Below are 72089 nucleotides of genomic sequence, written 5' to 3'. Positions count from 1 at the left end.
CCAACAATAATCAAAGAGTTATTTATTTTCTTTCCTAGCTGTTTCCTTCAAAATACCAGCAATGGAACATTTATCAAGTTAGTGGGTTGTTAATGGCAGGATGAATATCAGAAATGGTTTCTAACTGAAAAAATCCATGGTAGTCAAACATTACTTTAATATTGAATTTGAAATGATCTTATTTATAAAAACTATCTGATGCACGAATTTTCAGGGAAAGTTTGACCATGCAAAATAAGACCCATTTTAATTCAGTCAGTTATAATAATTAAAACTAGAGCAACAAAGTTAGAATCCAGAAAAGACACAGGAGATATTATGCTCATATTTCTAAAGAGAATAGGCCATCCTTTCATTCATTCATAAGTGATGTGTATCAAACACAAATCCATCTGGGACATAAATTCTGTATGCCTTTGTTCTGTTCCTATGAAGAGGAGGCTGTGTTAGGTCAGAATGCCTGGAGGAGAACAGCTGTTCCTCTACTTAAACAAACTCCTTTAAAGCCAGGCAGGTAGAGTTCCCTTAGAACGCCTCTATTTTATGTGAAAATACGACAATTCAGCAGATGCCAGCAAGCTGGTCAACAAATTCAAGTCTGAAGTTACACATGACAAAGTACCCTGAAGACACACTCTTTAAACTAAAAAAAGACTCCATGCAGTAGAAATGGAGTGTTTAATCAGAATCCTCTTTCTATGGGTTCCCTCTTGAGTTAGGAGAGACATGCACGGCCCTTGCACAAGAATGGCACACAAACTCAGTCCTCGTTGTGGACTGATCATTATTCTGGAGGGAAGCTGGAAATGGCCCTAATACTTGCAGTCTGGTGATGCTGTCATGCTGACACGGTTCCTGAAGAGCCCAAGTGCGTTGGGAGCTCCTCTCAGCCTCCGCCCACATTTGCTGTTTGTGATATCAGACAGTTGCTGTGGATGTCATCAAAGCAGGGACGGAGTAGGCAAGGTCATCCGGTCTGCCCCCAAAGATCAGAAAGCTGAATGAACATCACCCCTAATCCTGCTGTCCCAGCATTAATCAGAAGTGAAAGAACCGTCTCACAACCATTTGTCTCAATTGACCATTGAAGGTTGACATCAATGGTAAAAGGCTGGCTAATAACAATAATGATGATACCTCACACTTCAGCAGGGTAAAGAGAACATTTGGTGGACCATTTGTTTTTTGGGGGAAGGCATTTTTAAGTTATGAGTTTGTATACTCTGTACTTTTTAATGGACACGACTTGACCAAATATTTGTTAAAGAATTATGAGACCCATTAAAACAAAATTCAATGAGGAAAAAAAAAAAAAAAGAGTCGTCTTTCTGTTGTTGATGATACTATTTTACAGAAGGTAAGCACACTTATACCGGGGTTCAAGACATCCAAAAACAGAAATCCCTCCCAAATCTGAACAGATGTAGTAGATTCCTGGGCATTTCATGCTTGTTTGACTGCAAGTATTAGGAGTGTATAGGCCACTTGTCACCAGTATGGGGCACATCCTAGACACATTGTAGACTATGTGAATTAATGAACCACCGGCTTGAGATGTGTAGTCAGTGGCTCCGAGTCTAGAAATAAGTTTGTTGAATATAATCTGAGTTTGAAGGATGAATAAAATACTCAACATCAGTAAATATTAGTTCAGTTACACAAAATAGAAATGCACTTTGTTTCTTTGTATTGAACTGGTTGGTGGGGAAAAAAAAAAAAAACAGATTAATAATCTGTTCGTGTCATTAAGTCCTTCCTGGGTTACCAGATACTGGAGTTCTTTTCTGCTCACATATGGACCCCACCCAGGAAACAGCTTCTGAACATATTTCTCTGCTGGGGATCATCTGATCACGTGTTCTGATTCAGAATGCAAACTAAGGCCTTGGTCCCCAAAACACTTACCCACCCTCTCTGCCCTGCTCTGATTACCTGGATTCTTCCTTGGTCCCTGTCTTCAAATTCTGTCTACGTGCCATGGAAGTCCCACAATCCTGCTGAGCTGGCCCCAGCCCCTTCCTAGGAGGTTATTCCTCTGCTTCCTCAGTGACTTCCCTAATCCCAAATGCCCATTTTTCTGGGTATCTAAAGTTAAATGCTCTGGACTCCTTCTCTAGCTCCTGTTGCTCATCTGTATTGGAACCTTCATCCCTGCAACAAATCTTTACAGAATTGGCACTAAATCCTGGGCACTGTACTATGTCTTAGAAATACAGCCAAAAATGTCTCTACTCTCAAGGACAAGCAAGCTAACCAACAGTTACAAAATAATGTGCTGCTCAGATGTACAGACAAATTGCTAGGGAAGCAGAAAGAGGAATGCTGGAGTGGGTTGGAATAAATCAAAGCACCATGGGTGAAATAAAAGAGCTTTTAAAGTGTAAGAACAGTGTTCAGGGCTCACAGTTGTGGAAATCACAGCCATTACTGAATGCCCAAAGTATGGGAGAAGAGGCTGTGGGAGGTCTGAACAGGTCAGATCAGAGGTCCCTGCAAGTCCTGCTCAGTAAAGAGTGAGAACCCATGAGCAGGAACAGATGACAAGATCAACTTCATGGTCCACTCACTCATGGGGAACTTCAGATGCCATCAGTGCCACAAGCTCTTGATAAACTGTTTGCACTTGCAACTGGGCCAGAAGTTGCAACAGTTCCAGAAGAACCCACCTTGCCCCAGCAGATGAGCCCAGCTCCAGATTCTGGCTGTGTACCGTCTGGGGCTGCTCAGTGCAATACCTCACCAAGCTCCTCCAGCAGGGGAGCCAGGTAGAGAGAGCTGGGCTGCAAGGCCAGTATAGGTTGTGCGGTTGTGTGCTTGTGCACATGTGCGTGTGTGCGCACTCACACAGTGCATCAGAGATGTGCAAAGAATGGAGCTAGAAAGGAAAGAATAATAAAATGTGGGAAGGAGGACAGGAAAGCAAGTGCCTGATGGGTCCTCCACTGAAAGCAAGACCCAACAGGGCCAGAAGCACTAGGTAAGCAAGGACAGCCAGACCTTGCAGTCACCCCACTGGAGGTGGTGCAAGCTGGTTCAGGAGAGAAGGGGTGCCTCGGATAAAACCAGAGAAAAGGCTCCATTGGCTTTTGTGGTTCACCTAAGTGCATCAGGAAAAGAGGGGACAGGGCACAAAATAATGACTGAATATGGAGGGTATTTAATACATTTTGGATGAATGAACACTTTAGTCAATGACCCAGTCCAGCAACCTATCCAGATCTTAAGACATGAGGGACTCACAGAGTCATATCTGAACCAGGAAGAGGTTCGTTTTTTAATTAAAATCTTTTTTTATTTTTATAGACTGCATTTTGATTCATTGTACACAAACGGGGTACAACCTCTCATTTCTATGGTTCTACATAATGTAGATTCACACCATTCATGTAATCAGGGTTTTCTGGTTTGGTTTTGCGTGTGCTTGGTACTGGGAACTGAACCTAGTGGCACTCTACCACTGAGCTACATCCCAGCCCCTTTTAGTTTTATTTTGAGTCAGAGTCTCCCCAAATTGCCCAGAGTAGCCTTGAACTTGCAATCCCCCTGCCTGAGCCCCCCAAGTTGCTGGAATTACAGGCGTGTGCCACCGTGCACAGCAGGAGTATTTTTAAAGAAAGAAAGCCCTTGGCAAGTGACCAAGTCTGTCACGGTGCTCATTCAAACACAAGGACAATTAAGCATCAAGTGATCACTTGCCAAATGAAAAACACTACACTAGCAGCTATGAGGACAGGAACAAGGAACTGACTTTCTGAGTGACTTCTCTGGCGTGGGTTCCCAGGGCAGCAAGGGTTTTCACCCCCAAGGTGTGTGTTAGTAAAACCACTTCACAGAGTGGAGGAAACAGCATGAAGCAGACATGATGCGGGCCAGGAGAGTGGGCCAGGGTCTGAGGATTCCGATCTGTTCTGTGCAAAGGCACCCCTAGGACAAGCGAGGGGCCATCTCAGGTCTGCCTGCTGGTCCCTTGCCATGCACTGCTGTGTGACTGCATTCACTAGCACAGCAAATTCACTGGGTGGTTCTTAACCCTGTGGGCACAGTGGAATCACCTGGGTAGCATCTTTTAAATGCAAATGAGTGGGCCCCACCCTAGACCAAATAAATTATGATTCCTGAGGGTAGGACCTGGACATTGACTTTATTACCAGCAGCCCACAGAGGAAACTTTCGGGTCACCGAATGTGCAATTCTGGCACACAAAGAGCCAGCCAAGCAGGTGAGCTCTGAGGTCACCAAAGAAGAAAAAGAGCTAAGGGTCAAAGATCATAGCCATCAACCAACAATGGTGTCTGGTGTAGAAGCTGATCCTGCAAGTTCAACGTGACAGCCTCTGTAATGCTGAGCACTTGCTCCTCAAGTACCCCGTGACTCCACATGCTCATTTCTCTGTGAACGCAGAACTTGAATATAAGCAAGCAAAACATAGATGTTAACTTCCACCACTGGGACTTTAATCCCTCAGTTCCTTCTTTGAGCATGATTTTTGATGAAGAAAATTCCTTTTGATATATCAACTTTTTAGTTCCTTGGACTTCAAAACAAATTCATCCAGAAGCTCAAGAAAGATCTTTGTGGTTCTGGATTCACAGCAAAGGCAGCTGAGAACAGGGCTCCGGAGGCTCCACCCCGCACACCGCTGGAGAGGGCTGGGCATCAGGCAAGTCCCAGTGTGCACTGGGTGCTGGGATACACGAGTGAGTTAATGAATAAGCAGACACGGGGAAAGAATTAGAACTGAATAGAAATGACAGCAATCCCACAAGGAAATAGTATTTTTTTCTCCAAGAAAGTCTTAACTCCTTAAAATGCTCACTCCCAGATGGTGGAGCACAACTGTACTCCCAGTCACTGGGGTGCTGAGGCAGGAGGATTTCTTTACCCCCAGGAGTTTGAGATCAGCCTAGGCAACACAGCGAGACCCTGTCTCAAAAAAACAAACAACAAAAAATGCCCCCTCCCTTAAAGAAAAGTGGCTGCACTGGGTGAGGTGGCACACACCTGTAATCCCAGAGGCTGGAGGGGTTCAGGTAGGAGGATGGAGAGTTCAAAGCCAGCCTCAGCAAAAGTGAGGCACTAAGCCAGTCAGTGAGACCCTGTCTCTAAATAAAATACAAAATAGGGCTGGGGATGTGGCTCAGTGGTCAAGTGCCCGAGTTCGATCCTCAGTAGCCCCCACAAAAAAAACAGTGGCTGCTTTTCTTCCAAAGGCATGTCACAGGTGTGTGAACATCACCAATTCTCCCCACTCCAAACCTCTAGAATGAACAAAAGTTTACCACGATAAAAGGGTTGGAGATGTAAAGAGCTGGGAAAATGTTATGAAAACTAAGAAATTCCAGAATTAGAGATTCAGACTACAAAAGTGTAGACCAAGCATTTTGAGGAACAGGGAAAGCATGCCAGGCCACCCCCGCCACCACCACCACCAGGACACAGCAACCTGGATGGAAAGTGAGCCAGGTGGCTGAGATAGCTCTGGAAACAATTAAACTAGAATCCCAGCAGGGTCAGCTTAAAGACCAACTGGGAAGCTCTCAGTGTCTCTGAACACCGAAAGGGAATAAGGTTTTTTGAAATACAGATTCTAGATCCTACTCTGACCTACAGACCTGCAATCTCCTCAGGTAGTGGGAAATCTAGGGGGCTAGAGGACCTCATGCTGAGAGAGGAACCAGGGCACAGGACTGGGTTGCAATCCTGCAACGGGGTACAGGTTTTATGGACCTGCCACCACTGGAGATTAATGTAGCTTTAAACAATTCCAAACACATAGTTTGCTATAAGATGTTTTTGGTTTTGGTTTTGGAGCTTGTGTGTTGTTGTTGTTCTTCCTTCTGTTTTGTTTAAGAATGAACATCATATAAGACCCCGTGTGTGAGAGCTTCAAGTGAGCTTCCTTCCCTCGGGAACGGCCTTTATCAGTCTCCTTTATGTGAGTTACTGGCCTCAACTACAGGATTTCAAACTCCAGAGTTTGACCAACACTTTGAGAACTCAGGCTGCAACAGGATGGCCCCTCTGCCCCTCACCTTGGAACACCAGTGCCACCTGCCCTCTCACATTCCAAGGCCCTCAGAGTGTCACAGGATCTCCGCTGTGGTGATCAAGCCAGCTTCTCCCAACAACCCTCTCATAAGGTCCACCTCAAACTTTAATTAGACTTGACTCTCCCCACAGGCCTGCCAAATCCTAATGGAGCAAGTGGACTGACTTTAGCAACTTTGGAACTCACTCCCTGTGTGGCTGAGGTAGCTCATCTATGGCATGTGTGCCCTGTGAGGTTTGGTCTGGTTATTCTCCCCTTTTTAAGTAGTATGAATCAGAAAAACATGAAATAATTCACGAAATAAGATAATTCACGAAAGCATACTCTGATCATCTAGTTCTTTATCTCCACCATGTGCAACAGTGGGTGTGACTACCTACTCACCACCCATGTCTCTGGTTCCAGGACCCCATGCTTTTGAGTTACCTGTTCATTAAGAAACACTGGGAGCTGTGGTTTTGATCTTTGAAAGACAAATATCCCTTCTTTTACACCTTAACTGATGGCATAATGGGAAAGTCATCCAAAAGAGGACTGGAGAGCTACTACGACTGGGTGGGAACCCCAACTTATGGCAAAATACAACACAAATTCAGAATGAGACAGTTGACACAAGCCATCACGAACAAGGCTGTCCTTAGGCAGGCCTTGGGCTACACGTGAGTGGTTACTTTAGTTTTTAGGCGAGGGAGTCATGCCACAAAATGACAGAGCTTCAAGTTAATAGACTTCCTGCAGTTAGGACAGAGACCTCTGCAATGGAAGCAGAAGTCTCAAGACTGAGAAAGGTGTGGATAAAGGCCAGTAGCTGAGACTACCGGAGGGTCATGTGGAAGCTGGGCAGGAGCTGAACCTTGTGAGGCAGAGGGGCACCTGATGAATGTGGTATGCTAGCAGGATTGGTCTAATTGCATTGTGGGACTAGATTAAGTAAAAGGCCACTAGCTAGCCCCAGGATCTGTTAAGAGTGGCTGACCGGTTTAGTTTAGACAGCTGGTGGCCATTTGCAGTGGGAACAGAAACAAAAGCCAAAGACTCAGGGAATTTTTTAAATGAAGGAAATAAAAATTCACAGAGACAAGTTGGATAAGAGATACAAAAAAGTTGAAACCAAGGTAATCAAAAAGAAAAAAAAAATGTCATGAATGGATTGAAATCAGGAAGGACAGCCACCCTGAGAAGAAAAGAATTCCTTGTCCTGGGCCTGAGATAACAAGGGAACCACTTTTTATGAGTAAAATTCTGTCATTATCAAAAGGCTACAAGACGTTTAAGTGTGTGATGTATAATAATCAGCATTGTGGTGCTGGCTTGTAAATGTAACTAAAAATAATCCACTAAATTTAAGTATCTTCTTTAACGTCACTGTTACAGAGAATTTCCTGATGTTCTCAAGGAATTAAGGAGCAAAGGAACAAAATGCAGGAAATACTTTCCGGAATGAGCAAAGTGGCACTTTCCATAAATACCGATCTACCCTTTACATTCCCACAAGCAATATAGGAAGTGGGTCTGGCACAAGAATTTAAGTCACACTGCCTGCTGGGTCAACAGATAGGACTTCAAAGATACCTTCTGGAATGAGGAGATTAAAACTTCAAATAGCTGATTCTTTTAAAAATGTGCACACACACATTTAAATCATGCTCATGACGTCACAGTGGTATTTCTCCACCACCATTTCTAAATTCACACTTTGAGATAAATACTTACCTAGCCAAGAATGTTACCCACCAAGCTCTACACAGCCTCCATTGTCTGCCTCCTCCCCCCAGCAAGACTGGGAACAAGTTAACCCAAAGAAGGCTCTCCTGACCCAGCCTTGAGAAAACAGACATAAGTGGAAATTGTCTATGCTATTTGTTATTAAATGCTTACCCTGGGCACTGACTATCATGCTCAGTATAAAGGACATGCAATGAAGCCAGCTAGCACGTGGTGTTTTAGGCTAAAATAGCTCCCTGACAGGCATGTTCTAACAGAACCAAAGTTCATGACCTTCACTAAATTACTTCTATAAAGGTTTTCCCCCCTTCTTCTCATTAATTTTGCCATGCAATTGTCCATGAACTCTACTAGTTAGAAACAAAACAAGTAAAAAAAATTTTTGCAATCATATAAATAAACCACATACATCTTTCTTAGGAGATTATAGTTTATCTTGTTTATCCAAACATTTCTGAGGAATGTGACTAAAAACTTCAGCAATGGTCTAAGTTCCAGAGTGCTTTCTAGTTACCTCCAGTCAATGTTTGTATTTAAGGTACAGGCTTAACTTCATACAGTAAGAATTCCTAAAAATTAAGTTTTTCAGAGTCTGCCACAGTGTTTCAGTAATAAATCATTAATACACTTCCCTTAACTTCCAGCAGAATCATTCTCAAACTTTATTTCTCCACGTTAGAAATCTCCTAAAATATATTTCAAATGCTTTCTGGGCTCAAAAATAACTTATTAGCCAGGAACAGTGGTGCACACCTGTAAGCCCAGTGGCTTGGGAGGCTGAGGCAGGAGGATATCGAGTTCAAAGCCAGCCTCAGCAAAAGTGAGACGATTAGTAACTCAGTGAGACCCTGTCTCTAAATAAAATACAGAATAGGACTGGAGATGTGGATCAGTGGTGAGCTCAATTCCTGGTACCCCTCCCCAAAAATTGCTTGTTTAACACCATGGTGAACAATACTTTCACAAGTGATGTAATGTCACAAAGTCAATCAATGATCTAGTTTTTAAATCTGAAAGATCTAGGACACACTGCTCTGAAAACTCCTTTCTGGGCAAGATCTATGTAGAAGGAAGAAGCTGGGAGGTGGAAAGTTACAATTATACACATTTACTGGGCAGTGTGTCAATACCTGCATGAGGTACATCAAGGAAGCTGGTATGGAAGGGGGCAGGGAAGAGAAAGGGACGGTTCCATGCCTCCTTGTATCCATGTTTTGTCAGGAAACAGCTGATCCCTCTCCTACACTTATTAAGGAAGATGTGATTTTCATAACTAGCTTGCTTTTAAAAGTTCCTTGAAGTAACATTTATGGAAGGATACCTAAGAAACTAAAAGCTGTGGCTCAAGACCCAAAATAAGGGTTGAATGTTTTCTCTCATATGCAGAAGCTAGAGAGAAAAAGGAATTTTTTAAAAAAAGGATCCTGCAAAACTAGAAGGGAAAGCAGGAGAGGAAAATCAGGCAACCAAGGGTAAGGGAGGAGTGCAGGCCACGTGGAAGAACTGGGGAATAAAGTTGACCAAGTTATGCTACATGCATGTATGAATATATCACAATGCATGCCCCTTTCACATATAAGTACAATGCACCAATTAACAAAATAAATAAAGACAAGGAAGACCAAGAGTAGAGGAAGGGGAGGGAGAAAGAGAGGTAAGCAGAAAACTATGTTACAGGCATTTACAAATATGTCAAAATAAACCCCACTATTATGTATAACTGCAAGGCACTAAAAATATTTTTTTTTAAAAGAGGGTGACAGAGTCAAGTGTTAACTTTTTCCCTAAACATTTCTTAGTACCTTTTGAGTTTGCTACCATGCACATTTATCCTATTGAAAACATTTTTAAAGTTACTCAATTCTTAAATAAAGATACTAATTTCAATGTAGCTCACCCACGATAAGTAGCCAGAAGCACTGCAAAACAAAGGACGTGTAGATATAAGTAAAACCATCCCTGTTCTTGAGAATCCCAAGTCCGGGGTTGCGATAGACAAGAAGCCAATTATTGACACCATGATAAGCATGACAATACCCTACCTAACCCATACTCCAGCATCTAGAGGACCAGACCAGAAGGTTTTCTAGGGCTTTAGAACCCAAACAGCTGAATTGATCCAGCACTTCACAGACTGTGTGCCAGTGAATGCTAGTTAGCTATAAACAGGTGTAAATGTGCCCAAGATGAAGACCCTCAGTTCTAGGACAGCAGACCATCTAGGGTCCCAGTCACTTTGGTTTACCCCCAAACATGACACTGTCATTTTGTGCATGCATCTTTTAAAGTGAGGGATCTGAGGCAAAGTCTAAACCCATAGGAGAGCCTAGGGATGTGATATGCAAAGGATATATCATGCTTGTTACACAAAGGAAGTGAGATAAGTTATACTGGGAAATGTCAAATAATTTGAAAAGGAAATGGAAAAAGTTTTAAATAAGGATGGGAGTGGTTATCAAGATGGTATTTCTAGAAAATTCACAGTGAGGGTGATGCTGAGGTGGGAGAAGAGCTTAAGTGGGAGAAGAGATAAAAAAGACTGACATTCACAGAGGTTAAGAAACTTACCCATTGTCACAGCTAATCAAAGTGACAGGGCTGGGTGTTTTGCCCATACTATTTGATTCCAAATCCCTAAATGATCATGCATCCCATAGAACATAGTTTGGCAAAATGCCACCCCACAGAGTTCTATGTAAAACAGTAATAATCACGCGTATAGATAACATTTATTGAGAGTTAATCCTGTAGGAGGCACTATTCTAAAAAGTTTTCTGGAATTAATTCATTTAATCATTAAGATTCCTTTCAGCTAGGCATTATTATTATTCCTATTTTATACACAGTGAAACTAAAGCACAAATAAAGTAACTTGTTCAATCCACAGCTAGTACACTCAGAGAATTTAATACCTGAAAAGTGAAGATATTCCCTGTGTCACTTCTCCATAAAAATTTTCTATGGATGATAATAGGACTTAATGAAATGGTAGGGTTTTATGATTCATTATCTTAAAATAAGTAGCTGCATAAGTATGATGATACTGGTTTATAAAGAAATGCAATTCAAAGAGTGACACAGACACTAAAGAACAGCATATGCATGTATTTCATAGAAAAGAGAACTGAGAATTGGATCGCACTTGAGTTCTTCATCACTCTAGATTAGGTTTCGTTTTTAATGAAAAAGAAGGGAAAAGGAGAATGGGACTCTGGGATACACCGGAGGTGAAGAGTAATGTTTTTATTACACATTTCTAACTGTTACTATTAGCATTACACATTTTTAACTATTACTATTGCAGTTTCTAACTGTTATAATCAACATTTTTATTGACCCTTAGTTGGAGAGTACAGTTACAGAAAGGAAAAAGACACCTTGTAATCCATTCTGGCACATGCACCTTACTGAGGAGTACCTACATGCTAAATTTGAAAACCATGCCGCTTATGAGAATTATATTCTCCTTCTCATAGGTATTTTCCTATACTTGGAATTGTCTATTTTTTATTTAGGAAAAAATCAAAGGATGGTTTGAAACAAGAGAGTTGATGACGAATCAATCTGTGAAGAGACTTACAATTATATGTGATTGCCAGTTATGAATTTAACACATTAACAGATACACTGTAAGCTGTAAAGTAACCCAGTAAGGCTGAGAAAATGACAGAACTTCTAATAATCTAAATTTATTAGATAATGATCAGTTTCAAAACCATAAGCACCATGCTGCATGCAGTAGCCCATCCCTAATTCCTGCTACTCCTGACACTGAGCAGGAGGATTGCTTGAGCCCAGGAGTTTGGGGTCAACCTGGGTAACATAGCCAGACCCAGGCTGGCTCCATACATTATAGCCATGGTCATGCAGCTAACTCAGTGCATGATTTGCAGGTCAGGATTATTTTTATTGACTAAAGTATACCACCTCACTAATCATGCATGCCATAGAATACCAGAGGCAAAAAAATTTTTCTTAAAAAATCAAAACTCCTTCAAGGATGCTCATTAGGAATCGTAATGGCGGATGGGGACTGGACTGGCAACTATGGAATACTATATGAAAGATTCAAAGGTTAATGCCCTAGGTGGTTTTCCGCAGTCTCTTAAAGCAGGAAAGCCCCATGTGGTTCTCTACTTTCTCCAAACACCATTCACAACTGCCCAAGCCAAGTGTGGAGTCCACAGGGGAACGGAAAACATTCAGAGCATCTCCTCAGTCTTAAGACTTTCAATTTCTTGAAACAATAAACTGAGGCAAGCTGCTCTTTCTCCACCCTGTGGGAAACCGGGACTTGTTCACTTTCAGCAACCTCACAGACAAGAGTAGGGCTCCCAGAGTCAAAGGCTTCTCTCCCTCCTGAAAGGCTGGCTCCTTTCTTTCTCTGATAACTATGTAAATTCCCCCTCTCCCAGCCGCAGCTCTGCGCTAAGCAGACGCGGAGCTATTCAAAGCAGCGTTTCCAGCTCGGTCCAGTGCTTTCATCATGAATGCTTGAATGAATGGGATGGTCTCCTTTCTGCATAGTTCACAGCTCAGCACAATGGCCAAACACACGTTTTTCCCACGAGTGTATTTCGAATTCCGATTACTATTTTTGACCTGTATTTTTCTTAAAAATGAGATTTGTATTTGTGGGAATATACCGCTGTCATGTGTTGCATACTTTTAAGATGTTTTCAAAAAGTATTTGTGGTCGCCTAGCCGACAAGGAGCTGGGAAGATTTAGCTGTGGGTGGGGTGGGGATTAGGGTCGTCTGCAGAAAGGGAAAGAGGGTCTCTCTCTCTCTCCCTCTCTCTCTCTTTGCCTGCGTAGAAACTGAAAATGAACTTTGGGCTTCTCTTTTCAAACCTTGGAACGCTGTCCCCGTGCAGACGGAGAGCTTGCAAAGTGCTGGTTCTCTCACTCCCGAGTGCTCACGGTTTAAACAGGAGCCCAGTGTGTGCCGTGTTTGGTCACGACGGGGGCAACACAAAGAGCAAGGTTCTGGAAGGCACAGCTGTGCCCTGGACGCCATATGCGGGTCCTCGCTATCCAGGACAGCTGATGAAGGGCAGGAGAGAAGCCCGCTCTTTCCAGGTCGCGGTGATCGGGCTTTACCACAGAACAATGAGGGCGACTCAGAATTCCTTTCCCATTCATTCCCCGCGCCTACCAGCAGCCAGGTCAGCCGCAGCCCCACATCCAGCCAGGTCAGCAGCCCAGCCAAACCCACCCGCCTCCTGGCACTCCCGAGAGCCGCACTCTCGCCACCCCCAACATTGCTGGCTTCGCCTCGCTCCGGGACCACTGGGTCCTGCAAGCCAGTAAGGCGGTGACCCCTGTGAAAGGACACATAATCTCTCCTCGCCAATCTCGAAATCCAATTCTCGGTTCTCTTTTCTACTGGCTGTCCTCTCTTATACATGAACTGTACACCAACATTAGCTAGAAATGTAGGAAACCCCATTCCAAACACTCCCTAGTCTCAAGTGACTGGAGAAAGTCACACCTGGAAGGGCGCTTGACAGAAACGCTGACCACAACAAAAACCAGCCACGAGCCACTCTAATCAACACAGAAACTTTGATCATTTTTATCTTTGATCGTTTATGTCATTTAGGTCCGCTGGACTGCAACTCTGGTAGACCAACGTGAGGGGTATAAGATGTGCACACTCACTTTTCTCAACACTGGACAATGCAGGCGCTCACCTGTCTGGGAGCCACATACCTTCACTTGAAAAGTCATATAAAATATTCTCCCTTAAGGCAAAGGCGGAGATGGTCATTGAAGGCACAGACAACCACCTCTCAACATGCCGACTTTTTCCAACAAAGCTCTTTCTTTCTAGGTCATACCGCCTCTCCATTCATTACTTCTATCGGCAGCGAAGAGGTGGTTATAGAAAAAAAGTTAAAAGTCAAAGGTTCAGAAGAGCTAACAACGTCCGCCAAGAGTGGCCCTCTTCCGCCCGCCCTGCCAGAGACCCCATGCAGGGGCCGCACCAGAGACCCACGTGTAGGATGCCCCGGGTCCGAAGTGAACTGGGATGCGCCCACCGACTCTGGCAGTCCCAAAGCAATGGGCTTTGTCCCCGCCCGCTAGGAATGGGGGCCGGGGGAGTGGGGCTCACCTCTCTGCTGGCACTGCACGGCGACCCAGAGCAGCGAGGCCAGGAGCGCGCCCCGCGCGCAGCCGCCTCGCATCTCTCCGCTGCAGCTCCGTGCGCTCCCGGAAGAAAACTCGGCCTAGTGTGGCTCGGTCTGCGCGGTGCAGGACGGCGGGCCGCTTCTCCCTCCAGGAAGTCGCCTCCCACACGCTGGCCGCTCACCCTAGTATACCTCTGCGGTACCCGGCCCCTCCCCGCCGGCCGCCCAGCCGCCCCACGGGCCGAGACCCCTCCCCCAGGGAGGGCGCCCCGCTGAGCCGGCGTGGACCCGCTGCCGCCCGGCGGCGCTCGCGCTTTGGGCCGGGAAAGGTCACCGCAACCCCCAACACAGAGCGGCAGGGCTGACCTGCTGCAGCTGCCTGGGGTCCGAGTTGAGGGTGGGCGGAGAAAGTGGACTGAGAAGAAGAAAAACTGTGCTGAGCTTGACCAGGGCGGGTGGATTCCCAAAAGGTATTTGCCCTGTTGACCCTGCCACCCCGGGGTGACTGCAGTTCTAGCGGAGCCTGGGGCCAGGACCGATGCAGAGCTGCCTAAACCTTGTGGGGAGTCTGCTCCCCGAGTCGTGACCAGAGCTCACCTGACCACTGCCCGCTCCGCTTTGGGCAGAGGATGTTGTGACGGTTTGGTGAAAATGAGTTGTAACTTGTTACACATTTTGCCTAGGAATGGCAAGAAAAGGGCTCTCGGATTTTATTATTAGTTATCCTTACTGCTAGAGAAAGAGATTTCAACATTTTCTGTCTCCAAACTACGTCGTCTGCTCCCCAATAAAGAACTTTAAATTTCCTGTGATATTTTCTTACCTAAAGTATTTATAACACTTTGCAAATCTCACATTTTCACAACGGAAGCAGACGAGATAAGAAATTTCTGATTAGTATTAGCGTCCCACTTTTTTTTTTTTGATAGATAATTTTAACTCAGTTGTGTGAATCAGTTTGACAACTGTACCAATCCCAGTTTTTCTAAGCACCTGTCCTTAAACACTAAATGAATAAAATTTAATTACAATACTTGATGGTTATTGCTTTAACATCGTGGAAGTACAGAACAAAGTGAAAAGAGTTTGGTCCTTTAAAAAGGTTGCAATATAGATCGGTAATGCAGACATCCTTTGCTTTATTTGTGGTACTGGGAGTTGAACCCAAGGGTACTCTACAACTGAGCTGTACATCCTTAGACCTTTGTATTTCTATTTTAAGAACAGGTCTCACTAAATTGCCCAGTCTGACCTCAGACTTCTGATCCTCCTGCTGCAGCCTCCCTAGTAGCTAGGATTGCAGGTGTGCACCACCAAGTCCTGCTAAAATGCAGAAATTCCAATTATTAAAATATTAAAGTACTAGATATTCTATTGTAAAATAAGTCATTAGGTAAATTAAGTATTTAATAAGTATAAAATATTAAGCATTTAGACTTTGAAATGAATTAAAAATGTCTCTGCACTGAAATAATTGTGCATGCACTCTCATATATACATTACAAAATTTTCAGAAGCCAATATAAGGAACAAGCCTGGATAAAATTGGAGCAGTAAAAATGTCACAATTCTTTATACCTTACAAAACCTTTTAGTACAAATTTTTCCATCCTTTAGCAAGCTTGGACAATATCAAGACTACTTACACCACCATGAAAGTGGGGTGGCCAGTTCAAGGTGAAAACCAATGTTAACATTTCATAAGAAAAGTAGAAATTCATCTCAACTAAACTGAAGATGACCTGCTTGCCCTAGACACCATCTCTGTCTCCTTTCCACTGACCTAACCTCAGATGTGATTCCGTTATACAATTTTCAGCCATCCCACCCCCTCAACCCTCTGCCCCCAGCAGGGACAGACAACTTCTGGAGGATGTTGATGCAACAAGATTGAAGGAGAGTAACTAACTTCATGAAAAAGAGTCACCTTGCCACCTGGACTGCATTGTAGCTGAAAAAAGTTAAGATATGATAGAACTTAAGCCACTGCATTTAAAGTTCTTTATAAAGGTCACCTAGCCTTTTTCTATAATATCCTACAATCTGAGTAACCAGGCTCTCTGTGCAGTTGACAAAAATTAATCACCATGGCCTTCTAGCAGATCATCTACTTTAAAATTAAAAACAAATGCATTAAACTTAATTAAACAATGAAGTAACTACACACAAGATTCAATTTTGAAAGAAAATACAAAGTCAAATCTTACTCTGAATGAATCCCAAGCCTGAGTGAGTAGATTGCTTCTTTCTGACTTACTCTGCATTTCTTCACTTTGGATTCATTTGATTTACACATCATGATCTCATTTCAGTATTTCTTACAAGATTCTTCTGTAGTTGGATGTTCATGACTTTTCTTTGCCTGGCATGTTCTGTCTTATTCCTGCTTCAATGTCAGCAATATTTTTACTCTTCAAAATTCCATTGCTACTATTTATTTGTAAGAGTACAGAACCACATAAGTAATATCAGGATTGTCAGTTGCCTGGCCTGATCCATATCTGCCTTACTTAATGAAGATATATCTCACCATTCTTAAGTCTTTGCCTTTGACAACATTTTAAGAAAATTTATCCTAAAGTAATATCTTACTTCCTCCATTGTATGGATCAATTGTGGGATGGTGAAACTACACTCACACGTATTTTATGGCAATTTCCACTGCCCTGTGATTACCAGAATAATACCCAGTTTGCATGTATGACCTTGCCCCACCTTCTCCCACTTGGCCAGGCCATTACCCTCTGTGATTTCGCCAATTACAGTCATTATCCTTCCTCTGCATGAGGAAAGGTTTACTGAGCCTTAGCACCATCTTGGTATTTCAATACTTCTTTATATTTACATGCTATTAAACTTTCCTCTTTCTTTAACTGTTTGAGTTGGGTTGTGTCACTTGAAATTGAGTCCCAGTGCATCTTTTTTATATTAATATCCTACCTTCATTAACAGTCATGAGAATGCTCAATAATTTGATCCTTAATTATTTCTTAAAGGACTTAGCGTATTTTACATTTACATATCTGGGTTTTCATAGCATAACGTTAAAAAATACAATTTAATTTACTTAAGAAAAAGCATGGTTAAAAGAAAATGCAGGAATTGCTGCCTGGGACAAATACATTTCCTCGACTGTCTGATCTTTGGGAAATTAGTTTTATACCTCTGTTTTCCCATTTATAACACGGGGAAAAGAATAAACCCTACATCATCAAGTTAAAAAGTGAATGATGTGATAAACATAAAATCCTTAGCACTGTGTCTGGCATCAAGTAAGCATTCAGTGATGAGTTTCTTCTCGTATGTTCTCGTCATTACTGTAGGTGAGGAGACTTGGTTGTACTGCTGTTGTGAGACTATAATGCTGGACTCTAACACAGGTAGGCAGATTTGGCAGCACATGGTTCTGAAAGACAGCTGAACATGTGTAAGAGACAGACACCATCCACCCTCTCATTTCTACAAAGAAGCCAGGATCGCCAGGAGAGAGAGGGGGAGCTGGGAAAGTTTATCTTCCTGAAAGCTAAGTAGTAGACAGACATTTCAATCAAGTAGCAATCAGTTATATCAAAACTAAAAAGAGAAAAGAGAAAAAAAAAAATTGGGGCAGGGAATTGGTCATCAGGGAACTTGGTGAGTGTGTTTTTCTTTTATAGAGGAAGAGGAAGCCAAATTGAAGGGGGCTAGAAGGCAGCTGTTCATAGGAACATGTAAACAGCATTTGTCCCCTGGACTCTGCAGGACATCCTTGCCTGCTGGGTATCTGGAACAATAAAACCCTTCAACAGGAAAGTTAGACTGGGAAATCAAAGCTGGCAATCATAACAGCACATAAGCAATTTATAGCTGGACACCAATTATCTGAAGAATCAGAAGTCTACATTACTGAAGATACTCGTCATTGATTGTTATTGTGTCATAATTATCTGCTGAGGTTTGGGGGCTTACAAGTCATCATGCTGTTAGCTGTTCTTGCGTCTTCCTTCTACTTTTTACTAAATTCTTCATTTATTCCTGTGGAGCAAATATTTTAGAACATTCTGTACTTTTGGTCCCGAGAGCGCCTTTTCTCCATATTCGCTCCAGATTGTCCATCAAAAATACAATTTAAAGTAAAAAAACTTATAAACCTGGCATTAGTATGGTGGTAAAGAAGATATTCCAACGCTGGAAAGAAGAATTTACTAAGAAATAAGATTTGTTTCTGGACTGGGGTTGTGGCTCAGTGGTAGAGTGCTTGCCTAGCATGCGTGAAGCACTGGGTTCAATTTTCAGCTCCGTGTAGAAATAAATAAATAAAATAAAAGGTCCATCAACAATTGAAAAACATTTTTAAAAAATGTGTTTCCAAATAGATGCATTCTTTTTTCCAAGAGATTTTACAGGACACAAAAAGAAACAACATGGGGAAAGTCAGAAGGCCGAGTAAAATTGTGCCTCTAAAATTTTTTAGCTGTTTGACTTTTAGAAGTCAGTTGCCCTCTCTGAGCCTCAATTTTCCTCTTCTGTACAATTTGAGGAACAACATCTCTTTCTAGACGGAGTAGCTATTATCTCCACTGACAGTAAAATGATAACAGTTACTGATACAGTAACTTCTCAGCCAGTGACACAGAAATGAAACTGCATCCAGGGAGGGTAAACTCAGTCAAGTCTTCTTTAGGGGCTTCTGTTCAGCTCAGAAGGGAGACAGCACCTATGGGGAGCTCTAACCCGGGATACAGGTGTAGTTCTTCGTGGTGTCTATATGGTAGGCAGGGACCTGGTCTCTTGATGTCATCGCCTGTGGAGGGGGTTTTAGTTGTGCCTGAGCTCTTCTCCTTCATGCTGCTTCCTGTGTCCCATGGCTCATCACCATCTTAAGTCCCCACCTAGGGCTGTGCATTTCACTATGCTGATAAGGTCAAGGCGACCGTGGGTCACTTCAGTGACTGTCCTACCCGTGCCTTTGCTCCTCACCTCCTGGAATTTTCTCCTTATCATCTGGGAAAGGCTCTGATAGTTCTAGGATGGGACAGACTATCGTCCTGTCTACATAGCCTTGTCTTGGCTTGTTTGACTCCAGCTTCTTGGCATTCCTGCTGACCAGCATCTCAGGAGCCAAGCTAAGCTCTTCGCCTCCCGTCTTATCTCCTGGTGTGTTATCTTATTCTCATATCTTGAAGACTGGTTCACTTTTTAACTCCTAATTTTTGGTATGACTCTTAAACCATAAAACCAAAAGCTTATTTGGCTGCTTTATTTCTCTTGAGAGGCATTTATTCCTTAGTCCTAAGGGGTCCTGCTTTTGGGGGTTTCCTGACTGTCTCACTACTGTGGAGTATTTGCTGTCATTGTTGGTGGGGTGGTTTTGTATTTTATTATGTGTGAGGGGAGGTGTGTGTATTCGTTTTGAGACATGGATTGCTGAGGGTCTTGCTATGTTGAGGCTGGCCTCAAACTTGTGATCTTCCTGTGTCAGTCTCCAGAGTCACTGGAATTACAGGTGTGGGCCACCATGCCCCGCATCACTACTATGTATTGAATCTTATTTTAATTTTTCTACTTAAATCTCTAAACCCATCTGTCCAGGACCACATCGTGGTGGTTGCATGTGACTGGAGAATCCTGCCCATCTGTCTCACTTCGCCTCCTACCCACAGTTATTATATGGGCCTTTAGAGTTGCCTGGCAGTCAAGATACCTGTTTTAAACTAGTCCCTTTCCCACTGAGCAAGCCCATCCTTTCAGAGTTCAACTGCATTTCTCTCTGTCTACGAGGTCCACCCCTTCCTTTCTCCACCTTTGAATTCCCAGTCATCCTTCAAGACCCACATCAAACATCTCTCTTAGGTGGCCTTCCATGATTGAGTTCCAGGACTTGGGACCTCTCCTTCCTTTGTGCCATCAGCATACTTTGTGATGAGGTCTCTTTTATGGCCGTCCTGTTAAATTTATTAAGATATTTTCCCATTAAGTAAGGAGTTCAAGCTCCTCATTTTGTTGTCTTAACACCAGAGTGCCTGAAACTTGACAAATCTTTGTTGAATATGACAATAATGTTGTTTGGGGGTAGCTATGTTCTGGGCTATGTTAAATGTGTTACAAAAACTATCTCCAGGTGCTATAAAAGTCCCAAGTTGGTGGAAAATAATGTAACCTACAAGGTTACAAGTGACAAAAGAAGACACCAACCACTTTAAACAGGGCAAGTCTTTGGGAAAGAGATTTGTGTGGCAGGGAGAGTAAGTTTCATCAAGTCCACAGGAACCTAGAGGACAGGGCTTGGAAAACATTCAGGAAACAGGAGTCACAGATGCTAGGCAACAGAAGCCACCGTCAAGGTCGCCCACCAGAAACAGATTGGGCTAAAGCAGACAGCTCTGGGAGCTGCCTGACCTTCAAATGTTCCTCGCCTCTTTGTTTCACTTGCTCAAGGTTCAAAGCTTGGAGAACTAGTAACAGATTAGCTGGGCTTACATTGTGAGCTGAAGGCAGGGGAAAGAAAAGCAATGACCCTTTCTTATTCTTAAGAGGAACTAAAAATAAGAGAAGGGAATCAAAGTGTTCAGGATAGACAATTCTCACTTCTCTCCAAAGATAAAGTAGAGCACTGAGAGGAGGGTGATGTGGACAAAACCAAAATAGCAGATGTCTTCTATAGGTGGTCAGGAAGCTCTTTACGAAGAAATGAAAGTCTTAACGTCTCTGGAGAAGTGTGCAGTCAGCTCTATTTGCAGGTCTTAGATCAGCCAATCCAAAAAACCACAAATGGAAAACGTCACATTGTTACTGCTGTGTGTTATACCCTTTGCCATTGATGGTTGCATTGTATATTTTTGTTCCTGTTATAATTCCCTAAACACAGTATGTCAATGGCATTGGACATTTATATTGCATTAGATATTGTCAGTGATTTAGAGATGAGTTAAGGTATCCAGGAGGATGTGTGTAGGTTTTATGCAAATACTATGCCATCTTACGTGGAACTTTAGCAACTTGGATGTTGGAACTCACAGGTGCTGATGGGGGTCCTGGAACCAATTCCTTGTGGATACCAAGGAATAACTGTAATTTGGAAACACAGAATTAATTGTTAAAGGTTGTGGGGAATAGCTAAAACAAGGAAATAAGAGATAAGATTGGAAGTATTTGGAGGGGGTCTTTTGGAGCACACATCTAATGGGCCTCCTCAGAGCTGGACCAACCAGCACCCCACCCTGGGATGGCTGGGCCTCCAATAGGCCTCTTCCTGACAGCTGTGGAGTCTCCCCTCCCTACAATTCGGGGCTTCAGAGAGATCAGGCACCCCAAGTAGCAACTGAAGATGAAAGATGAAGAAATCCCAGAAGCGGGGGACAGTTTACTTCCTGTGGGATGACCTTTGACTTTTGGAAAGGAGAAGACAGGGGAGCTAGACTTAGAAATAAGTGCCTCCTGTTTGTCTCTACCATGCAGTACTGCAAAACCCGGTTTCTCCTGGCAGCTTGCCTGGGAAGTCCAGTATGAGGACAGGTCTGGCAGGCCCCTGGCGTTTCTTCAGTACTCATCATGTGGCAGAAGGCAGTACCAGGGCATCTAGGTTGCCTCCTCTCTCTCCTTCCTTCGCTTCTCATTTTCTTCTTACTTTTTGCCCTAGATTTGCAATCCTCAAATTAGGCATCAGCAATTGACTTTTTGCCTCAGGATCTATTTATAGATATATTTTACTGAGAAAAGACCCTCCTGAATGAGAGGTGGGAAAGAGGCCTAGAGACTACAATGATACTACCATCATGCAGGAAAAATATAGCATGAGGAATCTGAGCTTGAAGCAGAGGCAACGTGAAATTATAAATTTTCAAGCAGAGAAACAGGATAATTTTTTTTTTTTTTTAAATCTACCTGCTAGCAGTAACTGGAGTGGAATCAAGAGAAACCAAAGGGGGGTGATCACTGTGATGTGGATCTAGAGAATGACTTCATTGATCAGTGGGGTCAGGAATGGAGAAGGGAGAATAACAAGACTTCAAAAGATGAAACGGGCTGTAATCACTAATCGGATACAGATGATAAAGGAAATTGGGGATTCAAAATTTTCTTCCTGAGAGTAGAAAAAAAAAAAAAAAGAAAAAAACAAACCTAGATAGGAAGGTGAGCCAATGGGAGAGGAAATAATAAGCACAGCTTGATTGTTGTGGTTTAGATGTTACCAGGGCCCAATGGCGCTGTAAGAACAACAGCTGGAAATTCAAGGCAGATGGTGATTGAGGCCAGAGCTGGAGAGTTCACTCTTCCTGCAGCATCATGAGGCTGCTGCTCACCATGGGAGGCTGAGAGTGAGACCTGGAGGAACTGCAGTGCAAAGGAGGCCAGGCAGCAGGTCCAGAACTGGGCCATTAAAGGTGAGAGCTGGTGGAGGAAATTTGAAGGAGAAAGCACAGAGGAGAGAGGAAGGGCCATGTGAGTGCACAAAAACGTGACAGAGAAAATGAGGGATGGAAGTTTTACTGAGTATTTACTATGCCAACTGCCTCACCCTGTGCAAAGTAAACAGGTAAAACCATAGTAAATTGGAGAGGTTAACCAACTTGCCTTAGGTTGCACAGCTAAAGAGTGCATCCATTAGTGTCTCCATTTTCTGTTGCTACAGCAGAATGCCTGAGCTGGGGTAATTTACAAAGGGCAGAGGTTTATTTTGGCTCATGGTTGTGGAGGCTAAAAATCCAGAGTATGGCATCAGTGAGGGCCTCTTGCTGCTTCTGTGGAAAGCAGAAGGGCCATCAGGTGCACACAGAGAAGGGGTGCCACAAGAAATGCACCGGTCCCTCTTAATGAGCTAACCATCTCTTCACGGCTCCACCTCTCACTGGCTCCGCGATGGCCATCAAATTTCTACCTGCTTTTCACGAGGGATATTCAAACCCTCACTCACTGACACAGTTAGTTGTTAGTGTTTGCTGTGTCCCAAACCACCCCCAAATTCACAGCTTGGAGCAACCGGCATTCATTTTTCCTTCAGGATGATTCAGTGGGCTGGCAGGTGAATGTGCTCACTGGGTGCTTGTCTGCCGCCTTTCTGGACTCACACAGGTGTCTGCAGTCAACCCCAGGTGAAAGAACTCAGCAACGCTGGGGGAGCCACAGCTGGGACCTAGGACCTAGGATGCAAGGGGCCACCATAGTGAAAGGGAGCTAAGAGAGTGAGAAGAAGAAACCGGAACATTAGAATGAGGACAAAATATCCCAAATAACAAGAATGAAGAGTAAATGCATTGAGTGTGACAGAAAGCTGGTGCTGACGGCACATAATGATGATGGTGATCGTCAGAGCTAGCAGCTACCGAGCACCTATAGCATGCCAGGCGCTGCCTTCAGGCTTCTGTGCATGATCTCCTTGAGTCCCCACAAGAACCCAGTGAAATAGGTATTCCTATTAGCAGGACTTATCAACAAGGAAACAGGCATGAAATCCCTAAGTAAATAAATGAAGGTGAAACCAGGTAGAGGGATGTACCATTTGAAATTTGGGATTTCATTAACATAAAGAAAAAAATTCTAAAGGCAAGGAGGGCACCGACCGTGAGTCTAAGACACCAAAGGTCACAAGCCTGGTTAAAGTCTGTAAGAATAAGGATAAATCATATTATGCAAGGTCAAAAAGAATGCAAACCAAGTCCCAAAGGATCCAGTGAAATAAAGAATGTGGAAAAGATTACACAATACTGTGAAACAGAAGAATGAAAGATGAACCCAGGAGAGGGTATACCATCAGGATATGCTAGGTTACATTGCAGAAACAAACAACTCTCAAACCTCAGAGGCTTAAAACCACTAAGATATCTTTCTTGATCATTTTAGGTTAGCACTGGGCTTTGTTCACCATGGTCACTCAGGATCCAAGTTTTTTAACAGATGCTTTCATAGTAACTGAGGCAGGAAAAAGAAAGTCACACACTGGCCCCTAAAGTTTCCATTTATATTGCATTGGCCACAGCAGGCACCTGGTCATGCATAACATTAAGGAAACACAAGGTTGGAATGCCATCCCATGCCTGCATGTGGAGAATGAGAAATGCAGAGGAAATAGCCCTGGCAAGGACCACAGAGAAATTCTTGCAGACAAGGCTAGGACTTGGTTGGGAGACATAAGAAGAATTGAGGTCTAAGGATCCCAGCCGAAATGTAGAGGAAGAAAGGAAGAGCAAGAGAGATAGGGAGGGGTAAGATCAAGTACATTAAGATCCAAAGCCCAATCCGATGGCTCTCCAAAACATGTGCACCGAATAGTTGCATATAGCTGCAAATAAAGAAGCTGATCAGGAGAGCAGCTTGGGGTTCTCCTAAGGCTCCCCAACGTAGGAAAACCTGTGTTATGATGGGAAGATTCTTTTCCTTCTGCTCCAGGTATTCTCCAAGCCTGTCCTGAGACAAAGCATTACCAATTCAATGTGAGGAATGAGAACTTCTCTAGAGGCAAGAAAGGCCTTAAGAAAGAAGTGACTAGAGTCACATTATCTCTAGGCATTGACTGAGGGCTCAGATGGAGACCACATTGAAAAGTAAATATTTCAGCTGTTAAGAGCTATGTAAGCTACACTCATTGTTACAACTTTGTGGTAGGTTTAGCTTTTATGTTGCCTAACAACTAAGGCTAAAATGAAAAGTACTAAGGGCTATATAGTTTTCATTTTCAAATGAAAGCATGTGTTTGCAGAGACAAAAGTGTAAATAAATTCAAGAATAAATTTATTATTTGTGAATTATCAATATAATGGACAATATTTTTAGTCATAGGTTTCCAAGACCTTGCATTATTCAATCAGGCTCATATGCACCTTTGTTTCAAGTCCAGGGCAGAGCATCACATATTATTAACTCAGGGAGGGCTTTTATGAAGGAAAGAGATAATGAGGCCATGCTTGTTTGTTTTTTGATTATCTACATTCCTAGGGCATTTAGGGTCTAAAGAATCTTGGAGAATGCACTGATTATTGTTCTAGTAGATGAGCTTTCTTAAGTGGCAGAAGTTTCAAGCGAGGCTGTTCCAGATCTCAATTCACTTACGCCCAAATCTTTAACAAGTACCCATAATGCATCATGAGTGACAGAAGAGAAGTTATGTGTCACTCGGTAACTGGCCTGTAAACCTGAGAGGCCAGGAGTCTAGATAGAAGCAGGGAGTGACCCAGTCCCATTTTAATGAAAACCACTGGTGTAAGGCAGATTTCTTCAATTTCAGGACTGACATTAGAGAAGGAAGCAAAACATATGGAATGGGGGAAAAATAAACATCTCAAGAGCAAAGCAGCATATGTCTTTCCTCTCTGAGAATTAGGCCCACAATGTCTTCCCTTCAAAGCCAGAAGGGCAAGCCAAGGATTGAAAATAAAATAATCCATATGGAGGGGAGGGAAAGGCAAGTTTAAATAAGGTCATGCACCACATGTGCTGGTCACAGTGTCACAACTGAATCTACTCTTCCCGGGGCTGGCACTCACTGTGCTGGAGAACTTGCTTGATATGTGACTTTTAGTCAAAGAGCTCTTTTTCATTAGCATTCCATGCACTTTTGATTCTCAGGAATGGTTCCATAGGTAATTATTATTCATAAAAAGCTGGATTTTAATTATAGAATGATTCCATATGATTAGTCTTAATAAGGACATTTGTGTTTTCCAAAACCTGGGTAGAGATGACCCAGGGAAGAAGACACCACTGCCTGTAAACCCACAGTCCTGCTTACTACCAAACCCCCATTTAATACAGGTTGAAGGGGGCTTAGGCTTGAGGGGAGGCTGGGCTCTTTCCACTCCAGGGAGTGATTCTGGATAAACTGAAGTTGGGCAAGGTAATTCCGTCCTGTTGGCCAGGCTTAGGTTCAGGCTCCTGACTCAATTCTTTTTTCTAATCAGCATTATTGTGCTATATCTTATATATAAGGAAATCCTCTGGGCGCTGTGACTGACACCTTTAATCCAAGCAACTCTGGAGACTGGGACAGGAGGATCCCAAGTTTACAGCCAGCCTCAGCAACTTAGAGAGGCCCTAAGCAACTTAGCAAGACTTTATCACTAAATAAAATATAACAAAAGGCTGGGGATGTGGATCAGTGGGTGAGCTTCCCCGAGTTCAATCCCCAGCATTGAAAAAAAAAAAAAAAGTCTCCTATATTTTTTTTGTGGGGGTGGGTAACAGGGATTGAACTCGGGGGCACTCCACTGAGCCACATCTCCAGTCCTATTTTGTATTTTTATTTAGAGACAGGGTCTCACTGAGTTGCTTACCACCTCACTTTTGCTGAGGCTGGCTTTAAATTTGCCATCCTCCTGCCTCAGCCTCCCTAGCTGCTGGGATAACTGGCTTGTGCCATCACATCTGGCTCCTATTGATTTTTTACAGTCAGCTCCTCCCCCACACCCTCTGGAATCCACTGCCTTGCTTATGTCGCTAATGTCAATTATTCTCACAAACAGTTGACCTTCTCTATCATTGCATCCATGGGTTCAATCAACCATGGACCAATAATATTCAGAAAAAGTTTATGTCTATCCTAAACACATATAGATATTTTTCTCTTATCATTAGTCCCTAAACAATATAATAATAACAACAATGATTCACATAGCATTTATTTTGTATTAGGTATTATAAATAATCAAGAGCTGACTTAAAGTATACAGAGTGATGTGTATATGTTATATGCTAAAACCATGTGGTTTTATATAGGTACTTGAGCATCTGTGGATTTTGGTGTCCAGGAAAGAACCAGTACCCCACAGATACAGAGGGATGACTGTGCTTTTACAGTATCTATGGATACTGTAAAAGTATCCATACTGTAAAAGTTTTACAGTATCTATGGATTCTGTTTTTTAAATCTTCCAACTGCATTAAACTAACCTTGTATTCCTTGGAGAAATTCTAATTTGTTGTAATGTATTATTAGTTGTGATGCATTATTTACTTTGTCAACATTTTGTTAAGGAGTTTTGTATTTCCATTTTAAAGGAAATTCAGTTGGTCGTGTTCTTTTACTGTAAGGTGCTTTTTTTAATGCTGTGCTGTTATAAAATGAATTGTTTCTTCTATTATCTGGAAGATTTTGTATAAAAAACATGGTATTATTTTTCATTTAAATATTTGATATCATTCACCTGTAAAATAATTTGATTATTTTGTGAGAAGATTTTAAGCTTTAAATTTCATTATTAACAGAGATATTAAAGTTATCTATTTCTTCTTCAGTAGTTTGTACCTTTTAATTAATTCATTCATTTCATTTAAGTCATGAATTTTTGTCAGGATCTTATTCACACTAGTTCCCTTATTTTCATCTTAATGTTGCAGACTCTCTCGTTCATGACATGAATAATTTATGTTCTCTCACTTTCATCCTGATCTGTCTACTTGGAGTTTTTTCAAGTCACTGATATTTTTACAAAGATCCAGCTTGGGGTTTCATTGATTTTCTCTACTGTTTTACTGTTTACTCTTTTTCTGATTTCTGCTTTTTATTATTTTCACCCTTGTGCTTTCCTTGGTTTCATTTGCTCTTATTTTTCTAGTCTCCTTAGGTGCAGAGTTTAGTTATTAATTGAAGAATATTCTTTTCTAACATAACTTTTAGCTATACTTTTCCATCTGCATACTGATTTAGAGGTACCTTGCATACTTCTATAGGTTTTGATTTTTTGTTTCTTTGTTCTTGAGCTATTTATTTAGAAGTACATCATTTAACTTCCAAATATATAGGTATTTTCTAGATAGGATTCTGTTGTTGATTTCTGGTTCATTTCAATTCTGTTCAGAGAACATATTTTATATGACTCCAATTATTTAAATTATTTAATGAAATTGATATATTTTCTTTAGTCCTGGGAATTGAACCCAGGGGTGCTCTACCACTGAACTACATCCCCAGTCCTTTTTATTTTTTAGGTCTTGCTAGGTTGCTGAGGCTGGCCTTGAACTAGTGATCCTCCTGCCTCAGCCTCCATGTGCCACTGTACCCCATCGATTCAATTCTTTTAAAGTTATTGAGACTCGTTTGACAGAATCTGGTCTGTTTGGGTTAAAGTTATGTGTGTTCCTAAAGAGAATGTATATCCTGATACCAGGGAGAGTATTTAATAATTGCCAACTAGGTTAAACTGGTTGTTGGTAGTGGCCATGCCTTCTCATGGACTCCCTACCTATCTGTTCTACTAATTATTGAAAAGGAAATGTTGAAGTACCAAACTCTGATCATGGATTTGTCATTTTTTCCTTTCAGTTTGATTAGTTTTTCCTTCACGTATGTCAAAACTCTGTTATTAGGAGTGTGGACGTATGTGGTTGTTATGTCCTCTTAATGAACTGACTGCTTTATTATGAAATGTCTCACTTTAACCTGCCTCAAATTTCTTGCTCTGAAATCAACGTTGTCTAATATTAACATAAATGCTTCCGCTTTCCATTTGATTCAGGTTCGCATGTCATAGCTCAGCCTAACTTTTTATTCTGGCTCTATCTGCATATTTAAAATGTTTCTTATTGAAAGTCTACAGTTGGATCTCACTTTATTATTAAATCTGACAACTTCTCACTTTTAATTGGAGCATTTATATAATTTACAAATAACATAATTATCGGTACACATGGTTTAAATCTACCACCTTCTTGTTTGATTTCTATTTGCCCAATCTGTTCCTTGTTTCTCTTTTCTGCTTTTTCTGACATCTCTTAAGCTCAAAATTTTTTATTATTCCACTTTTTCTCCAATATCAGCTTATTGCCACTACTTCTTCTTCACTTGTTTGTTCTTGCTTTGAAGTTATTGCACTAGGTTTTACAATATAGAACTTTAACCTTTTGTGCTATTCTTGTCCCACATTTTATTCCTTTATATAGGATAAACCTCAAGCACATAGTTATTATTTTTCCTTTAAACAGACCCATACCTTTTGAATTAATTTTAAAACAGGAACAAATCTTTAATTTCATTTGCAAAGTTGTCATAGTTGGCGTTTTATTGTCGATTGTGCACATCTAGATTTCTGTCTTGTTTCATTTATCTTTTGCTTAGAGAATTTTTTTTAACACATCATGAATTGCATATCTGCCAGTGATGAACTTTCTGGTTTGTGTCTGTCGGGAGAATTTGTTTCATTTTCACTGTCTAAAGATAATTTCTTTGGTAATACAATTCTAGGTGGACAGCTGTTTCATTTCAGTACTTGTAGAATGTTGTTCTGGCTTTCTTGTGTGAATAATTTCAGATGAGGAGTCTGCTATAATTCTTATTTTTGTTCCTCTGTATGTAATATATCTTACTTTCTGTATTCTTTTACAATTTAGTCTTTATTGCTGGCTTTCAGCAGTTCGATTATGATGAAGCTTGATCTTTCTTTTTACATATTTATTCTGCTTAGGGTTAAGATTCTTAGATTTGCTTGTGTATAGTTTTCATCAAATTGGGAAAATTGGAGCCATTGTTTCTTCAACTATTTTTATATTCCTTTGTATGTATTCTTCTTCTAGGACTCAAATTACATGTACATTACACAGCTTGATATTGTCCAGTAAGTCACTGATATTCTATTCAAAACATTGTTTTTCTCTTCCTTACTTTTGAATAGTTTCTGTAGCTTTGTCCTTAAGTTTTTTTTTTTTTTTTTTTTTTTTTTTTCTGGACTTTCGAACTGCTGGTAATCCTACTGGGTGTGGTTTTATTTCACAGAACATTTTTTTTCATATCTAGTGATTCGACCGGGGTCTTTTTATGTCTCCGTTTCTCTTTTCATTACCTTCATTTCCCACTCTGCTTCTTTGAGCACATGGAGACTTTCCCTATGTTCTTGCTGATTTGTCATTTCTGAATCTTTTCCTATTGATTGATTTTCCTCTTGATATAGTCCATATTTCCCGTTCTCTTGCATGCTTTACTGTGCATCTTATTTCCTTTTGTAGTAGATGTTGTGATATTTCTTCAAACGGTGTTTTGGCTTTGTTCTGACATGGAGTTAGGTCACGTAGGGTCAGTTTGACCCTAACAAAATTTGCTTTTGAATTTTTTAATGGCAGTTCCAGAGAAGACTTTAGTCTAATGGCTAATTTATTCCTATTGATACGAGGTCCTGATCTGGATTTCCTTAGTCATAGAAAAGGCACAGAAAAAAGATGTGCCTTGTATTACAACTTTTAGATATTATTGTGTGAGAACGTGATGCCCAGAGCCGTGTAGCCATCCTACCATCACAGGGTAGTAGCAGACACACTGAGGACGGAAAATAGAAACTGCCAAGAATCTGTGTCCCCAATGGTAGTGCCGGGTCACTGAATAACCGACTACTTCCAGACTTTATGTTATGTGAGATATATTTTTTAAAAAACTATTTAAACAAGTTTTAGTTGAACTTCATTATTTACAATCAAAACTGTCCTCACTGACACATTCTTCCTAATATGCCTGTCACCAGATTTTTGCCAGTTTTTAGTTGTTCTGCTTTGTTTGTTCATTCTTATGTTCTTAAGTTGGATAAAATCTTTATGAGAGGAACGGAACAAGCACTTCGGTGAAGAAGCAATAGGATCAGTCAACAAATATATGAAAAAATGTTCAACTTCTCCAACAGTAGGAGAAATGCAAATTAAACTACCCAGAGGGGATGGAGTTGTGGCTCAGTGGTAAAGCGCTTGCCTAGCATGTGTGAGGCACTGGGATAAGTCCTCAGCACCACATATAAATAAACAATTAAGTAAGTAAATAAATAGAAGTCCACTAACAACTAAAACAATATTTTTTTCAAAAAACCAGAAAAATAAACAAAAACAACTGCATTGAGATTTCATCTCACTCCAGTCAGAATGGCAATTATCAAGAATACAAGTAATAATAAATGTTGGCAAGGATGTGGGAAAAAGCTACACAGACAGTGCTGGTGGGAATACAAAATTGGTACAACTACTCTGGAAAGCAGTATAGAGATTCCTCAGAAAATTTGGAATGGAACACCATTTGACCCAGTTATACCACTGCTCTGTATATACTCAAAGGACTTAAAATCTGCAAACTATAGTGATGTGGCCGCACCAATGTTTATAGCAGCTCAATTCACAATAGCTAAGCTATGGAACCAACCAAGGTACCCTTCAATAGATGAAAGGATAAAGAAAATGTGGTATATATAAATAATATATATGTTTATACAGTTGAGTATTGCTCAGCCATAAAGAAGAATGAAATTATGACATTTACCAGTAAATGGATGGAACTAGAGACTATCATTGCTTAGAGTATATCTAAACTAAATAAACCAGTCCCCCAAAACCAACGGCTTAATGTTCTCTCTGATATGCAGATGCTAACACACAATGGTTGGGGCAGGGAGGAAGAATAGAAGTTCATTGGATTAGACAAAGGAGGAGGAAGGGTAGAGGGATGGGAATAATAAAGACTGTAGAATGAATTGGCTATAACTTTCTTCTGTTCATATATGAATACATGACTAGCGTAAGTCCATATCATGTACTCCATGTATGTATAATATGTCAAAATATACTCTACTATCATGTAAAACTAGAAAGAACAAATAAAAAATGTTTAAAAATTAAAGCAAAACTTTTTAAATGGGACATTGTGCTGAGATGCAGGGATATTACATAGCTCCTGCCTTTAAGGCATTTGAATAGGAAAAATCAAGGTTACAAACTAATAAATACACTAAAGGAATAATAAGAAACATTTAATAAAAGATGGAAAATAAAGAGGGTTGAATGAATTGATTGAATCCAGATGAGTCTTCAGGAACATCTTAGGAGTCAAGATATTAGGTGGCATTAAATGAGTTTGTAGTGCCCCCCCCCCCAGTAAAGAATCATAATTAAGCTTCTCCAAAGACCCTCCCCATAATTGTTCCTATCATCAGGATTTTACAAGGGGCATCAACAGAATATCAGCAAAGATTTCTGCAGAGAGTTCAATGTAGTTTGAAGATTCCTATTTCCTGTAGTGGCTGTTTCTCTTTCTTGGCAGCAAGCTTGAGTCTGTACAAAGATTACTGTTTCTGTTTCTGAAATAAAATCTTGTGAAAACCCTCTGTCTAGTCTAAGAAAATGGAACAAAAAATACTTTTATATAAACTTCCACTAATATGTAACCCCCCAATCCTAGTGGGTATAAAGTTCAAAGAACCTCTGGCCTTGGGGTCCGGAGATTTTTAAGCATTAGCCTTCTAGACTGTTCTGCTAAAATAAACCAGCTTCCTGAGAATTCCTTGGGTGTCCAGCTTCATCTGTCCTATATCAAGTTGACACCTAAGGTGCCCTCTACCATGTTATCTGGCACATTCCATTTTAAGATGTGCATATTTAAACTAAATGAAGAATGAAATGAAACGAAGCAGCCTAACTTTCCCAAGTAATAAATTTAGTAAAAAAGATAATATTTTCACCTTAAACATTGGCATAATAATCAAATAAGACTTCCATAAAGGATATGTATCCATATGCACTTATATAAATATATACATATTGTCAGTCTCAACTGTGTTTCCTTCTGCTGCTACCATCTATTTTTGTTTCAATTAATGGAAAAATCCTAAAGAGATCCTTCACTTTTTGGAAGCAAGCATAAAAAACAATTGTATCTCCAAAGTCATTACAGTCATCCTATTGTTTCCCAAATTAGGTTACGGGCAACAATATAATTCATTTTCAGAAAATTTTGATCCTTCTTTGGAAATGAAATATGCTTGAAGAAACCATGTGAGTTGGCCTCTACCTGCCCCAAGAATCCAGTCCCCACAGTGCGGCTGCTTCTCCCGTTATGGGTGTGACTGGTTGAAACATGTCCACAGATGGGCTTTAGATACTGTGGAAACTGACATAGAAAAATCATCCGGGGTCATGAGTTCAATGGAATGATTTCCCAACACCTGAGAACAAGGAGGAGTTATGAACCCAGCTGTGGAATCCAGGAGGCTTAGACTGGGATGTAAGAAATTGGGTATTTTGGCAGTACAGACCCTGGAAATGCAAGGGGCAGGACCATCACCTCACTACATTTTGGGGGGAAACAACTAAGTATTTGGAAACAGTGTACTTCCCAAAGATGCTGTAGCCCTTGAATGTGAACTACATCCTCAAAACCTAGGGGAACGCAGGGCAAGGCCAGATATGCTTGTAATCCCAGAGGCTAGGGAGGCTGAGGTAGGAGGATGGTGAGTTCAAAGTCAGTCAGCCAGTCTTGGCAACTTCGTGAGGCCCTGAGCAACTCTGCAAGACCCTGTCTCTAAATAAAATATTTTTAAAAAGGCTGGGGATGTGGCTCAGTGGTTAAGTACCCCTGGGTTCAATCCCCAGTACCAAAAACAAAAACCAAAACCAAGCACCACCTAGGGGAACTATTTACCTTTGTAAATAGGTAGCAAAGACCAACAGGAGAGGGCTGGTCTTGCCTGTGTAGTCTTGCCTACGAATTACAAAGACTTCTGACCTGGGCAATGCCCTCCTTTTGTGCCCACCTTGCCCCACCCTTTGGAAAACACGGTGACACCGGGCCAGCTGGGCGCAGTCCAGGTGTGTGCTCAGTGATGTCCACAAGAAGACTTCACCGTGCGCTTTAACAGTCGTCTGCAAGGTTTTTTGACATTCGTTATCTTATTTCGGCCACACTGCAGGCCCTAATGGTGGTGGTGTCTCTCTTTTATAAAGGAGAAAAGCGAAGCTCCGTGGAATCCCAGCACCTGTGTCCTTTAGATGGCAAAGTCACTGCTCTCAGATTTCATTGCTGGGTCACAAATTATCACACAACTCACAGCTAAAAACAGTATTCATTTATTAACCCATAATCTGAGGTCTGCAGTCTGGATGAGTTTACTGGGAGTTTCTGCTTAGGGTCTCACATTGGGGTGTCAGGCAGGCTGGGCTCTTGTTCTGAGATAGGCGTGGAAGCGGGGTGAGCAGCCTTCAGGCTCACTTAGCTCATGGTCAGAGTTCAGTTCCACATGGCCCAGGACAGAAGCCCACATTCCCACTCTGACTGTTGACTAGGAGTCACTCTGTGGTCCTGGAAGCCACTCTCTGGTCCTCCTCCTCGAGATGGGATATGGTCCCTTCCATCCAGCAGTGGTACACCTTTCTCATACTTCAATCCTCTGACTCCCTCTTCTGCAGCCAGCCTGGGAAACCCTTCTGTGTGTAAAGGGTTCGTGTGATTAAATTGGACCCACTCAGACCATCTTTCTCTGGTCGTGTAACATAATGCAATCTCAGGAGCAATACTTCATCATATTCACACAAAAGAGCAAGGGTTCTAGAGGACTATAATTTCTTTCATTTTTATTTTTACAGACTACATTTTGATTCATTGTAGACAAATGGGGTACGACATTTTGTTTCTCTGGTTGTACATGATGTAGAGTCACACCATTGGTAATCAAACATGTACACAGGGTCATGATGTCTGTCTCGTTTCACCATCTTTCATGCCCTGGCAACTCCCCTTCTCATTTCCCTCTATGTAATCCAAAGTTCCTCCATTCTTTTCTTACCTGCCCCCATTATGTATCATTATCCTCTCATCAGAGAAAACATTCGGCCTTTGGTTTTTTGGGATTGGCTTATTTCACTTAGCATAATATTCTCCAATTCCATCCATTTACCTGCAAATGCCATAATTTTATTCTTCTTTATGTTTGAATAATATTTCATTGTGTATGTATACCACAGTTTCATTATCCATTCATCTACTGAAGGGCTAGGTTGGTTCCACAATCTAGTTATTGTGAATTGAGCTGCTATAAACATTGATGTAGAATGCTGATTTTAAGTCCTTTGGGTATAAACCAAGGAGTGGGATAACTGGGTCAAAAGGTGGGTCCATTCCAAATTTTCTGAGGAATCACCACACTGCTTTCCAGAGGGGCTGCACCAATTTGCAACTCCATCAGCAATGTAAAAGTGCGCCTTTTTCCCCACATCCACATCAACTCCTATTATTGCTTATATTCTTGATAATAGCCATTCTAATTGGAGTAATATATTTTCTTTTTAATTAGCACATTATATTGTACATCTTTATGGGGTACCCTGTGGTATTTCAACACATGTATATAATGAGTAGTTATCAAATGAGGGTAATTTGCATTTCCATCTCCCTATTATATCTTTATGTTTGGAAACTTTGTGTTACTTTCTTCTAGTTCTTCATAAAAAGTACAATGAGTTGTGGTGAACAAGTCACCCAGCTTGCTGAAGAAGACTAGAATTTATTTCTCCTAACTGTTTCCGTACCTCATATCTCACCTCCCTGTATTCTTCATCCTCCTCCTGTTGCTGGCCTCTAGCAATCACTATTTGACTCTCTTCTACTCTGAGATCAATTTTGTTAGCCTGGCCATATGAGAGAACTTGAGCTGTTTGTCTTTCTGTGTCTGGCTTATTTCACTTAACAGAATGTCCTCTAGTTCTCCCTATAATTACTCTTAGAAAGCAATTAGCAAGCACTGTAATTAACTCTTAGAAAGTAATTAGCAATCTCACTGGGATTAGCAAGCACTTCCTATTTTGAGAGAAGGGGAGTACACAGAGAAGTAGATGGGGAGCTGAAGTGTCCATTTCCCTGCCAGGGGAACTAAGACTTTCTAATCCATATTTTTTTACACCTGGAAAGGTATCTTTATGTTCAGTATCCTCGAGCGATGGGGTGGTATAGACTTGCTGTTTACATTTCTTCAAAGTCCATTTGTTTGTGCCTCCATGAATGGACATGTCACTTCTTTCCAAAATTTAGATCTTTGAAAGTCTGTGATGGATATACTCAAACACATATAAGTTACTCAGTGGTTATCTCGACCCAAAATTCAAATGCTTTCATGAAAGAGCTAACTGAATAAATTTCTCAGTGTTTTTATGTTTAATATCTATCATTACCAAATATCTACTGGTTAGCAGAAACATAACTAAAAAATAGTAAAAGAGACTATATTAGATGACAACTACTATAGTTGTTTGAGGAAGGCCAGACTTCACAGGCCAGGACCAGCCTTTCACAGGACACCCTCATTTCAGGTAATAGTTCTTTTGGGGAACCTCAAGGCTACCCTCATGTTCTGAACAAACTGGCTACAAATTTGGGGGTCTTTGTGGATTTCCTCAGGTTTGATAATTCATCAGATGACTCACAGAAATCAGTAGAGCTCTATATTTATAATTACAGCTTTAATAGAACAAAAAGACACAAATCACAATCAGCCAAAAAAGGGATGCATAAGGTGAGGTCTGGAAGTTTCCCAATGGCAAACTCGCTCATTAACAGGGATGCGTTCCCTCCCCTTCCACACCTAGCATGTTGATGTGTGACAATACAAAGTACAAATTCTCCTCAACTTAAAGTGGGCTTTTATCCAACACATGCATTGCACCTTGAAATTAGCAGAAGCTGCTGATGCATCTAATACACCTAGCCTACCAAACACCCTGGCTTAGCAACATGGCCCACGGTAGAACCTCCATTGTTTCCCCTTGTGATTGGGTGGTTCGCTGGGAGATGTAGCTCGCTGCCACTACTCAGCATCCTGGGATGTTCAGATCACACTTCACTGGTCTGGGAAAAGAGCAAAATTCAAAATTTAAAGTATGGTTTCTACTGAACGTGTATTGATTTGTACCATCATAGAGTTGGAAAATTGAAAGTTAAACCTCCATAAATGAGGAACTGTCTGTAACCTTAAGCAGGGAGGAGGCTAGCCTGAGCTTCCGTGTTGAGAGCTTTCACTGGCATTTCATATGGAATCATTGTCCATGTGATTTCCAGACTGCTCCCTCTTCCAACATCAGACTGAGATCAAGTGGCTCAAAGCCCCAATCCTCTGATCACATAGTTGGTCTCTCTGATGTGGCCAGCCCCCATCCTAAGTCACCATGTCAGTGGAAAGCACCAGGAGACTCACCACCATCACCTTGTTAGCATAGACTACCAGGTGTGGTCCTGGTCTTCCACGATAACAAAGAAAGTCCAGTCACTCAGGAAATTCCAAAATGCTCGAGGTTACATCCCAGGAGCTGGGAACAAAGACCAACCAAATTCTTTATTACACATATGCTATGATGTAAAATGAAGACAAATCTAGAATATGACTGTTTGTGATCCATCTCACTCTGATGATTCCTTCAGCCCTGACAACATCCGAGATGTGTCACTTCTGAGCTGGCACTTGCTTGACTTTGAATGTGTCTTCACGAGATGCTAATGCTCTACCAATTACACTTGGAAAGTCATCTAAGGATTTTCCTATAGGCCTTTTGTTTAAAAAGTTTTGAACTTTCCCTATGTATATATACAAAAAAATATATATTATGCGTCAGCATCTATATATCAACAGAGAAGTACAAAGTTCATTGAAGATTGAATATTAAAATGTTAACTAGCAGAGGCACTTCAGCTCTTTTATTTCCCTAGAATAGTGTTCTAGAAGTAAGAGTCCTGTGTTTGAAAGTACATACATTTTTTTCTGATACAGTCACTGGGGAATGGCAGTTACTCAGAAAATTAAATGCAGAATTATACATAGTCTTAACAATTCCAATTCAAGATATAGATCCTAAAGATTTGGAAGCAGGGACACAAACGGATATTTGAACATCAACATTCAGAGAGGCATTATTCAAAATAGTCAAAGATGGAAGTAACTCTAATGTTCACTGATGGATGAATGGATAAGCAAACTGTGATATAGGCATACAATGGAATATTATTCATCCTTAAGTAGGAAGGAAGCTCTGATACATGCAATAACATGGGTAAACCCTGAAGACAATATGCCAACTGAACTTGGAAGTCACATAAAGACAAATATTGTATGATTCCATTCATATGAGGTACCTAGTGTAGTTCAATTCATAGGAAGGAGACTAATGTTACCAGGAACTGGGTGGAGGGAGGAATGGGGAATGACTATTTAATGGGTCCACGGTTTCAGTTTGAGATGATGAAATCTCTGGGTATAGAAAGTGGTGATGATAGGGGGCTGGGGAGGTAGCTCAGTCGGTAGAGTGCTTGCCTTGTAAGCACAAGGCCCTGGGTTCGATCCCCAGCACCCCCAAAAAAAAGAAAAAAAAGAAAGTGGTGATGATAGCTGGGTATGGAGGTGCAAGCCTGTAAACCCAGCAACTCTGGAGGCTGAGGCAGGAGGATCAAAAATGTAAGGCCAACAACTTAGGGAGATCCTCAGCAACTTAGCAAGAACTTGTCTCAAAATTTATAAAAAGAACCAGGGATATAGGTCAGTGACAAACACCCCTGGGTTTAATCCTCAGTAAGAATCAATAAATGAATAAAAGAAAGAAAAAAGAAAACAGTGATAGTCGTGAAGCAATGAGAATGTACTTCATGGCACGGAACTATACGCTTAAAATAGTTAAAATGTTAAATCTTATCTTCACATACGATTTAATGTAAATTTATTATTTATTTAAAATGTTAGTTATTTAAACTTTACATTAAAATATGTATATTTGCCTCAATAAAAAGTATATATATATACTTTTTATATAATTTTATATATATTTTATATATATTTTATATAATTATATTTTATAATTATTTTATATAATTTTTGCAGGGGACAGTTTGCCAACATACATCATATATATATGATGTATGTTGGCAAACTGTCCCCTGCAAAAATTATACTAGGGAATGAAGATGTAGCTCAGGGGTAGAGTACATGCCTAGCACCTGTGAGGCCCTGGGTTTGATTCCCAGCACACACATGAAAAAAGATATACTACTTCACTGTCTTTCCAGTTTTCTAGGAAAACGAGAGCAAGTCTTAGATGTGAATACTCCATTGGGGTGGGAGTGCTCTCTCAGAGGAGCAAGAAAGAGATAAAAAATACATAAAGGAAAGAAGAGAGGAAAGCAAATTAAGGAGATATATTACCCAGTTGCTAGCTCCATGCAAACACTCAGTTGCTTTACAATGAGGATGTCTCTGAACAGATCATGTGAAACTACAGTGCCTTGGAACAGTCTGTTGGAAAGAATGAGGGTTAGAAATGGGTCTGTGGTATCAGCGAGCACGAGGCCCCTTTACCAGCTGCTTCTCTCATTGGCCACAATATACCCCATGGGGTACCAATATCCTTGTCCTTACGGGTAAAGAGCAGCTGCTAGGGGAGCTAGATCCATACCCAAGATGCATCAACTAAGTCCAGAAGTGACAGGAGGACCTTCTTGAGACCTCCATTGTCGTCACCACAAGGGAGATCAGGATGACCTGCATTGCTAAGAAATAAGGCATGTGGAGTTTTTCATTGAACATAAAGGCGTGGGAGGCTGATGGAGAAAAGCAAAAAAGAAAGTGCCCTGTCAACAGTGTCTGAGAACATTCACTTTCTCTTCTTTCTCATCAACACTGAATTTATGTCTTTTTAGTCTTGGCCCATCTAATTAAAAAAATTTTTTTTTAGTTGCTGATGAACCTTAATTTACTTTTTATATGTGGTGCTGAGAATCAAACCCAGTGCCTCACACATGCTAGGCAAGTGTTTTACCAATAGCCACAACCTCAGCCTTTGGCCAACCTAATTTTAAAAGTACCATAGTTATATATTTGCATTTTGATTACATAATGTTGAAAATGTTAAATAAAATTATTGCCCACATGTATTTCTTCTTTGAATTGCTTGCTTACCTATTTTTCTGTTAAGATAGTCATTATTTACCAGTGTGCAAGAGTTTATTATATGAGAGTTGTTAATGCCTGTGATTTGTGTATCAGGAAGAGAAATAGGAATCATGACTCCTGGGACCCTGCTCTGGCCTTGTGAAAACAACAATGCTCCATTGATTCCTTCCTTGTAAAGGGAGAATACATTTGCCCAAGTGTGTGACGTGACTCACAATGAAAGAAAACCTTAATTTTAAAGTTTCAGCTAGTTCTCTACAATGCTAGGCTGGAGGGCGAAGATTCATATCCCTACTGTTTTGTGAAACACCCAATGAGCCCTTTGATTCTGACAAGTTCTCCCTAAGGTCGTCCCAATGAATGAGGCTTGCAACAAAGAAAAGTCAGTTTCTCTGCTTATGAGAGCATTTGTTAAAGTAATGATGCACAATTTAAAATGTCTCCTAGTCAGAAACCTGGGAAGACAAGGTTTTGAGATACCTAGGACTGGGCAGAAAAGTTGAGAGAAAGGGTGGAAGGGTTTTGACAGAGAGGGAGGGGTCCAAGCAAAATGTCAACAGGTAGGATGATGAGGGTTAGGGTTAGAGTTAGGGTTAGTGTTAGGGTTAGGGTTAGGGTTAGGGTGTTGGGAGATTCTCTTTACAGTTGAAGGTGGAGAAACTGTATAGCAGTGGTGCATTCTATCAAATTTTAAAATATTGCTCTTCTGAAACTGCCTTTTCTTCAGGTTAAAGAGAGGAGGGAACCAGGAAGACGTATCCTGACCCCTTTCTCCTTTCACCCTTCAATCTCTTGCTGGTGCCCCTGGGAATGGAATCCCCTAGAGGAGAAGCCAGACAGGAAGCTAGAAGATGCATTCCCAGGCATGAGGCTCCTAGGGCACGAAGCAGGCCGGGGACGGCAGGGAATGGAGCTCAGCATCGACGGAGAATCATCAACCCAACACATAGTAATGATGGATGAATTTAAATGGTCAGCTACTGCTTGCTACTTTTTGCCCTTTACCATCTTAGAATGCAATCTGAGTAATGCAGTGGAGCATAGATTTTATGGCTTTCAGGACTGATGGTAGAATGTTGAGTTAGACATTAATAACTTTTCAGCGCTGTGTGTCCAGCAGAAGGAATCAAAACAGGGATGAATACATTGTTTATACCTCCTGTCTAAGGCTAAGGTCTGGAGAAAATGTTGGACACATGCTAGAGAGTTAGAGGGTGTCAAATACTGGCCTGGTTACTTGACGACCTGAAATGAAGTATAAAATTACTTGGAAAATGTAAGTAATTTTATTTATTAATGTCCAAGAGCGTCCTTTAATCAAAGTGCTATTTTTATGTTAGGTAAGGAAAAAAAAAACGGATGATTAAGCTGTAAACAATATGTTACTCTGCTTTAACTGTTGTTCTTTCCTGGTCTGTGGGGTCTTGTGCCAGAGAAGAAGCTAATCAAGGACTCCGTCTCCCTTGTTTCCTAGGATTTAATTAAATTAGTTCATCTGCATACTAACTTGGTACCCTGTAAAGACAGCCAGCCATGAAGACCCGTGGCAGGACAAGGTGAGGTGAGTGGAAGGAGGAGTGGTTCACTGAAGGGCACTAAGGACTCTCTCACCCAAGGGGGCAAAGGCGTAGCACCCAGGGATCCTTAGTTTGCTGGACAGAACCATTTCTGGGCCCAGACCCAGGAAGCTCGCTCTGTCTTTTCAAAGTGTCATGGTAGAGACAACTTCATTCTGAAAGTGAGGAATGGAGAAAGAGAGAAGAGGAATGTCTTCAGGGGAGGTGTCATTAAGTCAGCCATGGTATCCTCCCCTGAGTTCCAGCTAAAGGCAGAACCCAGGGGAGGCCGTCCTGAACCTGTCAGCATTAGCATGGCGATTCCTCAAGCCTTCACACAAGGTGGCTTGCCTTATCTTTTGATAGAAGCCCTAGCTGAAGAAAAACCAAGGCTCTCCTTTAAGATAAGAAGAAAGGCTTTATCAGGACTGTAGATGGGCTTGGCTTGACTCTGTCTTCAGGAGGGCCCTGCTGGGGCAGGAAGGCTCGAGCAGGGCTTGTGGTACTGCTGACTCTGTGGACCACTTTTGGAAAATCCTCCAGTCTCTCCTTTATACTGCTTCCTCCAAGACCTTTTCCTCATTTAAAAATCAATCATCATGTGTGCTTACCACCTTGGACTCTTGAGACGGTGACCATGTTGGAGACCTAGCTCTGCTAGTGTTCTGACTTTGCCACAGTTCTACTGAACTCTTGGGTGACTGTAGAGAAACAGTAGTAGTGGAGGGTGTCATCTGAAGGCCTGGGTTAGAGTAAACACGTTCAATGTGACACATGAGCAAGGAGGAGATTCAAACCAGGAAGAGATGCAGGCAATGGAGGGAACAGGTGGGCAGGGCTGTGTGTGGAGGTGGGCGGGCTGGTACCCTGATGGCTCAAGACCACTTCTAAAGTGACTGCGTGGCTGCTGGCCCACACCAAGCCAATGATCGCTATGTAGGTCTTCCTTCTTTCTCTTTCTTTCAGATATCAGCTATAAAATTCATGGTAGGATAGTACATTAGGAAACTAGTTCTCTGAATTGCCAGACTGGACTATTCTAGATACTTGCACAATAGAGGCAGTAAAGTGGACCCAGATAAGTACAGGCCTTGGATTACTCAAGCTCAGATCTTAGTCCTGCCGTATGTTATCTACTCCACCTTGCCAAGTTGTTTCATATCTCTAAGCTGCAGTTTTCTTATTCATAGAATAGGACTAATAATGCCTATATTGTCATTATATGTAATGTATATAAGTACCTGATATACATGTAGATGATGAAAAGTTTATTTTTGTTATTATCTCTGTGCTATGATATCTATATCTGCATCTATGTCTGTTTGGCTATAGCTATAGCTACTGCTGGCTTCTATAGCTAGATCTATTTGAATTTATTTATTTTTTCTTTTGGGGGCGTACTAGAGAATTGAACTCAGGGGCACTCAAGCACTGAGCCACATCCCCAACCCTATTTTGTATTTTTTTTTTAATTTGGAGACAGTCTCACTGAGTTGCTTAGTGCCTCGAATTTATTATGGCTGACTGTGAACTCTCCATCCTCCTACCTCAGCCTCCTGAGTCGCTGAGATTATAGGCATGTGCCACCATGCCTGGCCACTACATGAATTTACAAATGGAGTAAATTTATTTGTTCAACTGGTTCATTGGGTTATAATTCATATACATGAAATGCATTTATGGTAAGTGTACAATTCAATGACTCTTAGTAGTTAGGCAACATCACCACAATCTTACATTAGAACATTTCTGTCATCTCAAAGAGAAACTTCAAGGTCATTTCCATTCAACTGCAAGTAAATTTACTTTACATAAATTTGAAATTAATTTATTATAGGTGTGATAGTCAGCTTTCTGGTACTGTAACAAATGCCTGAGATGATCAACTTATAAAGGTAAAATGTTTATTTTGGTTCACAGTTTTGGAAGTTTCAGTCCGTGGCCCAGTTGGCCTCATTTCTTCTGGTTCTGTGGCAAGGCAGCACACCACAATGGAGAGTACATGATGGAGCAAAGCTGGGGGACAAAAGATCAGAAGAGGAAAAGATCGGAGTCCCACAATCTTCCTCAAGGTCATGGCCCCAATGACCTAAAACCCAGTGGGCCCCACTCTTAAAGTTCCACCCCTCCCAGTAGCATGATAGACTGGAGACTAAGCCTTTAACACATAGGAACATTCTGGATCCAGACTATAGCAATAGAGGTTCCTGTGACCCACCCCCAAACTCCCTCAAGTAAAGATATAAAATAATTGAGGTTAGATTTTACCAAATCAATCTTAAATCTTATTTTTGTTTTACCTTTTTAAATTTTGCCAAAATATATACATTCCCAAAGAGTACCTTTCTGTAAAATTAAGACAGGAAATTAAAACTGGGATGTGGTGCTTGGAACAATATCCCTCTCATAGTAATCTTTGTTGGCAGGAAAAGTTTGTTGAAGAAAGGATTAAAGAGTGATGTGATTCTTGCTGTATCTACTAAAACAGAAACTAGAACTCTTTAAGCTGAGAATTGACATGTGAGCTGAATTTAATATAAAACTAGTTCCTTTTAATAACCTTAAGAAAGGTAATTCTTTGTGTGCTTTATTACTCAAAATGGCAAGTGAAGTTCCCTTATTGAAAGAGTTCACATAAAATTCAGTTGATTCAATGATCAACTTTAATGACTTATAGAAGTAAGTTTAGATATCTTTGTAGATCAATTTTAAAATTCTTAAAATTTGAAAAAAGATGGCCTTATTTAAAATAATCATGAAAAATGAAAATGTTTTTTATCCTTGAGCAAGATTTTCAAATTCAAGAATTTGACTGCTTTAGAATTTTGTATGAAAAGAATTAAAAAGTTATTAGTTTATTTTGTTGTCATTTGTTACAATGAATTTAGTGAAAAATTCAGAAGGAAATGAACAGTATTCAGTGAATAGATTTCCCTGAGTTAACATAGATTGTGTGTTAAAAGAACTGCCCTCAGTGGTAGATTTTTAAATCAAAGATGTATATTGCATTTTATCTAAATCCTGTCCCTCAGCTACAACTTTACTGTCCAGCAAAGTAACCACTACCTTGTGTGGCTACCTAGAAAGCGCTTAAAATGTGACTTTGCGATTGGGGAACTGAATTTTTTTATTACACTAAATTTAAAAACTGATAATTCAGTTATTGGAAAACTAAAGTATGCTTGGAACTTAGATATATAAATCCACTTTTTTAAGTGTAAATTTCATTAAATCTAAACAGAGATTAAACTTTTTAAATCTTGTATTTGAATGGCGATATGCCATAGAGTATAATATGTGCCAGAAACTTGTTATAAAGATGTTAATTATACATTAATAACTTTTATATTGGATATATAATAAAATAATAATATTTTAAATACATTGGTTCAATGAAATATATTATTAATATTTTTATCTGTTTCTTTAAAAATGTAGCTACTAGAAAAGTTTAAATTACACATGTGGCTTGTATTTGCAGGAATCACTGATCTAGAGAAATATATGCTTTTCCCCATTTTATGTATTAAATGGTGAATTTCATTAATGTTTTTTTCTAATAAATAATAACTTTTGCATTCATGGCATAACCTCTAATTGGTCAGGGCATTTCAGATTGTTTTCCATGACTTTTTATTTGACTTCTTTTGTTCTGATCTTCATATATAAGATTGGTCTTAATTTTCTTTTATTGGGCTATCAGTACATATCTGGAGGCTGTCCTTCTCTCTTCTTGAAATTGTTGATGTAGCATAGAAGATACTGTTCTTCGAAGCGTGGTAGAATTGCCCTGTGTAAATCTGAGGCCAGGCTGTGTGTTTTGGAGGGATAAGGAGGAGAAGATTGGAGGGCAGCTACCAACTTTGTTAAGCATACACGCTTTTTAATTGAAGCATAATATATGCACTGAAACAAGTGACAGGTGTTGGTTTTAATTGTAGAGCTTCACTTATATGCCCATGGATCTGTAACTGGACTAAAATACATTATCAGTATCACCGACCTTCTTAGGACCCTTTCCCAGGCAGGACCTCCCTCAACAGACGTGATAACTATTCTGACATCCATCTCCGTTGGTTCATCTTAAATGTACATAAATAACATCATATGTTAACTGCTATTTTGTTTCTGGTTTCTCTCACTCAACACAATCCTATGGTTCATGTTGAGTGTGTAAGTAGTTCATTCTTTTTTATTGCTTAATGGTTTTCCACTGAATATGCATAATTCATTTGTCCACTTTCCTGTTGATGAACATATTTGGTTATTTCTAGCTTAGGGCTATTATGAATAGAGCTACTAATAAAAAAATATATATATATTTGTGGCCATAGGCATACTAGGTGTGTTTAACTGGAGGATCTGCTGTCAAATAATTTCCCTGCTTGTACTATACCTGCTATGTAGGGAGTTCTGGCTGCTCTACATCTTCACTAACTTTTGGTACTCTTAGATATTTTAACTTTGGTCTTCCCTTGGGTATATCAAAGTATCACATTGGGATTTTAATTTTATTTCCTGGTGAGTGGACATAGGTGGCACCTATGCACTCATGCATTAAGTTTTTTTTTTTTTTGAATTCAGGGGCTCTTGACCCACTAAGCCACATCCCCAACCCTATTTTGTGTTTTATTTAGAGAAAGGGTCTCACTGAGTTGCTTAGTGTCTCATCTTTGCTGAGGCTGGCTTTGAACTCTCTATCCTCCTGCCTCAGCCTCCCAAGCCGCTGGGATTACAGGTGTGCACCAGGGTGCCCAGCTGCCTTGAATTTTTGATATCCTCCTTCATTTGATCTTTTACTTATTGATTAATGGAAGTTCTTTATTTCTTCTGGTTATGAGTCCTTTGGTTATATATGTGTATGTACAAATCAATTGTATGGGTAATGCTATGAGGGTCCTGAAATTTAGGCAAACTTTGCTTATCTGAAGTCCTAAATGTGTTTCTATTTCTTTCCTTCAACAAAGCCCTCTGATTAGGTCAATTTAGCCTTTAGCTCATATCCAGACCTCATAACTCTTCCCCTTTTCAGTTGTGTGACCTTTGCAAGTCATTTACTCTTTCTGTGCCTTAGGATCTTCATCCATAAATGAATAAACAGTAATTCCCATTTGCTGTGCATCTGGGGGTTGGCATGCCTGAAGCATCTCGGGCTGTGCAAAGCTCTAAGTATCAGTCTTTATGACAATGATGACACTGTAGCCCTCAATACTTCTGAGAGACCATGCCTCGCATGTTCTAGGAAACTGAAAACTATTGTTTGCTCAGAGTGTTCATTTTTGGTGCCCACACAAAATCCCTATTCATCGGGGTAGACACATACCACAGGGCAGCTGTGTTTGACTGTTCCTGTGCCCAGGACCCTGTGCTGGTCCTCTTCCCATCATGCCTGAGATAGTCGACTTATTAGGAGAAGAGGTTTCCTTTGACTCACAGGTATGGAGGCTCGGTCCATGATCACTTGGCCCTCTGGCTTTTAAGACTGTGCTGGCGAAGCACATCACAGTGAGAGCATGTGGCAGAGAAAAGTAGCTCACCTCGCAGCTGGGAAGAGAAGGAGAGGAAATGACCAGGATCCCACAGTCCCCTCGGAGGGCACACCGGAGTGACCCGAAGACCTGCCCCTGGGTCCTGCCCATCGGAGCTTCCACCACTTGGGAACACGTCTTCAACACACAGGCCTTTGGGGGACATTGGAGATCTAAATTATAGCAGACCCAGAATAACACTCCTCTTTATCTTTCATCCTGCTCATTCCCTGACTGCGAGTTCTCTCTTGGGACCCCACCATCCTTCCACAATTTGGCTTCTGTCAAAGGTCACCCAGATCAACCCAAAACAAACTTACTTATGTTTGAACCCCAGTGATGGATACCATCAACATTTTCTTTTTTTCCTTGTGGCTCTTTAGCTATGGTGCAAATCCAGGGATGCGTATGTTTGTCCCAAAGACAGCGTGCTGGTCAACGTCACTCTCAAGAAGCAATAATATAAATGAAAATCAGAGGAAGAGCCATCTCTTCTGGGTCTCGCCATACTATAGACACTCTGTTGCAAAAGAATGGAGTTCCTCAGACTATCAGTTTTTCTTGGGAGTTCAGGATGTAACACAACATCCTGGTAAGGTGTTCGAGGGAAAAGAGACAAGTGAGGTACTAGAAGTCATCTAAGGGGGGGCTCTTATGAGGGTGTCTATAGCTCTTCACTGTTAGGGCCATAGGTTTGAGTGTCAGATGATTCGATGTGTGCAGAGTACTTAGAGCATCGGAGGGCACCCTGGGAGCTAAGACAGTTTAGTCCTTACCATCTGTGTGCTCAGCATCCTTGACCCTGTCCTGCCACTATGGGGTCACCAGCCCCTTCCACCCTGCTGTCATGGTGGCTTATGTTCCAGGCTTGAGTCAGGCACTGTCATGTATCCCCCATCTTCAGGGAACTGACTCTCAGTCTCCAACCCTGTGGCAGTTAACAAATACTGCATTTCTCCTTCTTCAGGGACTATGGTAGGGTTCCACTTCCTCACCTTTTCTGATGTTAAATGTGGGCACATGACTGTCTTGACCAAGGAAGTTATCTGTGTCACTCTTGGGTGAAGTTTTGAGAAGTTTGTGTGAGTCACTCTATCTCCTTATCACGGCCACAGTGATGGTGAATGTGTGCATCTGTGGTTGAGGACCCCAAGAGACAGCAGTGACTACGGTTGAGCTTCATTAATGTGCTGTATGAATAAAAGCAAACCTTTGTTGTGTGGTATCATGGAGACCTGGGGATCAGCTGTTGCTGCAACATAATGAGCCACCCTGGATGACATACTCCCCCCTACACACACAGCCTGAAGTAAATGTGGCAGCAGCCCATACACACACCAGGAGTGGATAAGGTGGAGGTTCAGTCTTGTAGGATCCTCCACATCTCAACAGAGTGGCAGTCACTGTATCTCAGATGTGTGCAAGCACAGTCCTATTCTCAAGGAACCTTCTACACACCGCCATTACTGTACTTCTATGTGGTTTGCTGTTCTTTGCAGGTTGGACTCCTCTCCAGAACTACAAGCTCCTGGAAGGGAGCAATTGTGTACTTTTATGTAACCATTCAACCAACTTTTAATCAAGTTTCTTAACATGCCTGTGCCTTACTTTCTTCATCTATAAAACAGGAATAATAGCAGTACTCAGCTCAGAGTCAAAGTGAGAATTTGACTGAATTAAATAAAGCAATACATTTAAACAGTAGTTAAGGCACTATTAGAATAGTACCTACCACATAAAACACACTATGTATTAGCTTTTATTTTTATTGTGTCTTTCCGAGTCTTCCTTCTGGAAATTATTTCTTTGCATAAGGATGATATATATGAGGTGTGCTGGCAAATGTTCGACAACTGGTTCTCTGAGGGGAAAGCTCTGATCTGTAGCATTTGCCAATGGTCATGGTGTAAATATGCCCACTGTGGCTGATTTCAAGCTACTAGTGTGATCTCCCTCAATGCAGAATCCGGGAGCAACGTATAGTAATACATTCTTTCACACAGGTAAAATGGACATAAATAACTTCAAGTACAGAGATAATATGAAGATGCGGTAAAATATTTAGAATGTGATGAATCTTAAGTGCTTTTTATCTTTATTTTTAATATAACTTATTATAAGTTTATATCATTTAATTTTTAATAATGACTGTTTAACAACTGGCAAAATTTCACTGTGAGTTGGCTTCAGCTCACCACTGAACATGTACTCCTTATCCCTCCCAATCCCAAAATGACAACACAACTCACTGAGCTCAGAGCTGAACCTCAGAATCCTTACCAACTGAGAGCCCCTCACAGGCTCCACCAACCTATTGAAGTTGACGACCTAGTTGCAATCTCCTTTTTCATATAGTCTCTCACATTAAATATATTTTTCTTCTGTAAAAACTTAGAAAAGTGGCACAAGCCTATAATTCTAGCCACTTGGGAGACTGAGAAAGAAGGGTTGCAAGTTCAAAGCCAACCTCAGCAACTTAGTGAGGCATTAAGTAACTTAGCAAGACCCTGTCTCAAAATAAAAAATAAAAAGGGCTGGGAATGTGGCTTAGCAGTTAAGCATCCCTGGGTTCAATCCCCAGTACCAAAAAACCAACCAAACAAACAAACAAACAAGTAAATAAAATAAAGTCTTAGAAAGCATATCTTATTATTTTATTTTTGAAATTTGGCAACCATTCTCATTCATTTAGTTTGTGATTGCCTACAATTCCTGGCAAATCACCATCCTGCATAAATAGGCATTCTTCTGAAGAAAATGCTAGGAATTAACCCTCAATTTCAATGTAATCAGATATTCGTGAGTACTAAATATAATAATTGCTGAAGTTAAGATGACTTTGGCTTGGTAATCGTTTACGTGCTTTTAATGTCCATTTTGAAATAACTTTGCTTATTTCGTTTTTTCATTTGTTTTCAGCAAATATTCCTGCTGAGTCCTAAATCACCTGTGTGTGCTTGTTAGCTCTCCAGGGTCCTGGATCTGTGCCGAGCGATGAAGGCGCTGGGAAGCAGGAGAGAAACGAGTCAAGGATGAATGATCCCAGGATTTCTGGCTAAGGAGGCCTGGTGGGTGTCACTCCATTAAACAAGGAAAAGAAAACAAGGGGAACCGATTTGAGGGGACGATACTGACTTCAGTTTGGGACACGTTGAGTTTTAGGTGCCTGCAGGTCATCTAAGCAGAGATGACAGGCATTTGGAAGGTCAGTGATCAGGGGAGCAGATAGAGGTGCAAAACTCGTCTATTTATGCAGCAATTAAATTGGTGGGGACAAGGGTCAAGGACAGTCCAGGGGAGCACCTCCAATCAACAAGAAGTGGAAGGAACAAAAACAAGCCTGCCATTGGGTTGATGAGAAAATACTGTTATCTCAAAATAAAAATGCCAACATATACTTTGAAGTTCTCTAGAAAATTGTATAAACTCAAGGTTCTCTCCCTATAATTTCTTTTTAAAAATATTTTTAGTTGTTAATAGATCTTTATTTTATTCACTCATTTGTATGTGGTGCTGAGAATTGAACCGAGCACCTCACACATGCTAGGCAAGCGCTCCACCACTGAGCCACAACCAGGCCTCACTCCCCATCATTTCGTAAAAAGCATATTGTGGGAAGCATATCTGTAAAGCATGGAGTGTATATGAATTCTTATGAACTTCCCTATCATGGCCCCATGAAGGCCGGGGCTGTGATGGTGCTGGGACCACTGTGTGTCCTACACCTGGTGCTTTGTGTCACCTAGTGGTATTTGCTGAATGATGAAGCATTGCTAGGGTTAAAGTCCATTGTATCCTCCCTTCTCCCCCCTCAGCAGTTTTAAATGAAAGGACTATAGCCCTGAAGAAAGTGTTTTTCTCATTACAGTTTTATTCTTTTTTTTTTTTTTTTTTTTTTTTTTTGCGGTGCTGGGGATCGAACCCAGGGCCTTGTGCTTGCAAGGCCAGCGCTCTACCAGCTGAGCTGTCTCCCAGCCCTTTATTCTTTTTTTAAAAAAAAATTTTTTTAAAATGTTGTAGTGGTAGATGGGCAGAATGTCCTTGTTTATTTTTATGCGGTGCTAAGGATCGAACCCAGTGCCTCACATGTGCTAGGCAAGTTTTCTGCCACTGAGCTACAGCCGCAGCCCCTCATTAAAGTTTTATTCAAATCTGTAATAAATTATGTAGAACACACACTAGGGCCGTCAGTTTTTGGTGTTCTGGGCCGTGACACTTTGCTCTGAGCTCCACTAGATGGCGCTGCTGATCTGTACAGTGGCCGAGGATCGATCAGCAGAGCCAGTTTTCTGAGGCGGCTGTGTATTTGAGAGTGCCAAGTATGAATCCTTGTATGGAATCAGAGAGTGATTCTAACATTTCATCTGTCTTTGACAATAGTATGACTATCACTCACAAAGAAAGGAAGGAAGGAAGGAAGGAAGGAAGGGTCACCCCCCTGCCGCATCAAACCCCAAGTCTCCTAAGATAACATCATCTGTATTAAACGTGACAATTTAAAAGATGCTCAATTACCAAACCGCATCCCAACCGTGGGTCCTTCTAAAGAGTCTACAAGAAGAGTAGGAGCCAAAAGAGCTACCTGGGATTTTCTTCTTCTTCCACACAACCCTATTGCTATCCTAAAACTGAGCCCTTGACCTCCATAGGTATTTGGAGGTCTGTGCCAGGCTCCTGCCAGTCAGAACTTCCCTGCTGACACCCAGCCTTTGCTCTGGAAGCTCCTGCCTCTACTGTGTGTGAAGGGATGTGTCCCTCAAATCTCAGGTGGTTATGATCTGCCCACTTCTGGATAAGCTTGTGTGGACCAATGCAGGCTTTGCTTCAACTAGACTAGGGATCTAATGGGAGAGCTGGCTGAGGACACTGCCACTCATCCGAATACCCCATCCCTCAAGGACTCCTGAACCTAAAGAGTTAAAAGTGGGTCACACCTAGTTAGCAGCACTGCACACTGAGTGGGTAGGGAGGCCCTCAAGACAATGCCACAAGGGAATAATTAATCATTCCTGAGGGAATTACCCAGCTGGGGAAGTGACATTGAACTTGAAATAGGAAGTATTTGCTCAGTGGAAGGTCTGGGGAGACATAGGGAAGAGACAGCAAAGCCCACAAGGACCACAAGGTACTCTGGACTCTAAAGAAGTGCTCTGAGCTTGAGTGCAAAGCTTGTAGATCAACTGACTGTGAGACAGGAGAGGAGCTGAGGACAGGATGTAAGGGAACCTGACTGTCCCCTGACACTCAGACCTGGAACACTAAGCTGAAGAGCTGGCAGATGTTTTCTAGGTCTGTCCTTCCCAAGAAGGTATGGAAGTCCCAACCCCAGTGCCTCAGATTGTGACCTCATTTGGAAATAGGGTCCTTGCAGATGTCACTCCTTAACATATGATGAGGTCAGAGTGGAGTAGGTGGGCCCCTAATCCAATGACTGGTGTCCCTCTAAGAGGAGAAAAGACAGGCAGAGACGAATAAGGGGAGGAGAGCAAATGATGGCAGAGACAGAGATTTGTAGAGATACAGCTGCAAGCCAAGGAAAGCCAGAGACACAGGCAGCCACCCAGAAGCTGGAAGAGGCCTCTCCAGAGCATCATTAACTTCCGTATCAAGTCAGTTGATTCAATCGTTTCATGAGGCTATGGTTGGACATGGTTTGAATGTGTCCCTGAAACATTTGTGTCCCCATTGAATTGAATGTTGAGAGGTGGTAGAAACCTTCAAGAAGTAGAGTTGTTAGGTTATTGGGGGCATCGTTCTTAGGAATTAATGCTGGTCTCTGAGTGAGTGAGTTATCAAGAGAGCATATCTTTGTACATTGATACCACCCTGTGCACTTGGCTCTTTCTGCACGTGGTCATTTTCCCTTTCTGCTGCTCTACTAGGTTTTGACCCAGCTAAGGGAGCCTTCATTAAAGGCTGAGCAAATGGGGATTGGACTTTCAACTTCCAAACCTATGAGCTAAATCAATCTTTTTTCTTTATAAATATCCCTGTCTCAAATATTTTGTTACAGCAGCAGAAAAAGGATAACAGGGATATAGAAAAATTAGGCAATAGAGAGACTAGAAGTCTCAAGCTCTAGCATAAGTGATATTTTTATATTAATGAAGTCAGAGAGTATATGATTGAAAAAGCTTTGGAACCTAACAGCTCTGAACTCAAACCCCAGACCCACTACTTAGAAGTTGAGTTAACTTGGTCAAGTCACATAATGTTTTGGAGTCTTTCAACTTTTACCTCTCTTGAAAAATAATGTGTCTCACCCTGGATTGGAAGACCTGAATGTCCACAGAAGATCAGGTGTCAATGAAGAGTCTTTTACACAGAAAGGATCGAATATACAGTAGTGATGATTAAAAGTCTTGATAATTTTACTTCTCTGTATTTGCTGTGATTGGTGACATCAGAATAAAAGAAATTGCATTCTGTGAATTTGAACTGCAAAGATTTCCCCCAGATTGTAATAAAGCATGAATTTCATGAATGATAGGCTTTCTCTGTTGTCAGAGACTTTCAGGTGAGGCTGTAACTCCCCATACTCTAGAATGTGTGCTAGGCCATCTAGGTAGAACTTGCTCAAGGGCGGTCCAGATCTGGTTCCAGAATGTTCACTCTCCATCCACTTCTTATCCACTTTTAGTCTAAAAGAGATGAGAATGACAGGAGGAAATTGTGGTAAAAGAAGATGCTTTGAAAACAGTGGTTGGTCTTAGAAAATAGACCACAGTCCCCACTTCCATTGCCAAAGGGCAGGTTCTGCAGCTGGGACGTTTACTGGGAGGGAGAAGTCACCAGGCCTAGAGCCACCAGGAGAGAACAAAGCAAGATGAAGGGCTTCCTGGGGAGCCACAGGTGTGCCCCTTAGACCGAGGGCCCCCTGCAGATCAAGTGTGCCTGGTCCCAGAAAAGTCTGAAAGCAAGAGACAGTGGGAGCGGTCCCAGCTGTAAGATGGGACCTACTTCAGACACATTTGCACAAGATGGTCACCTTCCAGAGTAAAGGGCCCTGAGGTACAGAAGGAGAACCTGAGGACAGTCCTAAGAAGTCACCCAGGGGGACTTGCTCCCTCCAGGGAGGTGCCAGGTTAGATGTTCACAGCTATGTTTGTCCCTACAGAACCCACAAGGCGATCAGCACGGGACCCCTGCTACATAGAGGAGGGCAGCAACACCAGATGCCTCAACCTCATGCAGGAAGCTCCTTTCCCCTGCATGCCAGGTCCCACCCTGGCCCTGCCCCAGAGATGCTGGACATAGACCTGGTGTGTCACTAAACCCAGGTGAGGCCTGAGCTGTGGGAAGCTTTTAACAAAATGAGAGCTATTCATTTTGATTTATTGGTGCCTGGGCTTTTTAGGTTTGAAAATGAGGCTGTCATAATTCTTGGAAGTCACAGGGAAAGCTTAGGGGCATCTTCTGGGCCTTGGGAATGGACACGAGACTGCAGGCGTGAGGACAGCCATGGGAAGAAAAGAAAGTTCCTTTTTCCTAACAAGGTCAGTTCATCCAAACCCATTAAACAGCACGTTTTCTCCCTGCTGACTTTATTATCTCCATTTTTTGAAGAGTTGGCATTTTAAATGATCCTAATGACACTGAATCTATCTTAATTATAACCTTTCCTCTCAGGGCATAGAGTTGTCTGTGAAAGAATTTTCTAAATTTCTTAATTAACCTGCAGTGACTTTATTTTGCCAAAGGTTGTGCTCCGAAACCGTTATGAGATATTCTCTGCCACACCAGAGTAGTTAAAATTTTTAAAAAAAATACAAAACTACATCATAAAGAAAAAAAAAAACTATAAGAATAAACTGCTTGATTATGAAAGGTCAGGGTGCCTAAGAAAACAGGCGACATCTAGGTTTAGAATTTAAAGTCCCAAGTCTTGGAGATTAATGTTCACATTCTGCACACATCATTTCCAGGGAAATGTGTGAGGATAAATTGGGCTTTTTTAATCTTCCTCAAATCTAATTTTTGATGATGAAGTTTTTATAAGCAAGCTCTAATTCATTAATATGTGGCTTTTTACTATCTACTTTATCTTTCAAAGAAAGTAGTTAATCCTTCCTCCAAACAGAGACCCCATCTTGGGTTTAATAAATAGAATTGAGCAGAGATAGAGTTGGGAGAAAAACATACTTTCCTGATTCCCTCCAACAGAGGAGGATTTACCTGGAAACTAATGAATTCTCACTTATGTGGGTTTCTTCTTAGGTCTCAGGGGACCCCCACAATAGCTTCACACACTCATATATTTTTGTCAAATTGGCAAAATTAAGATAATTTAACTGCAGTGGGTCAAGAGCTTCCTATCCTTCTGTTTAACTTACCCTTTTTGGAGCTTTCTTGGGATCTGGTGGCATTGACATAACCATGGTCTTTTGCGGGGTTTGGCTGAGGCAGGTTGAGCTGACCTGGGTTCAGGAGAGACAGTGGGAGGTCTTGGTGGGGAGCCCCATCTCAGGCTGGTCTTTGGTGGGTGCTCCACTCAGTTGTGCTGTCCCCAAGATGGATCTCCTGGTGCTGGGACTGCATGCCCAGAGGCCATCTGAGGTTTGCAGAGCTAGGGAGGGACTTGGGGAGTGTCCTGACCTCTTCAACCAACCCCTCCACCTCACCCACCATGGCCCGAGTCTCCTTCTATCTGTAAGACTCCTAGGTACCTTCTTCTCCAGACCCTTGTGTGTGTGTGCATGTGTGGGGCCATTCAGCACCCCCACACTGGATCTCCTGGGCCTCACCGCCCTGGATTCTTGTTTGAAGTAACCAGTATAGTCACACCCATCAGGAAATTGCTATCTTGGCTATGCTTTTCTGGAACAGTTCCTCAGGGGCCCAGGGTGGCTGGTGGGTGGAGTGTGATCATTCCCTTTGCCTTCTGACCATCCCTAAAAGAGGAAATGAAGAATTTTCTGTTTGTTTCTTCTAGATGTCTCATCCACTGCCTCCCCTGCAGAACAAGTCAGGATCTCTTCCTCTGTCATGTCATGATGGGTGACATTTTTGAAGTGCTTACTCAGTATGCAGGGGGGACAGGTATAATTCTAAGCACTCCATATGCATAAACTCATTTAACCTTCACACCTATTTTATGAAATAATCTCATAGCAACCTCTTGGTATGGATGAAGACACCGAGTCAGGGGAACTCAAGTGAGCAGGGACACCAACTGCCACCCGACTGCTTGCCACCAAGGGCTTTGCTTTAAGCTGTGCAGACTCCCTGGCTGGCTGCTGTGTTAACCTGGGGAGAAGGGTTCAGAAACTTCTCTCTCAAGACAATAGCCTGCTGTCAAGCCTACAGTTGTGCTGAAGGGAACTAAAGCTTCCTTCCAGGATCTGCCCTGCAACACAAAAAATGAACTGGAAGAATCTGAATTGAGGGTGGGGAGCTGCTGGGTTGATGCGGCCCACTCCCGAATCCTGCCCCTGCCCCTGGCTCTCCCTCCCAATCAGCCTTTCCTGGCGTTGGTGCGGTTCTGAAAACCAGCATGCACTTTCTCCACCAAGTGGCCTGGCCAATTCTTGGGCAGAAGGGCCCTCCTGGGTAGATGCCAATTTCAGCTTTGGGAGCCTGAATCTGAGAGCCCATTCTTCCTCTCCCTCCACCTCCCTCATAATGGCTTCATGACATCTATAGGCTCCACTTATAGGAGCTGCACCTGTAGCTCCCAAGTCACCCGCTTCTGTACTTCGTTTTGTCACTGCACCAGGCCTGTGTTGCCCACCACACAGTACGCCAGTCACTGCAACAATGCGATTTTACAGAAGAGTTTATTCACGAGACAACCAACCATGGAGGTGAGAGAGTAAACCTCAAATCTGCCTCTCCAAGGACAGGGTTAAGGGATATTTCCAGGATAAAGAAGGAGATTGGTCTAAGACATGGGGAAAGGTAAAACTAAAGTTATTAGTGGTCTGCGCAGGCGTCATCGAACTCCATGGGTCTTCATAGAGGCGGGTTCAGAAAATGGCATCCTTGGCATGATCTGAGGGTGGAGTTTTTGGCCCTCTCCGTGGACATTTGTTTAGGGACAAGTGATTCAGGTCACCAACTTCAACTGGCTTGAGCTGAACAAAAGTGGCCTTCAAGTTTCTGAAAAAGAACTTTGGCAACCGCTAGCATTATGACCCATGTGTTAGCCATAGCCAAGCTCTTGGGCATCTAATACATTGCTTAACTAAGTGACCTCTAAAGTGATTTTCTTTGTTTGACTTTCCTGTTTTTTGTTGGTGTATTATAATTATATATAATAGTAGGATTTTTTGTTAAATATTTGTACATACATATTAAAGTAGGGTTTTTTTGTGTGTGTGTGTTGTAGGAATTAAACCCAGGGGCACTCGACCACTGAGTCATATCCCCAGCCCTTATTAAATATTTTATGTAGAGACAGCATCTCAAGAATTGCTAAGTGCCTCACTGAGTTGCTGAGGCTGGCTTTAAACTCACCATCTTCTTGCCTCAGCCTCCTGAGTCCCTGGGATTACAGGCTAAGTAGTCAACCAAAACCAAGTGAAGCTGGTCAAATCTAGAGGGTTTACCCTCTGGTTCCAGTTGCTTGTTTCTCTTACTTTCTATAGCCTAATTGAATATCCTTAAACAGTTGCAAAGCTGGGCTCCTGCCCTTCCACCTGCCTTCTGGGACACTTTCCGCCTTCTCTCCCTGTCCCTGCCCACTTAAGGCCCCAGCCTGGCTGGCCACTTTCTGGACATGCTTCTTGCTCCTATGTCTGATCAGTAGCTCACACTTATCTCTGCCCCGAGAGTCCCCTCTCTCTCTACAAGGCCAAGTCCCACCTCTCCAAAGGCTACTTCAACCACTGTCCCTTCAACTGGCTGGAAGTCGTGGCTCCTTCTGACCATAAACAGTGCTCGGTGGTACTGCCTTCATGGTTCAAAGAGGGACAGGGAGTCAAGGGAGGGACTTTCACAGCAAAGACAAAGAACTTCTGAACCCCACCCTTTCATTGTTCTTTTTAAGCTAAAAACACTGACTTAACAGAGTTTCTCTTAGCTTCAAGCAATCCTTTCTTAACATGCCACTCCTAGTACGCCTTTGGAAGGGTCTGGAAACTACCTGGGAAATATACTTCCTCTGTAGGAGATGTTGATTGCCTTTCCCCCTTCCTTCCATGGCAGCAGAACCTGCATTTTGCTTAGATGGCAACCATAAGAAGAAAAATTTTAAAAAATGTGTATATAGTTACTTGCACAAATACTTTACAGTCATCAATTTATTTGATCTTTGCAATAGCCTGATGAGAGAGGTTCTATTATTGTCATCTGCATTTTATGCACAATGAAGCTCAGACCTGGGGTGTTGACGTAACTTAGCAAAGTTCACACAGCTAAGTAAGTGGTAGCAGGACTGGGGGCAAATGTAAGGTAAAAAAAAAAAAAAAAACCTAGTCATTGAAAAATAATTGGTTTTTTTTGGTACCAGGGATTGAATCCAGGGCACTTAACCACTGAGCCACATTCCCATTTTTTATTTTGAGACAGGGTCTTGCTAAATTGCTCAGGGCTTCACTAAATTGCTGAGGCTGGCCTCAAACTTGTGATCCTCCTACCTTAGCCTCCTGAGTTGCTGGATTACAGGAATGTTCCACTGCACCCAGTTAAGAAAAATGATATTTTGAAAAGTTTATTTATAAACTCCCAAATTCACAAAGAATAAAACACTAACATTTTAAATAAAGACAGGATTTGATCTCTTGCTTGTACAACCTTGTCTCACTCCACTAGACCTACTCTTAGCTCTTAAAAAAAATGATTGACAATACAGATAGCCAGTGTTGTGAGCTATAGTTTACTGAAATGATTTTCTAAAACATTGCATTAAAATATTATCTATCTTGATTACAAAGTTTCTTGGTTAAACTTATAGATCTTGTGGGAAGTGGAGTACTTCACCCCCTTACCATCTAGTTCCCACCCTGGGTAGTGAAGTCAGGATTTGAACACAGACTACCTGGCCCAGGGGGTCAAATGAATTCCCAAGCCAATAGGGAAGTGCCCACTGTCCCAGCGGACCTTGAGAGGTGAGTAAAGCATTTGTTCATTCTCGCATGCTAACTGGTGTGAAGATGCATGTCCACACAGCAAGCACTCACTTGCTTTGAAGATGTGGAAACAGATGACCCAGCATTAGGCCCGGGTTGACCCTGGGACTCTGCCTCAAAGTCAAGCTCTTTCCAGGGCCCTTTGGTGGTCTTGTGATACATGACGGCCTACCTTGTACAGCCAACTGAACCTAGACAGAGGTAGCCTGCAATAAGGTTTTGCCCTGACACCCAGGATACAGAGAAGGGACAAACAGACCCAGGTCAGTGGAAATGGGGGAACAGAGGGTGTTAGAGGATCACGGGGGAAAATGAAAGGGGAAGCCCCTTAGAGATGCCTTGATCAGTGAAGTATCCAAAACTGACTATACTCTTCCATCTGACGTCCATAACAAGCCTATAAAGTACATAAGAAGCACAGAGCAGATCTCACAGGGAGTACTGTGTGGCTGGAGGGCCCAGTGACTTGTTCTCCCAGGGTCACATGGTGGTCAGCTGTGATGACCAGACCTTCCAGGAGGTAAATGCGGGTCTCCTTTCCCAGCCTGTGAACTTCCTATTTTCTCATGATTACATTTGGGAAGGAATCTACGGTTGGAAATCTGTGTCCACTGAGGCTCAGACAGAGGCCCCAGGTGATGGGACATGGAGGAAGCGAGGAAGCGTAAGGCAGATAGCAGAGTCACTCAGAAGGCAAGTCCAGCCCTCCCCTGCCCTGCCCTGCCCTCCACTGTCAGTCTCAGCTCTGCTCAAGGCCTGTCTCTTCCTATAGCTTCTCTGAGGAGCCAGTTAAGCATCAGCCTGGCTCCCCGCCCTGGCTTCTGTGACAGCCATTGAAGTGCCTATTGGATTTCGCCATAAATGTTGAGGTTCTATGAGGCCTGATGATAGACTTTGATAACATGAATGACAGAACTTGCTCTCTCTCAGAAACTGAGATTAGTTAGCTCCAGCCCCACACGTGGTAAGCGACAAAGCCTGGTGTGCTCCCGCAGCTGCAGTGTGCGTGGCTCCTAACCACTTGGCAACACTGCTGCATCCATGTTGGAATGGGGGCTTTCCTCCTCCCAGATAGAAATGGAACTGTCTACACTGCACATCTTGAGGTCCACATGAGCTTGCCTTCCCTGGGCCACTGTCTTCTCCAACATAGGTTTACTACTCCAGGGACATTTTGCCCAGAAGTTGCCAATGCAGGTGATCCCCAGCTTACAATGGGTTGACTGAGGATTTCCAGCCCCCCTACAATGGTACAAGAAGAATACACATTTAGTAGAAACTGTGCTTGGGATTTTGAGTTTGGATTTTGTTCTTCCATACTTTTTTATTGGTGCATTAGAGTTACATGTAATGAGGGGATTTGTTGTTACATATTTGTACATGCACAGAAAATAGTAATAAAATTTGGCCAATATCATAACCATTTCCTTCCCTTCCTCCTTCCCCTAGTTCCTTTCTTCTACTCTACTGATCAAGAGATTCCCCAGTCCCCACCTTTCTTTCCCTTTTTCCTTTCTAGCTTCTACATATAAGAGAAAACATATGTCCCTTGGCCTTCTGAGCTTGCTTTATTTGAATGTGATCTTTTCCCTGGCCAGTGATATGTGGTCTGATCCTCTTTGGGTTCTGGGCGGCAGCAGCAACCCCAGCTCCCTGTCAGCCCCTTAAGACGTGCTGTGTGGCTAAGCTCAGATGAGTGGCAGGTTCTGTATATTATGCATTTCTGACTTAATGATATTTTAAATTCATGATTGGTTTTTCAGAACTTGGCCATATCAGAAACCGAGGAACATTTGTAACTTTGTATTCCCAGAATCTTCCCAAAAGACCTATCCATTGTTCAATAGAAAACATCAAAGTTAATACACCCCTAAGACTCTCTCGACCCACTTAGATAGGGCTGCCTTGCTATGTGCAGCAATCTTAAACTATTGCACCATTGTCCCCGCTCAGTCTTCATGGACACCCTTGAAATTGCAAGACCCACCTTAATCCAGATTTCAGTCTCAGTAAATATCTCGGCTTTGCTCTCCCCCCACCCCCATTCCTCCCCCTTAAAGTAAGAGCAAACAGCGGCTTTGTCTGCCTATCAGCAGATGGTTTGGGTGATGACATCAGGGGGCGGGGCAGCACTAGATAATACAGAAGGAAAAGAGAAACAGAGGTGAAAGAACACAAAGGGACAATGGGGCAGTATCTTTAGGGACCCGATGATTATGTCATGTCCCAGGAGTTACATTCCAGGGCATGGCACCCACACGGTGCACATGACCTTTGCCCACGTCGCAGGAGGAATGGTGATCAGCGCCGTGTGATTCCAGGGTTCCCTTGGCTGCCCTGGGCCACTTGTGTAGGAGGTTGCACACTCAGCTTCCATGCCCCGGGAGAAGGGAAAGTGACCCTTGGAAGGAGTGCTCACTCACTCAGGCTCCTTACAGGGCAGCCCTCACCTCTCTAGCATTCCACAGCACAGCTCTTTTCCCACCCCAAGGTGGCATCTGGACCGGGGGAGCTTACTGTGCCCTCGTAGAAGTGGAGTCAAGGCGTGCTCAGCTCAGCTCTGCACCCAGATGTCTCTGACTGCTGATGGCGTCTCAGCAATGGTGACCGTCCACCTGGTCCACTCTGTTTGGCTGACCTGATGCTGCTCCCCACTAGCTAAGCCTCTCTCACACGTCAAGGGACACAGTATAACCCACGCCTCCTGCAATTCCCCCAGCTGGGTGTCTCTACTCTGCAGTCTTGGCCTAGAGTCCAGATTGTTCCCCTACAGCAGTGACTACTCTTTTTAGGTCATCCTCTGGCATGTGAGCCTCCTCCTACCTCCTCCATACTGGCCCTCATGGGTAGGTGTTAGGGACTTTTTGGTTTCACAGGAGCTGAGGGGAGAGGCAGTGAGTAAATATTTGTCCTCCTATTTCCAACTATGTGACCAATTATACACAGATGGGACACCCCATGTTGGATCAAGGACTGTGAGGTGTTTTCTTCCAGAATCCTATGGAAAGTAGGACAAAGACCTCTGCTCTCAGTGTCCCTTCAGTCTATTCACATGTTAACTTTCCTTTAACATATTAGCAGGAAAGGAAAATTAGGCTGTGTCAGTCTGCTGTGGCTGCCATAAGATAGGAACTGGATGGTTTACACAACAGAAATTGACTTTCTTACAGTTCTGGAAGCTGGAATTCTGAGATCAAGGTATTAGCAGGGTGGGCTCCTTGTAAGGCCTCTCTTCATGGATTGCAAATGGCAGCCTTCCTCCTGCACCTTCATGTCCTCTTCCCTCTATGTGTGTCTCTGTCAGGATTTTCAAGGATGTATTGGATTAGAGCCCACCCTAATGAACTCCTTTAACCCTTAGTAACATTTTTAAAGGCCCTCTCTCCAAGCATAGTTGCATTCTGAAGAACTGGGAGTTAGGATTTCAATATGTGAATTTGGGGTGGGAGGGCACAGTTCAGACCATATCAGGGCTCTTCTCTACTGTCTCCCACGTGCTCCATCTCATTCCTTTCACAGGATCCAGAAGCTCCAGTGGTCCATTTCCCTTTCCTTCCTCCATGAGAGTTTTATCGTTTTTTGCTTTCTGAGTTACCTTCTCCCTATTCCAAATGGCAAAATGGCTGCCAACAGGAATGACTTACAGGAGAAAGAAATGAGAAGTTGGTTAGTTTATTATTTTTGAGTTATCATCCTTCCTGTTTTAATGTGGAGGGAAAGAATGCTTATGGATTGGTTTGGTAAACTGAAGCAAGAAGAGGAGGTTGGTAAACACTGGACTATCAGGAGGAAGAACAGGGCCCCTGAGATTGGACACACCTTGAGAATAGTGTCCACAGCAGGCTTGCCAGAGCTAGAGGGTCACCGTGGGGACCACTTCCTTTCCTAAGGCTGGGGAAGAAAGGCTCTGCACTTGTGAGGGAGTTTTCTCCCTGCACTCTATCAGCATTTGGACCCCAGTAAAAGACTCATAATAGAAGGAACCTTTACCCCAAGCAGGAGAGACAGCGTGGGCTCTCAGAGATTCTTCTAAAATATAGGGAAGACTTTTAATGGAGCCAAGATTCTACATTTCCACAATGGGTTTATCAAGCTAACAAACATTCAGATCTCAGTGTTAATATGAACTTTTCTGTACCCTGAGGCTGTAGAGGGCTAGGTATAACCAAGTACTTTGAATTGGATTAAAAAAAGAAAAAAAGTTAAAAAAAATTAAAAGACCTAGTTGATTGACATTTTCATGGTCGTTTGTTCTTTAATAAGCAGTTTGGGGGCCATTCATCATGTACTTCTTAACCTACGCTCCCTTTTATCTTTAATGAAATGTGTGTCTTGTATGGAATTTTTATAATTTCACTTTCTGCCTTAAAGTAGTTGTTAGGATTTGATGATGAGCCTCAAGGCAGCTGAACGTTCTTCAGAAGTTTTCAAGGTATCTGATCAAGTTTATCAACTTCTTTTTACTAGCTTCTTTACGGCCTCTCAGAGTGATTAGAGAGTTCTTTCATAACTGTATCAACCATGAAGTGATAATGAGCCACTCCTAATCAGAAAGCAGCTTTATAGACTGGGCGGAGGCCATTGCCGGCTTACCCAGCAATGAAGGACCGACATCGCCCCCTGGTGGCACAACTCGGTTACTAAGTGCTCATCCTAGCTTGCTGAGGAACCAGATCCAACCTCATCCAACCTCATCTTAAGGCAGATTTTACAAGTACAATAAAAATGTGACCATTATAATTATCAATTAGAAAGAACTTAAAAGATGTGTCACTTATATTTTTGTAACTTACTTTATGTATCATTTATATTTTTGTAATTTTTATAATATCATACATGTAGCCTTAATTTTTAAAAAACCCATAGATAAAAGTGAGTTTAATTATCTCAGAACATTCACTTAATGTATCAAAGCATACCCACAAGGGTTTATTCTTAAACTACAAGTATAGTACTGGTAAGACTAAAATATTTGGACTGGATTTCATGAGAAATTAATGTGATTAAGTAGCTGCCACTGATACATTTGGGAGAAATAGTAAAATGCTAAGACAGAGGCACATATTTCTTTTCAAAACTTTCTCCAAGCCTGAACTGTGCTTGGAAGAGATTTGTGGCATTTGTTACTTACTGTCTTCTCTAGTTGCTTCATTCATCTAACTGGGAAATTATTCTGTATAATTCTGAGTTAACATAACACAAGAGAAAAATATTCCAGAAGACTGAAAATTAAACTGAAAGATACCCAAAGGCCAAAGCTACATGAAGTCACAAATTTCTTAGAGAAGTCAAATCAATAAAAACTTGATAATGTTTTGAAAAAGGCTTGACAGAGAAGAAATACATCATCAAACCCCACAGTAGTTGAACATATGTTAATGGTATTTATCACAATATAATTGCATTACTTAACATGTTTAGAGATGACCTGCCACCCAAGTAAAATTTTAAAAATGTATTCTATAGAGACTTGGTTAACATTTAGTATTAACCCACCATTATTTTTTACTCAATAAAAGGATCAAAGGGAAGACCAAGCTTTGAACCAGAAAGTGAAACATTAAAAGATGTTTGAATTTGCAAGGAGAAATACAAATCTAATGAGCCAGGGTTAGATACAGAGTTTCTATATGAACACCTAGAAAAATGAATTTCAAAGCAATTTGTTTTCACTAACAGGATCTGATGGGTCCCCCAAAAAATACATTTCAATATGCATAATTTTTGAAATGAGATCCAAATTTGGAATCCTGCATCTAGCTGCTGTTATTTGAGAATATATATACTAACCAATTCTTTTTGAACACACTTATCCTGACCAGAAAAATCTGTGGAAGCTTTTCTGTGAAAAGCTCACCATTTCTGATTCAAAATGAATCCCAACTATCTCCCTTTTGTTCCATTTTACTTTCTGGAATTCCTAGATCACCCTGGTTCTTTGTTTCTGGTTCATTTTCTTTGCTTCCTACATATGCTTTTAAAAACTTAACTATGGACAAGAAGAGGAAGCAGATTTTCAAAAAAGTGGCATCTTCTTAACCACTACAAATGACACTGTTTTCCATTGTATGACCATTGATATGCTTAAGATGGAAAGTCAGTAGAGGACTTGAGATTCCTACAGTCTAGGCAGTAGATGCCTTGATCCGTTCTTCCATTTACACAAATGAAATGTACTGGACACACACAGGGGCCAAAAGTAAGGGAAAGTAGAACCCGGAAACGAAAATAAATAGAAAGTGGGTTTAGCAGAGTGTATTTGCAAGCCTTGAGCCTTGGTCTTTGGTTTTCCTGGCTGGTTCAAGAAGGAGAACTGAACAGGAGACCCCTCCACTCCCAGTGCTTGGCTGAAACCTCACATGGATATTCACTTGGTGTCAAGGTGGAGTCAGGATACTGATCCTCTTCCCCGGGGCACTGCAAAGCTCAGGGCCTGGTTTAAATAGTTGAACTAGAGCAGGCCAAAAATCTTCCTGGAAATGTTATCACTGCCAGGTAGTCTCAGGCAGATTTGTTCACTACAACTTGGTGGCCCCCAAATTCTTCAAACCATAGAGTAGTTTATGATCGCCCAGAGGTGGCGGTGCTCTGAGCTAACTGGCCATAGCAGACCAAAGTTACCTCTGGGGCATGGGCTTTGCATCTGAAGCTTCAACAAATTCCCTCACATAAATGTCCAAGAAATATTTACTCGGTGTGAAAAGTCACAAAACACCCCAAAATCAAGGAGCCATGATCAGAAAACTAGGCCCAGGACTGCATGCCTATGATTCCAACTGCTTGGGAGGCTGAGACAGGAGGATTGTAAACTCAAGGTCAGCCTGGGCAACTTGAGAAGATCCTATCTCAAAATAAGAAATAAAAAGGTCTGAGGATGTAGTTCAGTGGTAGAACACCCCTCAATTCAATCCCCAGGACTGAAACAAACACACACACACACACACACACACACACACACACACACCACAAATAAAAAGACCTGGCAAGAACAGTGACATCAGACCCACAAAGACAGCAGATACTAGAACTATCAAATACAGAATATAAAATATGAATGCCTAATAGAATTTAAAGAAATAACAATAGGAGCTTAAAATAGTAAAAACAAACAGCAAAAAACCCAAAACAAAACAACCAAAGCACCAAAACTAAAAAAAAAAAACAAAACAAAACAAAAAAAAAAAACACCAGGTTTCAAAGTGAAATAAAATTTATAGAGGTGGTATGTGTAATGATTGATACATTGAAACAGTTGAAAGGTTTAGTACCAGTTTACACATAACTAAAGAGAGAATTAGCAAAATAAAAGCTAATTGTGTAGAAGTGATTCATAGATCAGCACCTGAGACCAGCTGATGGGAAACAAGACAGAGAGGTTAGGAGGTCTAACACACCAAGGGACCAATGGTGACATTTGAAGGGACAATAGCTGTGGACGAAAGACTTCAATTTACAGATTAACTCAACCCAACAATTTCTAAGCACAATTAAAAGAAAAAAAAATCCACATTTAGTTATGTCATAGTGAGACAAAGAAATCTTTCAAAAGCTAGTGAGAAAACCCAGGAAATGACAATTGAATGACATTTAGGTTGAGATCTGATTTCTCGCTGTAATATCAGGAGACCCAGGACAGTGAAATACGATTTATTTTCAAAGTCCTTAGAGAAAACATATGTCAACCTAGAGCTGTATTCTTTGCAAAACAATATCTCCCAGAAATGAATGTAAAATAAAAATCATTTTCAAGTCAATAAAACAGTTTTCAGCCACTAAACTTTAAAGAGATCCTGAAGATTGTATTTCATGAACAGGAACATGACCCCAAAATGTGGAACTGAAATGCAAGAATGAGTGCTGATAGATGATAAATCTATGCAAGTTCTGGCTATGTAAAATAATATCAATAAATCCTGGAGGATTAAACAAAAGCAAGGAAGAAGAAAGTGCACTACAAAAGGAGGAATAATCAAAGATATAGCATTCCAAATTCTTTGTGTATTTAGTAAAATTGTAAAGATATTATAGAAGACAGTTCCATCACTATAACCAAAGACCTGAGATAATTAACTTAGAAAGAGAAAAGGTTTATTTTGACTTATGCTTGGTTTCGAAGTTGCCAGTTTGAACCTCTAGCAAAACCATAATGTTGGGAGTGATGAAAGAGCAAAATCACACAAACCAGGAGTCACAGAAGAAAAGGGGAGAAGAGAGGTCCCTAATCCCCTTTGAGAGCACAGTCCCAGTGACCAAAGGCCCTCCCACTAGGCTCCACCTCTTAAAAGTTTCACTGCCTCCCAACAGGGCCACCCTGGAACCAACCTTTAACACATGGACCTTGAACACATGAACTACTCATGTTAAAACCATAGTAGATATTGATTAACTTCACGCTCATTTAAGTCAAATATTCATGTTAAAATTTCTGGGGTAGCCACCATGGTACTGGTATGCTAGAGACTCCACAATTTCTAACTTCAGACCTCACCACCTAAACTCCAGATTCATATATCGAATTACAAACTTTACATCTCCTCTTGGATTTCTACTAGGCAATTTGAAATTACCACGTCCTTGGGTAGGGGAAGTGGCTCTATGGTCCAGCGCCTGTCCAGTATGTGAAAGGACCTGTGTTCAAACCCCAGCACCACAAAACCATTGAACAAACAAAAAACAATGGTCATGTTCTAAGCTTAGTTCCTCTTTTGCTCTCCCCCATCAGGAAACCACCGCCAACAAACAAATCAAAAACTAACTCCATTCTAGTGGGGTATTCCATCTCATTTTGCGGGGTAGTATGGAGGATTTATACTTTGTTTAGAGACAGGGGCTCACTGAGTTGCTTAGCACCTTGCTGTTGCTGACGCTGATTCTGAATTCATGATCCTCCTGTCTCAGCCTCCTGAGCCACTGGGATTACAGAAGTGCACCACAGCACCTGGCCCCCATCTCATTTGACTGTGACTCCATCCTTCCAGTTGCTCCATTCAAACACCCTTCTCAATCCATCAGGAAGCATCTTAAAACTCTTGTGTTATTCAGCTTGTCAACACTGTGACAAAATACATGACATAAACATCTCAAAAAGAGGGAAGTTTTATTCTGGATCTGTTTCAGAGGTTCAGTCCATGGTCCTTGAGCTTGCTGCCTTTGCGTCTGTAGCAGCACAACATGGCCATAGTGCTGAGTGCTGGAGGGAGCTACTCAGCTCATGGGGGCTGGGAAGCAGAGAGAAGGGAAGGGGCCAGGGTCCCAATGACCCCAGTGTCCCCTTCAAGAGCACCCCCCCAGTGACCTTCTTCCAAGCAGGCCCCCAACAAAGGTTTCCCCTCACTCCCAATAGCACAAAGGCTCTGGACACCGTTTTTAAGGCACGGGCTCTGGGGGACACTTCAAATCTGGGTCACAGCGCCTCTCCAGACCTCCTCTGGTCCCTGCTCTCAGCTGCTCTGAGCCACCATCACTGCAGCTGGCTTCTGACGCGCCCCATTTCTACCATTGTCCACGAGGCTCTTGTTTTCCTTACAGCATCCAGGGTGGTCCTTTTTGAAAATATTCTTAAACGTTACTTTTAATCAACACATCATATTTGCACATATTTCTGGGGTATGGTATGATAACTTGATACGAGTACATGAAGTGTAAAGATCAAATCAGGACAACTAACATTTCCATCTCCTGCAACATTTATCTGTGTGTGTGTCGGGAAACGTTGGCCTCTGGTAGTTATTTTGAAACATTAAATTGTTGTAGAGTACTGGGCTATTGAACTCTAGAGTTAGTTCATCTGGGGTTTTGGTACCTGTTACCCACCTTCTTTTCGTCTCCACTCCCACCTTCCCTTCCTGATCACCTGCATTCTCGTCCCTTCTTTAAGGAGATCAACTCTTTTGGCTTCCATGAGTGAGTGAGAACACAGCGGCATTTGTCTTTGGGTGCCTGTCTTATTTCACTTAGCACAATGTCCTCCAGTTCCATCTGTGTTACCATAAATAACAGGATTTCATTCTGTTCTATAGCTTAAAAAAATTCACCATATATATATATTTATATTTTATATATATATAATATTTTAGAGGAAAGTGTGATATATATATATCACACTTTCCTCTAAAATGCTGTCAGATCATATCAGTTTCCTGCTCACCATAGCCTCCTGCTTCACAGAGTGAACACCGAGTCTACCCTGGTCCTGACAGGAAGCTCCATGAATCTCTTTCCCTGGCCTGCCTGACTCTTGTCCCTGTGCTCTCCGCGGGCCTCCTAGGTAATCCTGCTGGGTTAGAGCACATCCCTGGAAGTTTCGGGGGCCTTCATGCTCTTCCCTTGATATCTGCGGGGCCACCCTCCCCACAGCCTCAATATTCACCTTCCCAGTGTTTTCGTCAGCTATTTCCCTGCTGTGACTAGATGATCTGACCTGCACAATTATCGAGGAGGAGAGGTTTATTTGAGGGCTCACGTTCTCAGAGGTCTGAGTCCATAGAAGGCCAGCTGCATTCCTTGGGGCTGGAGATGAGGCAGAACATCATGGCAGGAGAGGGTGGCGGAGGAAAGCGGCTCACATTAGGAAGCAGAGGGCTGGCCAGATACAAATATGTAAATCCCATAGCCACACCCCAGTCCCCACCTCCTCCAGCCACACCCTCCCTGCCCCAATTACTATCCAGTTAATCCCATCAGGGATCAATTCACTGATTAGGTTAAGACTCTCAAAACCCAATCACTTCTCCTCTGCACCTTCCTGCATTGCCTCACATGTGAGCTTTTGGGGACCCTCACATCCAAACCATAACACCCAGTGTTCACCTTCTCTGAGACCCCCGATTTAGATGCGTCTCACTCTCCACCCCTCCATCCTCACTCCCGAGCTCATTTGTCTGCTCCATTTTTCTTTTCCTTAACACTCATTGCTTTCCAGCATATACTTGATTTACATATTTATTGTTATCTATTGTTTGTTATTTCTCTTACACACACACACACACACAATGAGATTCACAAGAACAGGGATCTTTTTCAACCTTTTCCTAACCACCAGTGATAGTCCGTGCATATTTGTCATTTAATAAAAAAAGCAAATAAACTAGTTAAAAAAATGATATGTCATTCTTAACTTCCGAAATAATTGAAAAAGACAAAGAATGGGAAAAAATGGTATTCAAAGGATGTGAAGAAGGCAGGCGATGCCAGAAAATAAATTAGAAGAAGAAAATAAAACCAGGACAGAGAAATAAAAAGCAGAAACATCCAATTAAACATCAATTGTAATTGATTTTAATGTGGTAAAAGTTCCAGTGAAAGAACAATGCATTTTAAAGAAAAATTACTAAAAGACAACAATTTTAAGCCTCTTATTTTAAAAAATCACCTAGAAATTATAGGACACAGAAGAATACAGAAAGATTGAAAGTAATAATATGGAAAAAAATTTTAAAATACTATGCAGATTAAATCTTAATAGGTAGAAGAAGGTTTGCAGTCAAAAGAGCCTAAAAAATGGTAAGAAAAGGGGCTTTTCTTTTACCTTTTAATTTTTTTATTTTGTTGTAAACTGAAAAATTATAGTTGCACATATTCATGAGCTACAAAGTGTGTTATGATTTATAAATGTGCTGTAGGGTGATTAAATCAAACTAATATGCCCATCACCTCAAATAGTTATTATTTTTGAGGTTCTCACTCAAAATTTACTCAGCAATTTTGAAATGTGCAACTCTATCTGTCCTGCTGTTCAAATCTCAAAGAGCAACAGCAAATGTGTTCCTCATGTGTGACTGAGGAGCTGTGCCCTGTGGCCAGAACCCGGGTCCCCTCCCTGCCCAGTGACTCCCATTCTACTCTCGACTTCTACGAGTTTGATTGATTTAGATTCCACATACAATTGACAATATGGGATACTTGTCTTTCTGTCCCTTACTCACTGGAAGTTCCTCAAAAACCTAAAAAAAGGATGATCATATAAGCCAGCAGTTCCATTTCTAGGTGTTTATCAAAAGATTTGAAATCATTATGTCAAGATGTTGGCACAAGCATGTTTTTTGATATTTACAATAGCCAAATTATGGAATCAACATAAGTGTCTGTTAACAGATGAATGGATAAAGAGAATGTGGTATGCATACATAAAGGAATAGTATTCAGCCTTTAAAAAGAAGGAAATTCTGTCACGTGTGACAACGTGAATGATCTTGGAGGGGCCTTCTAATTAATGAAAGTGTCAATTAATTTGGAAGAAACCACAGGTGAAAACCTTCATGCATCTTTTACAATTTTTACAACACAACTGTAATTATGTTTTAAATGGTTGACATAACTAAGTCTACATCTTATCATGGGTGATACTGAGATAGAAGACTTGAACATGATACAATGAATGCCTTGACCAAATTTATATACGTACAGCACTACATCCAAAGGGTGGGAGGTAAGTTATTTTCAAGCATACAAGGACTTTTACAAAACCTGACCATGTACTGGGCACAAAGCAAGCCCTCAAATTTGCAAAGGATTGAAACAATACAAATATATTCTACTACTATGATTTAATTATGTTAGCAATCAATTGTAAAAGAATAGCAAAAACAATCCCCTTTTGTTTTTAAATAACCCAGGCCAAATAAGAAATCATGACAAAAATTAGAACATATTTTGAGTTAAACAAAAGAGAAAATCATTAATATTTATGAAATACAGTTGAAGTAATACTTAAAAGGACATTTATTGCCTGAAACAGGTATATTGTGAAGGAAGCATAAAATTTAATGAACTAGGCTTCCATTTCAAGAAGCTAGAAAGAGAACAGGGAAAGAAACCCCAAGAGGAGAAGAATGGAGCTAAAAAGTAAAAGAGAAGTCACAAAATAGAAACAATGTGAAACTGAGAAGATTAACAAAGTCAAAGGTTGACAAAAGACAAACACATTGGTTGAAAATAGAGAAAATATAGAAAACTGCCATCAGAATTGTCAGTGGACTTCTATTTGTCTGAAACCTCCAGAATCATATGCCAAGGTGGGAGGACCTGGGGGTATTAGGGGAAAAACCTGTGAGAATAATGGGAGGGGCTGGGAGAGGCTGGGAGGGGCTGGGAGAGGGTGGGAGGGACTGGGAGGGGCTGGGAGAGGGTGGGAGGGGCTGGGAGGGGTTGGGAGAGGGTGGGAGGGGCTGGGAGGGGCTGGGAGGGGCTGAGAGAGGGTGGGAGGGGCTTTGAGAGGGTGGGAGGGGCTGGGAGGGGCTGGGAGAGGGTGGGAGCTGGCAGACTATGGAAAGGGTTAGACCACACCTGAAGGACAGAGGGCAGGAGGGAAGGGATTTGGGTGGAAACTGTGGAGAAGGTCTAATGAAAGTTCCAGAAGGTCATTGAGGCGTCCCCAAGCCAGAGTCACCATTTGAGGTGAC

At 41.7% G+C, this 72089-nt stretch overlaps 1 long non-coding RNA gene across 1 annotated transcript; it reads right to left on the bottom strand.

The window, feature by feature from the left end:
• Window positions 1-36043: 36043 nt before the first annotated feature.
• LOC306642749 lies at window positions 36044-55292 on the bottom strand. Its single transcript, XR_013758667.1, has 5 exons — window positions 54955-55292; window positions 46528-46637; window positions 38791-38880; window positions 36799-36910; window positions 36044-36452 (listed from the first exon to the last, which is right to left on the bottom strand). It is a non-coding gene; the product is annotated as an uncharacterized lncRNA (long non-coding RNA).
• Window positions 55293-72089: the final 16797 nt, after the last annotated feature.

The sequence above is a fragment of the Sciurus vulgaris genome (genome assembly GCF_902686455.1).
Source record: "Sciurus vulgaris genome assembly, chromosome: 13".
Lineage (NCBI taxonomy): Eukaryota > Metazoa > Chordata > Mammalia > Rodentia > Sciuridae > Sciurus > Sciurus vulgaris.
This window is presented reverse-complemented; position numbering and strand designations above follow the sequence as displayed.